Below are 60,566 nucleotides of genomic sequence, written 5' to 3'. Positions count from 1 at the left end.
TACATAACCCACTTATATCACACTCAAGCCTAACGCACGCACACACGTGCATGTCCTAAGCATACACGTTACAGATATATTCTCGCTAAACGGGCACGTGTGTGCATACCCCTAACTACTAAGGAAAAACCCTCGATGAGGCTTGTGAGTCGATCCTAGGGATCAAACCCACGACTGGTCGTCCCTGTCAGTCTGCCACTGGGAGCGAACCAACCGAGCTACTGCTCGGTCCTAAGGCTTATATTGTTGTATCTTCGTATCTTGTATTGTTTGAGTCAAATATTGATAAAAAATGATATGTCATGTGAATCGAAAAATCATATGATATTTTTTTACTTTAATGCGACTTGCTGATTGGATTGGTTCATTAAACTTATTAATTCAGTGTTATCTGAAGATAATGTTAAACTTATACATGTTGACATGTCTTGATGGTTCTGTAGGTCGGTGTTTCCATTTTGTGTTTTCGAATCCCGACCGATACCGGTATTTTCCCGATCGGATTGGTTCGTTTTCGACCCTCCGATTATGTCCGATCGTTTTTGGTTTTTCCCGTTCCCGCATATCCCGTTTTCTTTTTCGTCCGACAGAGAAAATATGAAAGTGAAAACGGTTAGAGAGTTTTTCCGACCGTTCCCGTCCGTTTTCATCCCTAGCCACGGCGGAGATGCAGTGTTGGCCTACTGGGGCTAGGCAGCTGAGGGGAACGTAGACGCAGGCTAGGGTGCGGTGTGGACACTGGGGCAGCTAGGCGCAGTGGCAGGCCGTGCGAGAGCTAGGTGCTCGGTTGCTCGTGCTTGTTGTGCGTAGGCTGTGCCCGTGCGGGCTAAAATTTGTCCAAAATTTGATCAGTCCAAATCACGAATTACCTTATAGCCTACATAAATGTAAGATAGGCCAGAGCAGAGCCCGAGCAGCTGTCTAGGTTTATCGGGCCTTGGGTCCACCCCTGATAAACATAATGAAAATATAACTTTAAGGATCGAGCTTCATAATAAACATCCACTTATGTTTAGTGAATATCGTGACATGCAGATGATTTACAGGTTACTCTAATTAACATGCATGCTAGGCTGAGTTACAGGATCTTATTCCACGTAATCGGTCTTTAATTATTTCTACCAACTAATTAAGCCCTTATTTGGAACGTAGGTTTTCTTCGTAAAAGTTCTGAAAGATTTTGCATATCGTAGCGGTCCTAGCCAAAATCATCTGAATTGGCAGATCACCTTTAACTTGAGGGCGCGGGACCACAACGATTTGTTAATCTGTAACCAAACCGAACAACGATTTGTGCAGGATCAGATGATGAATCAGTCTCTGATTAACTTCAATTCCAACACAAATGTCGTATCGTTGACCGTGACGCGCCCACGACACCTGCATGGCCGTCAAAGCCTCTCACCAATTTGGAAAGAAAAATTTTCACATGTTGATGCGCACACATGGCAGCGCTGATTAGCGGGCGCGCGTGCGCAGGCCTAGGCCTGCTCGCGAACGATAGCAAAACGACGCGCATGATGCTCACCTCGGACGTGTTCGTCGGCCCGGCCTGCACGTGGCCCAGGTGGAAGCGCGCGTGCCTGGCTAAGCTTGCTTCCGGAGAAGGCCGCGGGCGAGGCCCAAGTGCGCGCGGAGAGCTTTTTTATTTATTTTTTTACCTTTTCGATTAAAAATTTAAATAAATAGATTTCTTGTCGCAATAATTACAAAATAGGTGCCTGTAGCCCCCTCTCAGAGGGCGGTTAGGAAGACTTATCGCCCCCTGAGAAGATGGATGGCCTAACCGCCCCTTGAGAGGGCGGCAAGGCTGCCAACCGCTCTCTTAATGGGCGGGTAGGACAATTTTTTTTTAAAAGTTGCAAAATTTATTGGAAAATATTGCTCAATATTTGAAATAGGTATTTTGTAAAATTTGGAATTAAAATGGTTAAAGATTACTCAAAACGGTATATTGGGGAGCCGAGATTTTGGAGTAGTTTACGTATTATTCAAAGGATAAAAAATCAATATTTGTGAACAAATTGTATATGTGAAGCACTCGCAGCATATTACGCGGTAATGAGGTTGCAAACGGCGATAATCATAAGATTATACGTATGGTGGAAAATATTACATTGGAGTGTAATCACGATGACACGACGAGAAAAAAAAATGTGGCATGTACGGTTCGCACAAAGACCTACTTAATAGCGTGCTACTTCTAATCATAACATGCCTTAGGGACTTGAAACATATCGGGTTACATTAGATACTCTCTACTGAGTTCACCCAGTATATTTGCCCTTTCGCAGGGCATCGGACCCTGCCGCCTTAGTGCGACGGGCGCTCTCCTGCTTCCTTGCCCTCTCAGCCTCTCGATCCTGAGCCGCGGTATGGTCCTACGTTTCCTTCCTCATACTCTCTTCTTCCTGCCGCTTCAGGCATAGTTCCTCTTGCTGTTGCTCGTACTCCCGACGTGCATAAGCTTCCTTTCTCCACCTCATGGTCATGTCAACCCACCTCTTCTGGTCCTCATTTTGCTCAATGTCGAGCCATTGAATAAAATCATAGATTGGTGGAGGGGACTGGACAAATAGAACAAGATGAGAGGTTAGTAAAACAGGATATGAAATCAGGAAAGGTGTGGCTGATATTTGTTGCTATACCGGTGGATACTCATGCAGCCCAAGTTGAGGCTTGTCGTATTGGTAGTTGGCACACATGAAGAAGCACATCCCATAGGTGTATGAGATGTCCTGCGACTCGCGAAGCTTGCAATGGTCATCACAGAAGCACATCGGTGGTTCGATCCCTTGAGGGATGAAAATCCCCTAATGTTTCTTAGGTGGGTTTGGTGGAGCTAAGGAAGACAATGCAGTTGAGAGAACTGAGAAATGAGTGGTGTATCCATGTATGGAGGTTGGGTTATTTATGATGGGGGAAGGTAGGAGCTTTGGATTCCCTCTTGAAGAAAGGAGTGGGTGGAAGGGCTTAGAGGGTGGCAGGAGCATTGGATTCCATCTTGAAGAATGAGAAAGTTATGGCATTGATGATGGACAGAGATTTTATGTGTCAAGGGGCATGTGTTGTCATTAAATTTTTGGTAAAAGTTGTCCCGTGTTGTCACTTCTTGTCTAAAGCCTACGCAAGGACAAATGTGTTGTCATTTCATGGTTAAAGTTGAGTGGTGCGGTCAATTCGTTTTTGCAGATTATGCCAGGAAAGAGGTGATGTCGTTTAATGGTTAAAGTTCAGTTGTGTGGTCACTTCATGAGTAAAGTTAGACTCCTGACAGAGTTATCGAGCGGTCACTTCGTGTATAAGTAGCTTTGTAAGAAATATTTTTCTAGGTCTGTCGTGAACGATTCATACATGACCGAGGACGATAGAAAGTAGCGTGTGGTCACGTTGGACTAAGAAATGAAACTAGCATACAATCACATTGGAATAAGAAATGTAGTTATGACATGGTTAGTGGAACATAAAGATTACACGCATCCGAATACGTAAGAATAGATCGCGAATCGAATATGCATATGTAAGTTACAAAAACAAATGTACAATCCTACTGCTGTCTTCCCCACTACCGTCGGCCGTTCCCCCCATCATGGTCCCGCTGCCGCTGCCGCTGGTTGGCCCTCACATAGCCCCTAGAGTAGGTCAGGGGGTCAGGTGGACCGAGCTGCCTGGTAGGCCTAGTAGGGAACACCGGTGTCGAGGCCTTCTCCTGCGTGTGCTGTGTCCGAAGTGGAGCACTGGGTACCTGAGACTGCTGGAGGACATCGTAGTCTGGTGTGCCCCCGAAGAAGTCCCGCACGAGGTCGTACGGGAGGTCCGGCCCAGGCTCATCCTCCTGACTAGGGTATGAAGACGGAGAATGTAAAGTTGCCCAGTACCTGAGGGTGCCGGCATAGGGCTCGGTCTAGGTGGTTGCATCGAGGCGTGTGTAGGTGCACCTAATATTTGTTTAAAATCAATACACCAGTAAGGAACGAATATATTTAAATGCCGTGCGAATAAAAAATCCGTACCTATTGGGTGCGAGCCTGCAGGTCGTGGTAAAAAGGGCCGTGTGGGTGCCGACACCGATGAACGGCGGTGCACATCAGACCTCCTGGACGACTCGGCTTGGACCCCACTCGACCTGGGAGGCACTCCTGCGACGTCTATGGTGGACCGGCAGGAGGTAAGCTTGAAGGCCCGCGCGGTCTTATTGAAAACCCGCTTGACAAACCCCGCTACATCCGACGCACTGAGGTGCACCCCTTGCATGAGGCGGTTTATGGTAGCAGCTGCGTCCTTATGGATATCATAAATGATATCATCCTGTGGAAACAAACAAAAAATAACAATTTCAATTTATAGTCGTTGTTACGCGTGTATGTGGTACTGAAATGACATGTAAATTACACATACCGCCAATGCAGCGTCCTCGTCCCAATGGTCCGGGTACGCCTCCGTAGTCGACGCGACATGGGGCCAGACACACTCTGGGGTGTAGGTGACCTGTGTATGTGTACGTGGCACGTACTACCATATGTATTCCTCGAAGCTCCGCTCGTCGAAGGGATGCGCCTCCTCCGCGACATCCTGAAGGGCTTAGGCCCATGCTGAGACGTACGGGGCCAAGCGATCTGCCCAAATGTTGCCAGCTGGTTGGCCCTTGCGTGTATACCTGCAAGTGAACCACGTTAAATAGAATTGATAATAAGACGAATGTTACGAATTATTCACTTCAGTATATTTACCTGTGGACGTGCACTGGAACAGTGCGAATGTGGACGAGAGGGAAAGCCTGGTGGCGACCAAACTATCGCATGACGCGGTGCGGTGAGTACTCCTCGACATAGATGTCGAAGACAAGAGGTGTCTTCGTAAGCCAGTACTCCTCGTCGCGGGTACACAACGGAGACAGACCCAAAACCGCACGACCTTGGATGGCCAAGAAGCTGTATGGCGTCCATACCACGTCGTCCGGACGCAGCCGGTCGAACTGCGATCGAAAATGCTCATAAGCACTGCGAAGCTGCTCATGCGCCCAGTGTGGCTATGTGACAAACATAGTCAGAATTCATTAGAAATACATGTGACAAATATGATCTCCATCCATAACAATAACATGTGCCCATTAAAGTATTAAAAAAAGTACATACCCAGCGTTGGCACCAAAGTGAGGTCATGGTAGGCGCGTCCTCCTTGGGCTCATCGTACCATTCCTCAGGCTACCGGGAGCGGTCCACCACTGACCGGCCTATGGTGAACCGCTCGTAGGACCACAGCTGCAGAAGTAGTGGACACCCAGCAAAAGTGGCAAGTGGCTTCTTCTTCGTGCATGCGTCGCACAGCGCCCGATACATCGCAGCAAGGACAGCAGATGCCCAACTGAATTGCGTACCTCCTCGCCAACAGCATCCGCTATCAACTTGGCGTACGGCACAAGGTTCCTCGCAACCAGGTGGCCTTGGCCACTGGTGAACATAACCCAACCAAACAGCAAAAGCAGATAAGCCTCCAAATGCCTGGACACTGAGTACATGTTGGCCTACGGGTTTATATACACCAGCTGCAAGTATGACAAGTGATAATAAGGAACAAAACTAAATACTCAAAAAGTAAATGAGAAGTTGCATTGTACGGTACCTAGAACTGTAAGATCCACTTTTTCGTGGGCCCTCGTGGATCGGACAAGAACTCAGGCACGTAGGGGGTGCGTCGTCTGTCCGCTCAACCGGGCCAAAGCGCTGATGCATGACGTTCATCCAGTCAGCATCCATGTCGATGACCCTAACCGCAGCTCTTGCGCAAGGTAAGCCTAAGAGGTAGGCTATGTCCTGCAAGGTCGGGGTCATCTCACCGCAGAGGAGGTGGAAAGTATGTGTCTCCGGCCTCCATCGGTCAACTAGGGCTGCTATCAGTGAGCGATCAAAATAGAAACGACACGTCGCTACCTCAGGGTTCTCCGTCGATCGGGCCTCCACCAAACGACAAAGCGGTAGGAGTCCTGCTGCTGCCAACCTGCACCATTGCAAATATAAATAAACTGGGGGATGCAATACATAAATGAATCGACACATGTGTATGAAAGTATCGACTTACCTGTGCTTCCACCGATCGTCGACCGTATGTAGCTCTCCAGGGCCACGTGGTCGGAATACTCCTAACTCCGTCTGGTGTATGGCAGACAAGAAGCTACGGTGTCTCTTGTCCACTGCAGGGTCGAGAAGCTCGGGGGTTGCAGGGTGCGCCATATCTACATTTAAACGACATGTACATTAACATATTGCAACATGTAGACAAGAGCAGTATATATTGATTGGAAATTCACATTACAACTATATGCAACATGAATATATTGCGACATGTACTTAAAAATGAAAGGTTAAAATGCTAGACAGTGAAGTACAAATATAACAGCAAGGTACGCTAAATACAATCATAATAGAACGCGCTGTAATACTCACCTATACAATAGGTGCATTTTTAGGACAATACTTGTACGTGTGACCTGTTTCATTGCACTGGCTGCATCGCTTGTCTCTAGGACCCGCCTCGGATTCATCCATATCGTTGCGAATCCGGAGAGTTTGTCAATGGCCCGGTGCGTTCTTCATTTTTTTCAAATCAGGCACATAGATTCGTGAAGGGCCTGGATTACTTGTAAAAGTATCAACAATGCCGTAACCATACAGCTCATGATACCAGGTGTTCAGTACCTGATCCTTCATGAAATACTTTGAAACATATTGCCTGGGAAGCATTTGTGCTCCGCACACACAGCTATCACACGTGTATAAGGTTTGTGAAGTAATTGTTGCTTTTGGCAAGTACAAATGCATGTCCCACTCCTAAGCACACACTCTTGCACATGACGCTCACGTTTTCCACCCCTACGACCCTTATCCCAGCACAGGACACTAAACCTATGCTCCGTAGTCCCCTCTTGATTAGCGCGATGCATGTGTGCCTTCTTTGTGGCATTCTCCACATACTCACATAGCATCCATCCATAAAGCATACGATTATCTTCCATTACCTTTTTAGCAGCTGCGTACCGATCAATAAAGTATTTACATGTCCCATGCAAAACACCTTCTACAATTCCAACGAGTGGGAGGGACCTCATTCCTCGCATGACCCAGTTATAAACCTCAGCAAGATTTGTTGTCATTACTCCATACCTTGCCCTACCACTGTCTTACAGCGAAGCCCATTTTTCATTTGGCTCATTACGTATCCACTGTGAAAAGCTCCTATTAGCTGACCCTGACCTCCTTACTATCTGAGGAGTATCTGTTGGGAGAGGTCCAGGAGCTATCGGTTCATCACCAGTGGTTGCAACCTCTACTGTCAGTTTCAGAGTTAGTTTGTCCAATCTTGCCCATAGGGCATTGAACTTCCATTGCTGGTTTTGACTGCACAATTTTTTGAAAAGCTTCATCAACTCTTTATTTTTGAACTGTCTGTAGAAGTTCGCACCCATATGGCGCATGCACCACCTACTCTTCAAGTTGGGCCACTGTGCTGCAACACCATGTCGAACACTCCCATGTTGCATATCAAACAAAGCCTGCAATAACCCTGCATGTCTATCATGAAACGGACACACATCTGGCCGGTCAAGAACAATAGCATGCTTCACCCGCTCAAGGAACCAATACCAGCTGTCCCCGTTCTCACTCTCCACGAAGGCAAACCCCAGTGACAGGACTTGGTTATTACTGTCGACCCCAATTACAGACAATATATATCCTTTGTACTTCCCAGTCAGGATTGTCCCGTCCAGGCAAATGATGGGTCGACAATACCGAAATGCTTTGATGGTTGCAGCGAATACAAAAAAAGCACGCTGCAATACATGTTTCCCTGCTATATTCCGCATCAGTCGAGGGGTAATGCTTGATATCATAGTAACTGTCTAGGTTCCTTCCACATATTGTGGCTAATTGACGAGGTAGATTGTGATATGAATCTTCATATGTTCCGAACCTCATCTCAATAGCCTTCTGTTTTGCCCTCTATGCCTTTGCATAGTTTATTGTATACTGGAACATTTGCTCAATAACACGGATTATTGATCATGGCTCATACCTCAGGTTGTCCACAATCTCTCCATACATAACATTAGCACTAAAAGCAGATGACAGGTTCCGGTGGGCGAACTCTATTTCCTCAAGGTGACAATTATGTTCCCTGACTATTGAGCACTGCCAGTAGTCTACCCATTTCCCTCTGAATACGTGCAACCGCCAAGGACATTGAGGCACCAAACACTTCACATCATACTCCCTTTTACTGAATTTAACAACCTTGAACTGCCTATGAAGAGACAGCGATCAGAATTTAACTACATCAACAATAGCCTCCTTTATAGGGTACATAGCACCCTGAGACACCTCGTTCTTATGATACTGCTAAGATGTCCGATCAGCCTCACTAACCACCAGCTTTGAAAATTCATGATCCCTCCACTCTGCAGGCACTAGAGCATTACCCTTTTCGTCAGATGAATCCCAATCGGCAACGGCTTCCTCCAGCTCTTAATCCACCAACCCCATCTCTTCAATTATGCTAGTGATGTGCTCCCCCTCATTGGCTACACCCATCGGTTGTATCTCAGGAATATCCCCAACATCTGCCCTGGTCCCGACATTTACCAGGTCTGATTCATCTTCCACTGCCTCACTTGGTCCCGCTACTGCTTACCTCTATTTAATCTTTCTGGTACGCCTCAGCTAACAAAATCAGAGGCATGCCACATTCACAAGATATATCTATATACTGCCTCCAAGTTGATGTGGCTTAGATCGGGACAAGCTCCCCAAAGTATCCCTGACTAGCACGGCTAAGGACAGCTTTTAGCTTAAGATCATGTTGCTGCAGATCCAGTTGGAAAAACCGCATCAGCCACTTGCACAGACCCGCAATGGTCAATTAGTCTCGGCTAAGTATGTTTTGGTTAATGTCGATTAGCTATTGTTGGATGTTTTTGTATAACTCCGAACCCATTCGGCTTGGTTAGGGTCAATTAGTCTCGGCTAAGTATGTTTTGGCCCTAAATGGTTTCAAGTTAGTGCAAATTGTTTATGAATTAGATGTGCTTTCATGCTCATGTATATGTTCAATGTCAATAGATCTCAGATGAGGTTAAATCGGGCTCGGGTTAGGAACTAGAAGGAGGAGAATTGGGGAAATCAAGGAACCCTAAGGTAAACCCTAAGAAATTCCCCAAATCCCCTCCCAAATTTGAAACTCTAATGCTATTTTCCCAAAATTATAAACCCTAGATCAACATTCCCAAATCCCATGCGCTAAAACTTAATAGAGGTGGATCACTTACATGTTTATGGGGCATCTCATTGTTGTGGAGGCCGTTGGAGCTGACATGCACATTCTTCTCCGGCGGTATCTCCTCCTCCTCGGCTTCTCGATCGTGTGCGAATCTCTTAGTCCCGATGTTTCAGTGTCATCGCCGGGGTGCTCCTTTTCACTACGCATGTGCCATCCTCACAGGCGCCACGATGGATTTGCTCGAAAGAGCCGCGCACGACTGTCGGTGCAAGAGAGGAGGCAGAGGGGTTTTGTTCTGGTTGATCTCACAATGGATCAGGCTAGGGCGCGTAGGAGAGTGGAAACGGGCCGCATCCATGCTAATAGGCCAGTGTCGCGGGGCTGGACTACGCCTATGGTTGGGCCACTGCACACGTCAGAGAATTTGACCGAGCCGTCGTTTTGGGTCAGTCCCTATTAAAGAATTGGGCTTTAATATTTTCTAATGCATTTTATGTGATGATTAAGTCCATTTTCTTATTATGCACTATTTTATTAATGTTTAATTTCCCAATTAATGATGTATTATGTACTAAAATTTTATGATTAATTCGTTGATTAAATTGAAACCAATGGGAAAATTTGATTAGAAAATTTTAATATAATTTTATGAGGGTCGTGGTTGTATTCTGACCAACGTTGTTTGTAATCATGCATCATCTCATTGGAATTTTTTTATCAAGTTCTTTTTCCTTTTCTGGCTAACGGTGATGCAAATTAGAACTATAATATTTCATGATATTAATCATACCAATGTAGGTTTAATTGCCATGCAAATTGTTATTTTATGATATTTTTCTAATCAGACCCTATATTTTGTTCGGCTACGAATGCTTCAAATGATTGACGCTCCTACTCCTCCCACTGTGAAAGTGCATCTAGGCCCCTATGTGGGTTTTGGATAATTGATGACAAATGATTAAGGGACTACTGAGTTTATTAAAGTTAAGAACAGATTTTTAGTCCCATCAAAGAAGTTAAATGATGTTGGTGTCCCTCAAAAAGAAAAGAGAAGCGTCATGTCGTCACTCAATACATTTAAATTAATTTTATTTTCAAATTTGAGTATAGATATATCGTTCTATCAAGAGGGATGCGTATAGATAGACTTGAAGATGTCTCAGTGTTAAGAGTACCCATTTAGACCAAAGAAGAGAGACACAAATCACCCCATGAACACCAGAAAGTTCTAAGTCTTAGTTTATACCCGGAGTCTCTGGGCTGACCCGGACACTTCAGATTCTGGTGTGTCAGCCGGAGTCTCTGAGTTAAGCTCTGGTAGGGGGTGTTTGGTTAAGGCTTTTGTGTTTTACCCGGAGTCTCTGGGTTGACCCAGATACTCCAGGATCTGTCAGTCATCCAGACCCTCCGAGTTGGGTTCCGGACAGGGCTCTTGATTACGCATTAAAGTGCCAACTCAGAGTCTCCAGATTCAATCCAGATACTCCGGACTAGTACAAAAAATATTGTAATGGCTAATTTTTTTTGAGGAAGGGTATAAATACCCCCTCCCCCCTCATTTATGTGCTACTGTTGCTGCACTAACTCAAGACAAGCACATTCATAGCCATTCAATTATACTCCTAACTCTTCTAGTGCATCAAATCTTGCAAGATTTTGAGTGTTGGGTTGGGAAAGTGAGATTAAGTGCTAGTGAGCATAAATCCATCTTTTGAGCACTTGAGTTCGTCATCAAGTCGTCGATTTGTGTTCGTTACTCTTGGAGCTTGGAGCTCCTAGACGGCTAGGCATCATTCGGAGAGCACCCAAGCTTGTGGAGTACCCTGAGAAGTTTGTGAAGGTCATCCTCACTTCTGTAAGGGAAGAGGAAACCTTGAATAAGTTCAAGCTCAATCTTCATGGTCGCTTCGTGAGGATAAGGGTTGAAAGAGATCCGAATCTTTGTGAGCACCTCAACGGAGACGTAGGATCATTTGATATGAACTTCGGGAAACAAATTCTTGTCTCCTTTACCTTCTTGCATACTTTCTCATTCTAGTTGATCTTTGAGGCAAGTTGTTCGATCTATATGTTTGCGAGTTTGTAGCTGCATGTGGTTGGTGAAAATGTCCTTAAGCTTCCTTTGAAACATGTGGTAATCCTTAGATTCAATTAGACTTGCTTAGGTGTTCTTAGTTTTTGATTTCCTGTTCCATCCAGATTATCCGGGTTAAGCTCGGAACCTCCGAACCCTGAAGTCTTTGGATTGACCCAGAATATCCGGAATCTATAATCTGCTATGAAGTTTTAATTTTCACGAAACGTCTATTCACCCCCTCTAGGTGACATCACGCACATTCAATTGGTACCAGAGCCTAATCTCCTACAAGGCTTCACTGCTTAGAGAAATTGAAGATGTCGGCGTCCGAGGAGAAAAGTCTGAAAATCCCGAAGAGTCCAAAGGATGATATTTCGACTTCAGGTAACGGTAAAAGTAAGGGAGTTGCAATTGAATTCAATTATGATAAATTGAATACATCTAACTCTTATAAATCCATGCCATCTGGGTGTGCGCTATATTATGATGGCACACACTATGCCGATTGGAGGCACAAAATAAAATTGCATCTAATCTCTCTTTATCAGGGTATTTGGAAGATTGTTTGCACATGTTTTGAGCTATCGGATGAGGACAAAGAGCTTACTTCCGAACAAGAATCAAATCTTCACCGCAATGCACAAGCCATAAGTGTATTACTTGGTGCCTTGAGCCCTGAAAGATTCAACAAGGTGGATGGGCTTGAGGAAGCCAAAGTGATATGTGATACACTCCAAATCGCACATGAAGGCACCACAAGCGTGAGAGAGTCCAAGATAGAATTTCTTGAAGGCAAATTGGGAAGATTTGTTATGGAAGATGATGAAACCGCCCAAGCAATGTATAACCACATGATGATGCTAGTGAACAAGATTAGAGAGCTTGGAAGTGAAGAGCTAAATGATCATAAGGTGGTGCAAAGATTGCTAAGAGCTTTTGCACCAAAAAATCCCACCTTGGTCACTATCATCCGATGAAGAAGAGACTGCAAGAGGCTCACACCAAGTAATGTGCTCGGTGGAATTCTTGCTCATGAGCTCATGAGGAGGAAGCCAATAAAATCAAGAACCTAGTCAAGTAAAGCTCAATCTCCAAGAACAAAGAAGTAGCATTCAAGGCAAGCAAGAGCAAGCAAGTTCAAGAATTGAACTAAGTGAAGATAAGAGCTCCGATGATGAAGAGATTGCTTTCTTTGTAAGGAATTCAAGAAATACATGAAGAAGGGTGGCTATAGCAAGTACAAGAGATATATTCCCAAAAGAAGAACATCCAAGAGAGCTTGCTATGAGTGTGGCAAAGTTGACCACTTCATCGCCGAATTTCCTAACAAGAAAAAGAGTAAAGACAAGGAAGAAAATAAGAACAAGTCTTTTAAGAAGGACAAGCACAAGACACACAAGAATAAATATTCGGGTCAAGCTCACATTGGCGAGGAGTGGGACTCCAACTCCGACTCCGACTCCGATGATGAAGGGGTCACCACAATCGCCATCAGCTCATCTACACTGACAAAGTCACTTTTTGGTGACATGAGCGATGACGACGACACTTCCAAGTGTCTCGTGGCAAAAGGGCGCAAGGTAAAATCACAACTCAAGCTCCTAGATAGTGATAATGATAGTAATTGTGAATATTTGCTTAAAGGTTAAGTAAAAATGCCATGTATAAGATAAAGGAGCTAATGGAAATAATAGAGTCAAGAAGGAGATTCTCGAGAAGAAAGAGGACTTGATCATCCTTGAAAATAAGATAAACCTTAAACTCGAAGAGCTCATTGCTTAAGAGAAGGAGAAAGTTGAGAAATTGACCAAAGATCTTAATTGGCCAATGTCTCAATTGCTAGTCTAGAGGGTAGCAATTCTACACTTCAAGAGAAACTCAAATGTTTGAATGAAACTCATAAAACTCTTGAAGTGAAAATTGATGCTCTTAGGAGTAGCTCTTCTCCCTCTAATGATGCAACCTTACTCTCTAATACTTCCACTAGTCAAGGTTGCTCTCGTTGTTACAATGTTGATATAAATGCTTGTGCTACTAATATTCAATCTTTGCAAGCATTACAAAAGTAGAATGAGAGGCTAAATGCCTTGGTTAAGTATGAGTGTATCAAGGCATACAAATCCAAGAATACACTATACAAGACCATTAAGGCCAAGGACAACAAGCAAAAAAGAGGCATTGGGTTTGATATGCATACAAGCAAGCCAAGTGAGTATGTGGTGAGAAATGGCAAGGAGTACCTCAAGTTCATCAAGGGAGGCAAGAAAAATGATCTCACCACACAAGTCAAGCAATCCAAGGGCCATGCACATTAATCTACTTTTTATGCATCTTATGTTTTGAAAAGGAACCACCATGATAAAATGATTGCTCTATATGTTGGTGCCTGCACAAAGGATTGAATTGTCAAAAGGAATATGTGGGTGCCAAAAGTGCTTGTGACTAACATGAAAGGATCCAAACAAATTTGGGTACCTAAAACAAAATCTTAACTTATTTTGTAGGCATACTCCTTCAGTGGATCGAGTTGGGTGCGTGATAGTAGATGCATAAATCATATGACCGGAGAGAAGGAAATGTTCTTATCATTTAAAGAAAATAGAGGATCTCATGAAAATATGATTTTTCATGTTGATGGGAAAGTAGAGGTAATTGGTTTAGGTAAAATTGCTATCTCTAATGATTATTCTATTTTAAATGTGTTGTTAGTCAAATCTCTTAGTTACAATTTGTTGTCCGTATTACAATTTTGTGAAATAGGCTACATTGTCTTTTTTCAGTTGGGTACTCTTTTTGCATGATAAGAGTGAAACACAAGCTATATTTAAGAAATTTGTGAGAATAGCTCAAAATGAATTCGATGTGAAGATAAAAAGGGTAAGAAGAAACAATGGAAGAGAATTCAAGAATACACAAGTTGAAGAATTTCTTGATGAAGAAGGGATCAAGTATGAATTCTCGGCACCCTACTCTCCTCAATAAAATGGGGTTATTGAGAGGAAGAATATGACTCTCATAGAGTCGGCAAGGATCTTGCTTGATGAGTACAAGATCTCAGATCAATTTTTGGTGGAGGTCATCAACACTGCATTTCATGCCATCAACTGGTTATATCTTCACAAGATCTTGAAGAAAACCGCCTACAAGCTTCTAACTGTTAACAAGCCTAATATGTCTTACTTTAGAGTTTTTGATAGTGAATGTTTTATTCTAAACAAGAAGGCTAAAAGTTCTAAGCTTGATCCTAAGGTAGATGAATGTTTCTTGTTTGGTTATGAATCAAATATCTACGCTTGTCGTGTTTTCAACAAAACCACCGGTTGTGTTGAAATCATGTGTGACATGACATTTGATGAATCTTACGGCTCCCAAGTGAAGCAAGTTGATTCTAATATTTTAAGTGATGAAGAAATTCCAAGTAAGGCAATCAAGAAGATAAAAATTGGTGAAATCAAGCCTCAAGAGCCCCAAGAGCAATAAGTGGCTAATAATGATCAAGATCATCCATCTTCATCAACTCAAGTGGAGCCACAAACATCAACTCAAGATTAAGACCAAAGTCAAGATCAAGATCAAGCTCATGATGACTCCAACAAATTCCTTGATGATGATGAGGTGGATGAAATTCAACCACAATCCCAAGTGTCATATACAAGAGTTCATCAAAGTATCCAAAGAGATAATCCGATTGACAACATCCTTGGTGATACACAAAAGGGGATAACCACTCGTTCTAGAATTACAAATTATTTTGAATATTACTCTTTTGTTTCCTATTTGGAACCTTTGAAGATACAAGATGCACTTGGAGATCCAGATTGGGTGATGGATATACAAGAAGAGCTCAATAATTTTAAGAGAATGAAGTTTGGTCATTGGTGAAAAGATCCAATCAAAATGTGATTGGCACCAAATGAGTCTTCCACAACAAACAAGATGAGAACAGGATTGTGACTAGAAACAAGGCAAGGTTGGTTGCTCAAGACTTATGCTCTCGTAGCTAGGCTTGAGTCAATTCGTATATTACTTGCCTATGCTACTCACCATGATTTCAAGTTATATCAAATGGACGTGAAGAGTGCATTTCTCAATGGACCTATCTCCGAATCAGTATATGCGGAGCAACCATCCAGATTTGAAGATCTCAAGTATCCTTATCATGTATACAAACTCCATAAGGCGCTCTATGAGCTTAAACAAGCACATAGAGTATGGTATGAATGCTTTAGGAATTTTCTTGTCAAAAAGGGCTTTGAAATAGGCAAAGCCGATACTACTCTTTTCACTAAGAAAGTTGATAATAATTTATTTATTTGTCAAATATATGACGATGACATTATATTTGGTTCTACTAATCAACTCTTTTGTGAAGAATTTAGTAGGACCATGACTAAAAGGCTCGAGATGTCAACGATGGCGGAGTTGAAGTTCTTCCTAGGATTTTAAATCAAACAACTCAAGGAAGACATATTCATATGTCAAACCAAGTACATCAAAGATATACTTAAGAAGTTTGACATGAAAAATGTCAATCCCATCAAGACTCCTATACAAGCCAATGGACATCTTGACCTCAATGAAGATGGCAAGACCATAGATCAGAAGGTATATTGCTACATGATTGGTTCTTTACTTTACCTTTGTGCATCTAGGTCCGATATTATGCTTAGTGTGTGCATATGTGCAAGATTTCAAGCCACTTCAAAAGAGTGCCATTTAGTGGTCGTTAAGATAATTCTTAGATATTTGGTTCATACCTCTTACCTTGTCTTATGGTAAGATGACCTTATAGGCTATTCGGATTTTGATTATGTCAGTTGTGAAGTGGATAGGAAGAGTACCTCTAGGACTTGCCAATTTTTGGGTATGTCCTTGGTGTCTTGGTCCTCAAAGAAAGAAATTCTGTAGCTCTATCTACCACTAAAGCCGAGTATATTGTTGCGGGCCCTTATTGTGCTCAACTACTTTGGATGAGGCAAACCTTGAGAGACTATAGCTACAACATGACCAAAATCCCACTTTTATGTGGCAATGAGAGTACCATAAAAATAGCCAACAATTTTGTGCAACACTCAAGAACCAAACATATAGACATCCGACACTATTTTTGAGAGACCACTCAACCAAATGGGATATCGATATTCGCCATGTGAGAACTGAAAGACAACTAGCCGATATCCTCACCAAGCCACTAGACGAGCAAAGGTTTTGTGAGTTGAGAAGTGAGCTAAATATCCTAAATTCTCACAACGTGGCTTGATATGTTGCATACAATTGCTTGTTCTAGTCTAATAGCTTTGGTAGCTAGAAGTTTGCGAAAATATCTTTTTAGTGCTATTTTCCAAAATTTTGATTCTTTAATCTTTCGATCATATTTTGCTACTTGTGACCATTGTTATGTATTGTTGTTTGTTGGTTGATCACAAGTGGCAAAAATATCTCAAAAATCCACGTCGAATTTCAACTCAAGATAAAATTATGGAAGTTCTCAGGCCCTGGGTGTCTCTATCGAGTTGACGGAACCCAGAGTCTCCGGGTTCACCCGGATACTCCGAATTCTATCACTCAACCCAGAGGTTCTAAGTTCCCCTCTAGGTGACGCCTCTCAGTTACGTTTCAAATCCCAACCCGAAGTCTCCAGATCCACCCGAATACTCCAAGTTATCAAGTCTTATACCCAACCCAATGAGTTACCCCTTCATTCTATCTCTTTCACCTCCTCTCTCATCCTCCCACCATGGTGACCTCCCCTCCGGCGATCTAAGGTTTCCACCGTGGGATTTCCAAGTTCTTCACCAAGTGAACTCTTCTCTTGGTCAGATTGTCTGGCCCTCCCTCTGAATCGACTCCATGTGCTTCGCTTGATCTCAAGGTAAACCTAAAAACTGTTTCATCCCGATCTCTCTATGTCTATCTCTAGAGTTGATTTATTTTGGTGAAGATGCTCCTTTTCCTTCCTAGAATCATGTATTCCAAGGGTTTGCAAATTCATTTATTAAATCCATCAAACCCTAAGTTTTGCCCTGGGATCGGGCAATCCGGATAGTCCAGGTTGAACACGGATACTCCGGGTTGTCCAGATCATGTTCATCTAGTTTTGTTCCTCAATTTCTTTTTTTGAGCAATCCTTTTCATATCTCAAGCATGTCATCCATATCTATCTTAGGGAAATTCAAGATGGTTCATGGAAAAGATGTTGGTCAAACTTATCAAAGGAGGACAAAGGCTAAGTTTGATCCACAAGCCCAAACCGACTCTCCATCACAGCAGCCTGCTTCAGAGGACGAAGGCAATGGAAGTGGCAGTGGACATGGTAGTGGACATGGTCGTACCCGTAAGGTGGTTCATAAGGTGAAGGCTTCACGTGACAGTGTCATTCACATTGATGAGGCGGCTCAAATCGTCAATGTGCCTCGTGGTGATACTTTGCCATCTAGAGGAGGAAGGGGAGTAGAAACAAGGAGAGGTAAGGGAAAGGCAGTTGCCTCTGGTTCTAGGACTCAAGGGCAAGAGGAAATAGAGGAAGAGCAAGATGAAGAAAGAACTTCTGTGAAACCTTTCAAGCTTCACAAGCCATATAATGGTGTAAGATTCGGTGAGCTAGGTGAAAGAGTGACTAATTATATGAAAAGGTCCGGCAAGGTGAAAAAGGAAAGATACGAAGATCCATATGTTTATGAGAAAAATGTGGCAGACCATCAGGTCTGGAATGATTTCCAAGCAGATTTCTATGAAACCGTGAACCTTAAGAAGAAGAAGTCAGTCGCCCCAATGCATTGGATTGATTGGGACTACATGGCTAACAAAAATGATCCTACCTTCAATGAGGTCATTGAAACTTTTGAGGATAAAAGAATCAAGAATATCATGGCATTGAAATGTGATTGGAGTGATGAGGTCAGCACAATTTTATGCCACTTTCTACTATGACCATAAAGAAAACCAATCAATGTTTTGGATGATCGAATGAAAGAAATACAATATCAAATATCGGTCTTTTGCTCGTTTGTTTGGATTTGATGCTCGGGAGACAAGCAAAAACAAGATTCATAATGAGCAACAACTCTTCTCTGAAAAAATGGACTTCATGTATGAGAATCGATGTGAAGTGACTTTTGGCACAACAAAAGGCATGAGGCTATTCTACAAGTATCTAGACTCGTTGTTCTATCTCACTTTAGCTCTAAAAAGTGGTGATTCCACTAATGTTCAAGGAAACACAAGGAATTTGATCGCTAGGATGTCCAATGAGGGTGATCCCTTTAGTGTGGTGGACTTTCTTTGGAAAGAAAAATACACTAAATCTCACACACCTAGTAGGAGCTGTAAATATGCGCCATATATCATGTTTATGATCGAGAAGGTCACAAAGAAGAATTTCTTCAAGAAAGTGAAGCATGAGACTTATAGGGTAAGGTTGGTGGGTTCAAAATCATCTTCATCTATGCCACCTTCTCCTCCAAGGTTAGCTCCTAGTGCAACACAAAGGGCAGCACTAATGCTTGCATCTTCCTCACGTGACTCTCCATCCTTTATCAAGAGTACCCTCAAAGCTATATTCAATGTTTGCACTCACAATGCCGTGAAGATAAAGGAGCACAAAGACAAGACCAATTTGAGATTGAGGAAGATTGAGGAGAGGCAAAAAGCTATTCATACAAATTTGAGGATTGAACCTCCTTGCTCTCCGATTGCCTCCGAAGAAGAAGTAAGTGAGCCCGAAGCTTTTGAGAATCTATGAGCTTGGTATGATGAGGCTCAAACTGCTGCAGAGGGTGCGGGAACATCTCATGCGTCAAGAGGTTGATGAGGAAGAAACCGAGGAAGAGGATTTGGGTGGTGCCGAGGAAAGCTCTCAAGATGATGATGATGGTAGTGGCAGTGGAGATGGAGTGGAAGGGAGTTCTTTTGGCTTTGGCTTTGAGTATTTCGTGCGTCAAGAGGTTGATGAGGAAGAAACCGATGAAGTCAAGTGCTCAAGATGGGATACGCCCACTTGCACTCAATCTTACAATCTCTCAAACCAACTCACTTCTCTTCTCAAATCACACACTAAAATGGAGTGGAAAGGAGTTCTTTTGGCTTTGGCTTTGAGTATTTCGTGGGGAGCACTAGCAACAACCAAAGGAGGGGGTGAGGGGGTATAAATACTCAACCCCCCAAAACTAGCCATTACAACACATTTTTGTACTGACCCGGAGTCTCCAGGTAAACTAAAAAAGCCCAAACTAAGACCCCAACTCGGAACCTCCCCCGGAGCATCCGAAACCTGGAGTATCTGGGTCAACCCGAAGTATCCGGGTAAACCAAAAAGGCCCTAACATACCACTCAGCTCGAAACTTTACCTGGAGACTCTGGACAACTCGGAGTATCCAGGTCAACCCGGAGTATCCGTTTCAACACAGCTGGCCCTTTAAAAATAGCGATAACTTTTGATCCTGAAGTTCGATTTCAACGATTTTGGACTCTATTAAAAGCTTATTCAGAGGCTACACATCCCAACTGAATTCATGATCCCAACAACATTTGATAAAATTAGAAACACTCTGAAACCCAATTCGGACACTTCCACACTTTTCGCACCGGATTTCTAAAAAGAACTCTCACTTGGGTTTGGTTAGAAACTCTTGAGCACTGAGACACGAAAAATTAGCTACGTTGCATCCCTCTAAATAGTGCAGTGTACCTATACTCAAATTCAAATGTAAAACTCGTTTGAACCAATTTGAGCCTTTGAATACCTTCAAGTACCGCTTCTTTCTTTCAAACCTTGAGGGTTGCCAACTTTCATATAATCTTCAATCCATCTCTTCTTGATTCTTCATATGGCTTATGTGAATCATTCATACCTTCCCATGCCCTCACACGATTCATTGGCGCAAAGCCTTCACTCGCTCTTCACCACCGCCTTGGTCCTTCGGCGCGAAGCCATTTGCTTGTCCTTCACCACGGATGGTCCATCATAGCCAAGTCTTGCTTGCCATTCACCGTCTTGCCATAGAAAACCATTTTGTATCTAAAATATTCAAGGAATTTGCTTTATCATATATGGAGTTCAGTCTTATTCTTCACTTCTTGGCATATAGAATATCTCAATTCAACTTATGCCTTCTTATGGAACCTAACCCCAACTCACTCTTGAGTACAAAGCACATGTGTTAGTCCATAAAAACTCAATTAAAAATATCATACCTTTATTTACTTGATCTCCACAAGTAACTTAGCATTTACACTTATCGCCAATCTTCTTGCGCTTCTCCTTCTCCTCATGAGCATCACTATGCATCCCCGAGCATCACCTAGAGCTCATTCATCTTGATGCACTTTCAATCTCCCCATTCACCTCAAGCTCATGCATATCTCTCCTACATGTATCACCTATAGAACAACTTACTAACAATTCTCAATAACGTTGTTAGTCCATAGGTATTATCATTAATTACCAAAATCACACATAAGGGCTAGATGCACTTTCATTTGTTCAAGACCACATACAAGTTTTAAGCATCGCTTGTAAAGCATAACACTAATCACTTGTAGGAATCTATACTCTTCGCATGATGAAGCTGACAATCATTTGCTGATAATCCTTCTCTTCTATCTATATTGTTATGTTGAAACACTAATTGCACGGTCCACAAGACGAGGTATAACACTTGCCTTTGCAAAAAAAATCACAGCATTGAAAAGACGAAGCGTCGATCGACCTCAAAACTAAGGCATCACCTTCACAAAAATTATAAGACGAAGTGACAGTTGACCTAAATAAGAGGCAACACGCCTTCGCGGTAATGAAAAGATGAAGCACCGATCAACCTCAAAACCGAGGCATCACCTTCGCAAAAATTGTAAGATGAAGTGACGGTTGACCTCAATAAGAGGCAGCGCGCCTTCGCGGCAATGAAAACTTGTAAGATGGAGTGCAGGTTCTTACCCTTCGCTCGAGGGAATATTTATTCCTCATACACAGATTTTAACCTTAGCATGAGAAAGATCTTATCGCTCTACAGGATTTTTTAATCTTTGTAGGATGGGGCCTATCCCTCAAATACCGAATGTTTTATCCTTCACTGCTACATTTATCATTATGCTAAAGCATGTACTCTTCGAATGTACTTTTCCTATATCGAATTAACACATGCACAGAAGATAGAATCTAAGAGTGCTTGCCCTCGCACTGAAGGCATTGCACCTTCGGGTTACAAAAGGCAGGGGCTAAGAGTGCCTACCCCCGGACCGAAGACAAACCATGTCTTCGGATTGCATTTAAGTATTTATTCTTCATGTGTACACACCGAACATGCATCAATTATAATGTGTTTTTCATTTCCAAAAAAAGATGTGAAGCAACTATTGTCCTGCAGGACAGGAAGTCAAAGTGCCACTGGTCCTTAGGTAAAGACAGCGCGCCAATCGACTTAAAAGGCTGTCAAAGGCCCATCAAGGAGGATCGAGGTGCTGCTCAGTTTTAGGTAAAAGCAATGCTCCACTCGGACCTCAGACAGTAAGTCTTGAAGACACGTCCCTTTGCACTCTGTGGAGCCGAAAGTCCCCTTCATGCACGGTGCATTGCCGAACACCTTCGTCGACAATGGCTACTCCTTCGACTATGTTGCCACCTTCGACATTGACTCAGGATGGAGTCGTCGTCACCTTCAGCATCCACTCAACAGAGTCATCCCCGCCTTCGGCTTCGGCCAGGATGGAGTCGTCGTCACCTTCAGCATCCACTCAACAGAGTCATCCCCGCCTTCGGCTTCGGCCATGATGGCTTCACCTTTGTCGACTTCAGCTTCGTCGGAGAGGCTTAGGCGACGGTGGCTTCACCTTCGGTGACTTGTACATCGACATGAGGGGCTTCATCCGTGACTACTTCGACTCCGTCAACTACGACTATGTCGACCAGAGGGGCTTCAGCCACTTGGACTACGCCTCTGTCGACTCTAACTATGTCGACGTGAGGGGCTTCAGCCCCAACTACTTTGACTATGTCGACTATGACTATGTCGGCCAGAGGGGCTTCAGCCACATAGTCTATGCCTTCGTCGACTATGACTACGTCGACCAGAGGGGTCTCAGCCACATCAACTACGCCTTCATCGACTCTAACTACGTCAATTTGAGGGGCTTTAGCCGCGACTACTTTGACTCAATCAACTTCGACTACATCGACTAGAGGGGCTTCGGCCTCGACAAGTACGACTACGTCATGATGACTTTGCCCACGCCGACTTTGACTACATCGACCATGTGGCGTCTTTCACCACTCACAAACACCAGTCAAGAGGAGCTACGAGGGGAACCTGGGTTAAAATCTCGTCCTAGGTCCCAAGAGTTTGGCCAGTGCATGAGAGCAGAGACATGTGAACATCATTAACTATGGTGAACCATGACAACAGCCTTCGACCTCCGAGCCACGGTAGTAGACTTCGGCCTCCACTTTTTTGGCTACGTTGAAGCCGCGCATGCCGAGGCCTCGGCAATAGCCTTCATCAAGCACTGAAATCTTCAACCTTCGTTGAAGACCCCTTCGCCGAACATGACAAAGATGTACCTTCAACTTCGGCTCCGGAGAAAGATCTACCTCCGCTAAAGGCCCCTTTCACCGAGCGAGACGAAGCGTAGATATAAGAATGTATCTAGTTCTAGCAGTCCTATAAAGAAAAACCAGTGTCATGTGCGTGCTCTTTTCTCCATGCCCTTTTTTTCTCACTGGGTTTTTGGGATGGAGTTTGTAGCGAGACATACATGACGACCATGAGTCTGAGCCTTTTTCTAGCTGTAGCTATTTGCCTCGCTATCCCATCGGAGCTTACAGCTGAGAGACTACTGTTGGGGGGAAGGCTCGGGCCTACAAAGAAACTGATGTAACAAAGCAGCCATATAAAGGCCCAAGGGGCTCCTTGTAGTATTTGTACCTCACCAAAGATTGGAGAGGAAGTTTCGCCTCTCCCCCTCACCTATATAAAGGACCCTAGAGGTCAAGAGGGATACAGATTCTTCCCATCTCCACTCCTCTCTCTTTACTGGAATGAACCCAATTGGTACTGTAGCGGGAAATTATTACAACACTAGATAAGAGGATCATAAAACAAACAATCTCCCATTAAGTATAATGAATATCCATTTTGAGATGAAATAGTGCGCTATAGGTACTGTGGTTTTAGTGGCATTTTATTGGCCATTGTAACACATTGCCTTGGTGTGCTGTTTTGTTGAGTATGAGCTGATGATGTCAGCCTTACAATAAAGGGAGATAATGTTGGAATTGATCTCGTCTTTCCAAATGATATTCTAACAGAAACCGAGATTTGGGGGGGGTATGGCCCTCACCCATGCACCCTAATCGGGGGCACAACCAACTCTTTGGTTGTGATCCAATTTCACATAACGCCATATATAAAGGGAGGCGTCGGGGCCTCGCAGGTTTGGTTGATCTCACGAGGCCGACACCATCCCAATATTCCTAATCCTACGCCGATCCTAAGGGTGTTGCAGTGGAGCGAAGGCTACCGCTGCTGCCATCCATGCCACAGCGCCAACGTCGTTTTCGCTGCCACCACTACACCGATGCCGTCTACAGCCCCGATGTCGGCAACAATCTTCACCAACCCGTTTCATCGCTGCACTGCCCCAAGTCACCATCAAGCATTAATGGTCTCTACTCAATCGGGTACGTTCACACTTCCGCTTCATATAAAGGTGTCAATTGCTAGAGCTAGAGTTTATGGTGATTAGATTGAAGATTAGAACACACATCTAAATATATACCTTGACCATTTGGGGTCGTGTTAAAACTAGTTACCGAACCCTCGATATTTAATTATTGATTTCTTTTGGCTACAATAATGTCGGAATATTGTGTGTGAAAAGTTACAGATAACTGGTGCACTTGAAGTAAAACTGTAGATTAATTTGTGCGTCTAACATCAACAGTCAACACACTTACATAGCAGGAGACGAACCCACATTTTTTGAGTTATTACTCAATTATCCTAAAGGTGGTACTTTTAGTATGTTATTATGCATCTAGCTGGAACTTTACTGGACAACATTACTCAATAATAATTCCAAAGATTGAGATACACTTTTATGGCAAGGGGTTAACCAAACATTGGACTCAAATATTCTATTAATTAAGGGTCAATTTATTCTAACATATGTTTGACCAACATTAATGACTAGAAGCATTTACAGCATTCATATTGGTAGGATGTGCTTAGGTGGTGACTAAAATGAGGTGTAAATTCTTGCTTAAATGATACCATGATAATTATTGGGTCACATAATTACATTTTTTAAATCAATAAATACTCGACTAGTACTGGCAACCAATGGAGTACTATGTATATTTTAATTGACAGGAAATATTATCTACACATAACTCTATTCTACAGACTTACTAATGGTTATTGACAATTGGGCCCCATTTTGCCCACGCAAAAGAACTACCCACCGCTCAGTGAAGTGCCGTAAGAATTTCATAAGAAATATGTTCATTCTTGAGAATCTTAGGAGATATCTTTCCATCTACAACTCATTTTGTTCTATAAAAGGGACAGGATGTGCGTCTTCTTTCTCGTCAAACCACATTTGTTCTCGCAAAGCATACATTCGTTTCCTCACATATTGACAGTAGCATATTTCGATTCTCCATTGGAGGATGCCGAGGAGGGTGAGGAGGTCAGGAGTGAGGTTCATTGAGGATGACAGAGATCGTAGCCTTACATTCTTCAAAAGGCGTGCTGGGATTTTCAAAATCTCTGCTGACCTCTCCACCCTCACTGGTGCGAGAATCGCTGTCGTGTTGGAGTCCGAAAGGGGAAGGTTTTCCTGATTCGGCACCCCGGAGGTTAGCCCCATTGCTGACACTTCCCTTTCAGAGAATGCACCAGTGGAGTCGCATGCCAATGAGGAGCAGGAGGCCACAATCGCCAATCTGCAGAATGAACTGTTCCAGTTAGAGAAAGGCAAAGCGTTGGAGGACAAGAGGAAGAAGAAGGCCATCGCACGGACCAAGGAGGTCCAGGAAAGCTCGAGGATGGATGGCCAAGTATGTTTATGGTAAGGAAGATGATCTTGATTCCAATGAGCTTTATGAGCTATGTCGTGAGCTCTCACGTCTCCAGCAAGATATTAGACATAGACTGTCTTCTCTGCACCATGACAACCCACTAGAGGTTGGTGGACCGAGAGACCCATCATTGCGGCAGCCCTGTCGGCCACATTCCTCGGCTTCACAGATCCTGCCCCCACCAAGGCGTTTGCCATGGACTCGCTTCCATCCATCCTTGCAGCTTGGACAGCCCACTTGGTCTCGTCTGGTGCTGGCAAGATCAGATTCATCACTTCCAAATCTAGTTACGCTTCCATCACCGTCCCGTTCTCCTATATTACCTTCACCACCACCCGAACCACCATCACTGCAATTCCCTCCATTGAATGAACCATTGCTCCCTGTATCATCTTGGCTGCCATTTTCACTGCCTCTAGCCCCATGTTCCGTTCGATGCACGGAATTACAACTCTCTGTGGAGCCACTCAAAACTATGCAAATGGTCAGTGGCGGATCCAGCCCATATTAGAGTGGGGTGTTAGGTCTTTTACTCTTAAGCTTTTTAGGCTAGGTCCGTACTATGTGAGAGGAATTTTTTAGATTTTTTCTGAATTTTCTCCTTTATTCCTTCTGAACTTCGTGGGCTGAGCCCGTACTACAGCCCCCCAGCACGGGCCCTGGATCCGCCCCTGCAAATGGTGGCACAACCTTAGTTCCTTCTAACAACAGCTTACGTGGACTGAGTGTTGACTTGGGAAACACCTGTGATAATGGAGGTCAAGGTGCAAGCGACCACAACGTGTTTGGTTATTTTGGCCCACTACAAGGTGATGCTCTGGTCGAGCTGATGCCTACGTCTTCTTCTGCTGGAGAAAGTTCAAGTGCTGATGCAGGAAACAATCTTGGTGGCATGAACTTCCCTTGGAACTAGCTGGTGCAAGAGTTGTAATGGTTTTTTTTTTCAATAAGTTGAATTAGCTAGCTAGGCTAGCTTGTCCTTAGGCGAATAAAGGTGGTTCAAACCATCGAGTCCAGTCTCTTAGGGTGCATGTATGGGTATATCTAGGGCCGGACTCTTGAATCTTGTTTCATGAGTTTGATCCTTACGTCCCTGCAATGCTTTTGAATCTTCCATACTATTGAATAAATGAACTCTTTTTGTTCAAAATGAAATGGATTGCGTACATGACGGGGATGAAAGAATAGGAACATGGATTTGCATAAGCAGGTGAATTTCTGGGCATTTTTCTTTTGCTAATGGCACAAGTAGAACCGGACTCGGTAATTTTAACTAGTTGCAAAACGATTAAATATACATATCAGTGCACTTTTTAATGGACGGTATACGCGCGGAACGGTTTGGTCGTCAGCCGGTGGGGGGGACCCGGCAGGAGGCGCGGTTCAACGCGCGCGACGAGAACTCAACAGAATGGCGCGTGCTTCTCCGGGCTACGACAGACGCGGGGTGTCGCGATTTCGCAGCAGCGCTTCGCCGCCCGGAACGGGGTCGCATCCTGGCCGACGCATCAGTTGCGGGGAAATGTGATCGCGTCCACGCCGCGCGCGACGATCACATTTTCTTCTCCTCTTTTTGATCGTGTTGCTGTTGCGTACTGCGAGGATTGCCAGTTTCTTTGCAAGGCAATGGGCAGGCCACACTACACTTGTTTGTTTTACAGTATGGAGCAGTAGCATCTCACAACTGGAGTGAAAGAAAGATTGAATTACAGGACCTCGTTCCATGTAAGGGTTCTCTTGCAGTTGCAGGCTTCAAATAGAACTTGTTTTGGAATTGAACCCTTTAGGAGCTACTTCACTACGATATCACTGCCTTCAAAGAACCGTCTACAAAGTTTGTAAAATATCCCAATTGGAGAGTGCAGATCAGGAACAAATGGGTGTTCATACTGACCATTGGAGGATCTGGAGATTACTGTCAAAAGAAAAGGTTTAGCACGCTGGCCTTTCTGAATCCTTGCTCCAGCCTAAGTCCAAACGCAACTACAGTAAGTTTCCACACAACATAATCCCAGGGAAATTGAAATTATCTAGTGGCTTGATATAACTATCTGGTGCCCTGTGATACAGTGAGCAAATACACATCTCTTGTCTCAATGGGCAAGACCCCCATCATAAAAAGGTTCAGAGATAATACATTTCATACAAATTACTATCCCTGTATCAAATCGTTATATATGAAGAACCATCCGGACTGTTTGAACTGTCTATGTGGATAGTGGACCGAACAAAGTTTGGCTTCAAAATAAATGCATTGGTCATGCTTGAGCCGAGGACCTCTGAACTCGGCTTATGGGCAGGGAGGAAGTGAAGGCGATTGTCAAAACTTCCGACCTTCAGCAAACCAATCTGCCAATGGGGAATACCTGCAGTACTGAAGTACAGCAGTATACTGATTATGACGTCAAGGGCATCATGGCTGGTCAAATGCCCATAGTGTGTTCTAGCACAAGTCCTGCTTGATATTGAAGCATCAGGATTATGATGACCGGAGCCCAGGAACATTGTTAAGACCCATCTTTCGAAGAATGTTTCTAGGTATGGCTGGAGGAACTGCAAGGCCCATGCTTTGGCTGAACTCTTCTGCAAGGCGAACAAGTCTGGACTTGTCTCGACCAATGGTCTTGTTTGAGTTGTAGTACCCTAGCCATGCTTGATAGGCACATTCTTTGCTCTTCATCTCTACTTTTCTGACAGCATTTTTGACCTAGCAAAAATAAGAAGACATCGAGTATGTATATTAAAAGGCTAAAAAATTGAATTGAGATTTCTTGAGCAGCCAAGAAAAGACTACTACTTACTTCTGTCTCAACACTTGAATCCACAGAAGGTACCACAGACTCCGATATTGACAAATCCTTAACGGTACCAAGAAAATACTTCTCCCACGGAGCCAACAGTAAGAATCCTTGCCCTTCCTTGCCCTTCCGTCCAGTCCTGCCAAGTCTATGTATATACTGTTCTCTATCGGCAGGAATTCCAACCTGAATGAAAAACTAAATTTCAGTGGCCATTTCTCAGGAAAGGAGAAACATACTCGTGACCTCATAGACTCATATGTGCCCGTGATACAGATGTGGTGACTGGTGATAGCTCTGGTTTACAGACATTCAGGAATCAATTCTAAGGATTAGCAACATCAGTTTACAACATGAAGATTTGGTGCAACAAATAATGCTATAGCACACCTGTATTACAAGGGTGACATCAGGATAGTCCACACCACGGGCAGATACATCAGAACTGACCAGTATCAAACCCTTTGACTTCCTGAATTCGTCTGAGACTTTGGTTCTTGCAGACTGTGACTTTCTGGAATGGATCTCTCTTATATTCATTTTCAACTGGGAAAGAACTTCAGCCACAAGTTTGGTGACCATTGCAGTAGTACAGAATATAATAACCTGCAAAATAGTATGAGAAATGACACTGGAAAATTCTTAAGATATAAGCTGGCAACTTGGAGAGGTCACTTACTTTGTAGTCTGCATCTTCTGCGACATGCTTCTTCAATACATCATATAAGATAGAAAAGTGCTGGTCTAGGGGTGCAACCATGTACATCTGGCTCACCTGATGCAGCAAAAGAAATGTAGGTTACTTAAGAGCTACAAAGCTTTAGAATTTACAATTACAGATAAAAATGACAGATCTAAACCTGTGAATGTGTCTCCTCATCACCCTCTTTAACAGTGTTGATGAACCTATAATCCTTCTTCATTGCCACATGAGAAATTTGGCGGACCTAACAATAGACCTTCAATTCATCAGATTATTCGAGGTACAAAAGGGCATAATGAGAAAGGAAAAAAAAAAAGAGAAACACCTCGTCTGGAACAGTAGCAGAAAACAACAGTGTCTGTCGTTCTCTAGGAATTGAAGCAATTATTTTCTCAATATCTCTTCTGAATCCCATATCCAATAGGCGGTCAGCTTCATCAAGAACAAGAACCTTCACACCTTTAAGCCGGGTAGAAAATCCAGGTGTGTTCTCAAGATGATCCTTGAGCCTTCCAGGTGTAGCAACAAGAATCTGTTAGATCAGTACTAATTGTTAGTGCATATATCACACCTAGATACGAACACTTCAGCATACTGTAGTCGATGGCTACAACCTGACACGGGTTAGCTTGCATGCTTCGTTGCTCTTGAGTTAATCGTGTGCCACCGATTACAACCTGCACGCCCAGTGAGCGATGATATTTGAGAAGCTTCCTGGCCTCGACGGCCACTTGATTTGCAAGCTCCCTAGTAGGGCACATCACTAGCAAATTTATAGGTGGCCGTAACTGATTCCGCTGGCGAGGTAATGTGGAGAGAACCTCAATGGCTGGAAGCTGAAACAAAGGTGAAAGCACCGTCAGAATCGTGTAATGACTAAATGGCGTCACTGCAATAATTCAGTTGATGCTAATGACATAAAATGGACTAAGTGATTGAAGAACAGGAAGTAATACCAAAAAGGCAACGGTTTTTCCAGTTCCTGTCTTTGCTTTTGCCAGAACATCCTTGCCTACATGGCAACAAAAATTGAAATATCACCTTCCGAACTTCCCAAGATATTGATATCACAGTGTGAAGCAATAATATTTGCATTTTTCACTGACCTTGAAGGATTATCGGCAGAGTTGCCTCCTGAACCTCAGTCATCCTTTCATATCCAGCATCTTTGACGCCTTTCAATGATAAAGGAGAAATAGCGCATTGATCAAACCTGCAACATGTGTGACATCAATAAACCAAATACGAAAACAAAAGCTGCAAATGCAATGATAAATCATAATAATCATATGAACACTAACAGGGTAGCAACCAGTAGCTCCCAATTTCAGATTTTATCCACAACTCAATGAGCTGAGGAACTCCACTAAAAGGGCAATAACAACTGAGTTGTAGTTTAGAGGTTTATACTAACACAGACCCTATTACAACTTAGTGAGAATTAATTTAGTACCAGGAATGAGCTATGGCACCTTCAATTCTCAAATTATTTTTAGCTCTACTAGTACAAAACATAGCAACAATAAACCAGGGTTGTTCTTCTGTACTGAAGATTGCAGTGGGCATTTCTCCATCGTGGCGCAGAACATTACCTTGTCTCACTGAGGTACGAGCCATCCACACCTCCCGCCTCCTCGTTGCCACTCTTCACCGCACCCAACGCCAGAGCCTCCCCTTCCACATCCTCCTCGTCGACACCGTCCCTCCTCGTGACCACCCTGGAGAACGCTAGGCCCTCCTCCGTGTCCCTCGGCCGCCGCTTCTGGACGGACCCGTCGCCGCCCGGCCTGAGCCGGCCGACGACGTCGGCGACGTCGACCTTGGCGGCAGCAAGCGGAGACGCACCGCCGCGGCGCCGCGCGGGGACGCGGAGGCGGAGGCGGCAGGGGACGGCCCTGGCGAGGACCGGGGCGCCGGCGTGGGCGCCGAGGAGGAGGTCGCCGCCGGCCATCTGCAGCGAGTGGGGTTTTTGGGTGGAGAGGGGTAGGCCTTTGCTGGGTTTTGCCACGGCTTGGCGCGCGGCGACGAGAAGATAAGATATTTGGAGGGGCCTTTTAAAGCGGCGCGGACCGCCGGCTCAGGTCGGGTTCACGACACATACCGTATTTCATTTACGAAAATCATTTGGAAGTAAAATCTATTTGCGTTGAGATTCGTATAAGAGATATAAATAAAAAATTATCAGATAGGTGATAGATGAAAAAAATTATTAAGTAAGTGAGAGAATCAATAAATAGATATCACGTGAGAGATACACAAATAAGATAACTCATATGTCCACATCTACGTACAGAGTTGACTTTTCCATTTCTCATCCACTCCTATAGTTATTTCTTTTTCTCGCAAAATAAATAACAAATAGCTAAAAATTCATACAATTCTACTGGTTCAAGCCATGATTATTCCACCAGCTAGTGTTGTCCGGAAAATCATTTACATGCCTCATTCCACCTAGCACAATTTTCGTGCCAAAAGAGTGGCAAGCTAACATTTGTGCCGTGATGTATAAATCGATTCATACAATATATTCGTGTGGTCCGACAAAATTTGTCTAGCAAATGAGTCTAAGACGGATAATGTATAAGGCTAAGATCATCTCTAATAGAGACGATATTTTTATCTTTTCAAGTGCTACAGCAGAATAGGGTTCGATCGCAACTAAGTATTTTCGAGTGCTACAGTAAAGCGGGATGGATGAGAGGCACGGTAAATTTGCAGCGAGAAAACGGCTCCTGTATCACTGTTCACAGTGTATGCGTGTGGATCTGGAAGAGAAAGAAAGTAATGTAAGTTAGTAAATATGGTGTCGGTTAGAGATAGAAAAAATAAAGGATATTGTAATAGTGATAGAGGATGTTGTAATAGTGTTATAGAGGATAAATTTTTAGAGTTTCTGTTGGAAATGATCTAACAAAAAATACTGAAAAACATGAGCCAATTTCTAGAGAGGGCAATATGTTGTGAAGGGGATACAGGATACAACTAGCACGCAAAGCAGACTGCAGATGGAGTAAAAGAACATGAATCATTTGACATCCACTCTCATATACGAGCTGACCAAAGGGCGGGAATTTGCGATCCAAAGAGCTCCTGCGCTTTCGCAATCGGCAGTCGCCAGTCGTGCAGGCAGCCCATTGAGCATACAGTAAGATCGAAAAGGGAGTAACAGGGAACCGAGCAACCGTGATCACGCAGATATCAACCAGGGTGCTCATGGTCCAGTGCCCACGCAGCAACGCCTGAACATCCAAACAACATGCATATCCATTCCAAAAGAAAGGTGATCGATAGGGGGAACCAAGACCAACGAAAACAGCAACACAAAGCACCGATACTATGCTTGCATTCACAGAAAAAAAATGAGCACTTAAACCATGAACCAACAAATATTAAACAACCAATGAAGAGACTATGCTTCGAGCAGCTGATATGATGCCAGCAACTCCAGAATAAGTAAAAAAAAGAAACAAGAAAAAAGAATGATGAAAACAAGAAAAAAGAATGATGAAATCAACTTTGATTGGTTGATGGGGGAGAATCATCGCCCATCTTATCATGGCGAAATTCTACAACAATGCATGTTATATTGTCGGTGCTGACACGGTTGAAGGCAATCTCTGTCAGCTTCAGGGCCATCCTCTCCCTTCACAAATGCAACAGCATGCTGGAACAACCACATGGACTAGATCAGCAGAAACTAGGAAAGGAACAGAAGTTGAAGCTGAGTTCAGCTAATGCTTAGTTTTATGTGCAAGTGAAACAAGATGTTGACAAAAACGTCACTGCGTGTCTGTATGGAACATTTCATGTGTAGAGAAAGTATGGCCATCCACATAACACATGATTTTTTTCTCTTTCTGAAATCCAAACACACGAAGAGTGTAAATCGTGCATGCAAATAATTTCGGGAGTATTTAATGGCTGAAAAAGAAATAACCAGGTGAGGCACTGCTGTCAATTTGTCCCTAAATCTTTTCCATGCGAGCTTACTAACCAGGTTTCGAGAAAAATTTCTAGGTAGCAAAATTCCAATATGAATGCTATTTATTGCTGATAACTTGAAGGCTACTATTTTAAAACATCTATCCAGCAGGCAGCAAGTGATCCTTCATTTAGTCAGGCTACTTTTTTTACAGTAATTTTGCAAACGACTATGCTTTCAACCTAAAATCAACAAGTGAATATGTTTCAAACTAGAGCACCTACACATTAGAACTCAACACTAAAAAAGTAAAAACAAAAATGGATTTTTTTCATGCTTATTTGGCGCTCAAACCAAAGTAGTTTGCACAGTAGCACCTAAATAATTGTTAGCACTAAATTTGACATATAGTTCAGCTAATGCACCATGCAGAAGTCACTATTTGATTGTCATCGTCCATGTGCCATTGTTGCATAGACAACTACTTATATATTTTTCCCAAGAAAGCATGATGGTGATATTACTCATAAAAAGAAAGAAAAGAATATAAATTTGGTATATGGCATGCTAACCTCATTCGGCACCACATCCCACAACTCATCACTAGCCAAAATCAGAAACTCCAGTTCACCATCTATTTCTTGATCCTGACAATATAGTTTCCAAGTAAACTTCTTTGATTCGTGATCAAGTGCATACATGACATCAAATACCACATTCCAGGGGTAGTATTGTATTTTCCCCCGCCATGACATAGTGAAACACAAAGTTTATGAGCATTGAAGGGGCACTGAATCTCAGGGTCTGCAACAGCGAACTGCTTGAACCAACGATTGCCAAACGCTCGAGACATTGCAATACAGAACAATACATACATACATACATACATACATACATATATATATATACATATATATATATATATATATATATATATATATATATATAACGTTTCATCAATGTCGGTTCAATAATAATTGACATTAAAGATGAATTAGTGCCAGTTTTTAAACTCCCGCGCGCGAACAACAGCTAAGAAGATAAGAACCGACACTGATAGTCGCTAAATATCCCAAGGGACCAGCATCGGGTCTCCCTCTGGTCACCTTCTCATCAAATTCTTGCTAACCCGTAGATTCCTTTTGGGGTAGACCTTCATTCTCTTATCGAAGATCCTTGTGTCGCATCCCTTCGTCCTCAAGGCTTCGTTGTACCCTTCATCTTCCGGGCTTCACCACATCCCCTCGTCCTTCAGTCCTCGCGTCTGAGCTTCGCCTCCTGGTCTTTGCTACCTCTTCCGTCATTCGGTATTCCCTTCTTCATGTATTTCCTTTGAGATCATCACTTGCATCCTCGGTCCAGTTCTTCGATGTACACCCTTCGACCTAATGCCTGCAGAACATAGGGAAATCATATGTCTCAATGTTAGCCTTGGTACTTTATCTTTGGGGTTGGCTGATATGGTCGAAGTCAATGAGCAGGGGCCAACATGGTACCACTCCCCACAACCCCCCTAACCCTAGTTTGATTCTTCACCAACTAACGCGTCGTGCATGTAGCTTCCATGATGGCATGGTTTGATGGACTATTTCCATTAGAAGGCTAGCAGACATGTTTATTTCCCAAAATCATCAGACACAAGGCTGGCTATGGCTTTGGTGACACTAGAGTAAAACAAGCCCATCTTCTAGCCTTCCCAAAAAAGCTCATAAGACCACGCCGCGGCGTAAATCATGTGAGCTAGGCAAAGGGCCAAGCTCGGACTAGGGCAATATTTGACAGCACTTAAGACTTGAAGGTGATTGACTGGTTAAGTTGGAGTTGTGGGTGGCTTTTGACAAACCCCCTAACTTGTGTGTGTGGTTTTTTATATTTTCCAAAATACCCTGATCCATCTGAACTCTAAAATTGCATTTAACTGTGCCATGATACCGGTCAGTGGTAAAAGATCCAATCATATTTTTTCCGCCATGTTGGACACCCCTCTTATATGAAATCCATTGCAAGTTCTTTTTACAAAAGAAGTCATGCCGGGAATAATGATAATGGGTAGCCTATGAAACACATGCTCATAATCAATGGTTAGCATCAAGCTATGCAAAAGTCACATCAGATGGTTGCCAACCAAAACTGCCGTTGATGCAGTTGACCCATCCTGAATATTGCTTTCAGCGTTCAAGAAATCTGCTCAGTTTTTTTATAGGTCTCACCTGTGATTCACTACTAAATGCACTGAATGTATCTTGAAGTAAGGATCTATGAGCAAGCATCATACTTATTGCAGATTTTGTATCAGTAATGAAAGCAGGATGTTTTAGGAGGTTTTCAAAAAAATGCTCCTTCAATACTCAGCAGCACGGATACCTCCATGACCATACTCAGCAACACGGGTACCTCCATGACCTGTGATGATGAATAATGTTAGGCTCACTAAATAGAGCAGATAAGGTTTTTGAAAAGTGAATGCCTGACCATCAAATACTCCAAAGAAGTTTATTTGCTTATCATCAAGTCGAGATGATTTTATGTCGTAGAAGTCTTCCATGCTTGCTCTTCTCCCTCTAATGGTTGAATATTCACAATTTAGACTTCCCTCACTGCAAGCACAGATGTTCAAAGGAGAACAATTACGAAAGGTTTAGATGAAGAAGTAGGTTTTCTGCTGTCATGCATTCTCAGGTAAAACATCTTATATGGTGTGTGAATGGATGAGAAGAGCATCGAAGTGATGTAGTGATTTATGGGCGCTTGTAGGTGTCAATCACCCTGCACCCTTGCAAGCACCCCTATGTAGATGCAATCATGCAATTGTTATATATGACAATGAAATTCTATGTAAATTAACAAGAAAATATATGTGTTGTATGTCTGCTTAATAAATGGTTTTGATAAAATAGATTGCCTGTCGTTGTTTGACACATAAAGGCTTGCTACGAAGATAAATAAATACTGATAATTGATGTTTCACCAGCGAATTAACAGGAAGCCCTTATCTATCTAATTAATATGGTGTTCATATGCTGCAAGCTACTTGAACTTGATAAATCATAAACACCGTATACTTCGACCTCTGTTTCTCTATCACATGAGATAACTCCTTTCAGTAAGTTTCAATAGTACCTAAACGTCTCATAGAAACAGTTATCAATTGTCAATCAACACACCCACAGATGGAAACCCAATTACCAACCAAAACCAACATTAGCACCAACCGTGCACGAGCTAGAGCAAAGAGCAACACGAAGGAGCCATTACCTCTTCCAACCGCCGCATACTTGCACCGCCTCGCTCTCGCTCTCGCTCTCGCTCTCCTTGGGGGCCACCCCAAGGGCCGCCACCACGGTCACCTCCCTCACCCTAGCACTCACCACCATCTTGGCCGCTGTGAGGAACCGGCGTTGCTTCAGCGGGTGCGGCATGTCAAACCCCTTATGTTTCCGTGGCCGCTGCGGTCGTGCCGCCCTCGCCGCCGCCACAGCCGTAGACGCAGGGGTCGTGCCCTCTTCATCCTTCATGCCGCCATCGTACGCCATCTAAAACGCCTCCGCCCTAAACCCTAGCAGCGGCAGATGGAAGCGAACCTCTCATATCAAAAATTTCAAAACGAAAACCTACCGGGGCGGGCAATGCGGGGACGCCCATGCCTGCAGGATCCGATCGGGGAAGGCGGCGCGAGGCAATCGCGTCGGGCGGCAGTGATCTAGAAGGTTCTAGATTCAAGCGGGGGAAGACAACGCGCGATGGCTGTTGCGCGCGCGTGGGTGAGCTGGACCTAGGGTGGCGCTGGGGAGTTGGGAGCGGGGTCGTGGGGCAAAATTAATGTTCCGTGCGTAAGCGCTCGCGGCCAACTCACGCAGGACTCCGACAGCCCCCTCCCTGCCCTTTTTGCGCGAGCTGTCTGGTCCATCCACCCTACATGCAGCGATGGCCCACATTGCCTCTCTTCCTGTTCTTTCGTGCAATTCCGCTGGAGGAGTAAAAGTTGCAGGGCCCAAGGTTCACGTTCAACCGAACCTTGGTACCCGAGCTGTGACGGTAACCGAAAAACCGTGGTAACCGCGATAACCGCTAAAATTTTCAAAAAAAATCAGAAAAAATTCGTTTAATAAAATTTAAAATTTGGAGAAAAATTCGTGAAATTGACCTCTCGGTAACCGGTCGAATTGAACCGGTTATCGAGCGATTTTCTCGATTTATCGAGCGGTTTTCTCGAATTTTCAGTGAAGTTCAACAAAAAACCCAAAAATTATCCCAATCTTGTAAAATCAATAACTAATTCATATGAGCTTCAAATCAAGTGAAACAAATTTTGTTGGTTTCCTTGTAACATGAGGATAAAAGTATTTATACTCATAAAAAAAGTTCAAAATATTATGTGAGAAAATGTATTTGTTAAACCAAGAAAAATGCATAGTTTACTCTTTACTAATCCAAAAATCATGAAACTAATTTTGTTAGTCTTCTTACATGATCCTATATCTTTAAAAAATACATGAACTCACGAATTAGTCATTGTAACATGCAGGATTGTGTAAATGTGTTGCGACTAGATTAATTCATAACTGACCCATCACATCTCAAAAATTTGTGAAACCAGTTTTATTAGTTTATTTATACTATTATTTACATAGGAAAAATAATAGTAGACATTAAAAATTTAATTACAGTTCTATTTCTTAACATATTCACTTTATGCTTGTGAACTTTGTAAAAATCATAGAGAAATTAATAAAACTATAAATAAAGTAAAATCAATTTTAAAGATCCTCTTAAGATATGTTCTACACAAAAAAAACATGTGTTTTCATGTTAAGATTTTTCTTAACATGAGTTAATAACTGAGCCGCAAGCTTCAACTTTTTTCATTTTTTCAAACTTCCTCCCTATAGAATATGATGCAAATGACATTATTTTTGAAATTGTTTTTCACATAAAGTCTTAGAATTTTGGCTAGTTTTCTTTAGGATTTTTTGGAATTTATTTGAATATTTTTTATTTTTTTCAATTTTTTGAATTCAAATTCAGTTACCGTTCGGTTTCTGAAACCGAGCCAGACCGAGATGGTCGGTTATCGCGCATTTTGGTCGGTTACTGACGAATTTTTGAGCTTTTGATTTGGGAGGATAAGATTTTATTACTTCCGATTAGCCTCACGTGAAAGCCAACTTATCTATTATTTTCTTAATAATATTATTTTTGGATATATTTGGTGAAATTTACACCTACGAATTTTTAGAAAAAGTTTTGAGAAAAAGAATCATCAAAATTTTTTGAGCAAAACTTTTGAGATAAGAATGTAAAAAAAATTTGAATAACTTTTTTGAAAAAAGTCATTAAAAGTTGTGTAAAATTTACTTTCTCAGTCACTTTATTTATTTTTTGATTTATTTTGTTGAAAATTTTATCCACAAAGTTTAGTGAATTTTAGGTAACAATTCCCCTAAACTATTTTCTTAAAAGTTTCAAAATTTCCTTGATGAAAAGTTACCTGTTTATTTTTAGTAACAAAGTTTCCAAAATAAAAGAATTCACTCACCTAATATTCCTTGACATGCACATGTTGTAAATTACTGTAGAAGAGTAAATTGTTACTGTTTTTGAAATTTTTGTGTTCAAATTTTTGAACAGAACTTTGTGTTGATACCTTGGGCTGAAAACTTTGTTCGAAAAGTTTGTGCTGGCATTTTGTTGACAAAAGTTTGTGATGAAAATTTTGTTTGAGAAAAGTTTGTGCTGAAAATTTTGTTAAAAAAGTTTGTGCTGAATTTTTGTGTGGAAAAGTTTGTAATGAAAATTTGTTGAAAAAATTGTACTAAAAATTTTGTTGAAAAGTTTAGTGCAAATTTTGATCCAAAAGTGCCGGTGGCATGCACCCATGACCATAGTGCAGCAGCAACAAAAAATAAGCCTACACTAAAAAAAAGAAAGAAACGAGGACCACACGATTAAAAAAAAGGGAACAGTAGTGCTGTCGGAATGGTGCGAGCGCGTGTGCGTACCAGCATGGTCCCGGGGCAAAATTACTATTCCATGCGTGAGCACTCGCAACCAACTCGCGCGCGTCTGGCGAGGCGAAGGGGAGAGAGAAGCTTTTCTTCTCGGTTTCTCTCTAGTTGAACGAGTCGATGACTTGTGGGACCAAGTAACTAAGACCCACATGTCAGTGACTTGGGGGAGTCAGGGTTCGGCCGAGTGTTCGAGCAGGCGGGGCGGGTGTAACAGCTCGTGTAATCGGTGTCTAATCGCTGTCAGGTGGGGCCAGATGATTCCCAGCGCTGATTTGCGTGGCGGGCTTGTGACCTTGGGCCGAGGCCCAATCGAGGTTTCGATAGGTTGGCTTGTCCCGATAAGCAAGCATTTTATTTATATATATTTATTTTTCAATATTTATAAAATTACATGATCATTTTAAAATATTGTACATTTAGGCTACTGTCGCCTGTTAAAAGGGTGACAGCAAGGTGTCACTCATCCAACGGGCGACACTTTATGGGGCTCACAGCGCATCGGGTCAGAAATTAAATACCATGAACGATATGGTGTCCACATCAACAAGTCGTCCAACCAATGTGCGACACCTTTGTTATCACCCGTTGGAAGGGCGACAAGACTCTGCTAAGTCCACTAAAAAAAGTATCGTTCGTTCAATAAGTGACACATTTTTACACACATATGTATGCATACTGAAAAAGCTAGCATGCATGCTTTTGGACTTTTGTTGTTGCATGCTTTTGGACTTTTATGAAGTGACTTTGCTTTTGGGCTGAAAAATCTCACCCATCATCGCGTGTGTCAAAAGGTGTGGCTCATTGAACGGGTGATAACTTTTCTAGTGGGCCCAGCAAACCTATGTTGCCCTTCCAACGAACAACATCAAATGTGACGCTCATTGGTTGGGCGACACATAGGCGTGGATGCCACGTCGGTCAGGTATTTAATTTCTGACTGTTATGCCATGGGCCCAAAAGTTGTCGCCCGTTGGATGGGCGATACTAGATGTGCAGTATTTTGAAATGGCTGTGTATTTTTGTAAATATTGAAAAATAAAAATATATAAATAAAAAATTCCCTAGTAATCATCAGGAATAACAGGTTTAATGGCCCTAACTGTTGAAGAGAAAACACTAAAAAAAGAAATATAAGTCTGTCGGAGGGTGAACTCCTGTCGCAGGGATCCCGAGAGACCCCTTTTTAGAGATTCGGCCGGGGGGATGATCCTAGAAAAGTTTGCACGGGAAATGAGCGGAAAAGGAAATAAATGCGATGGCTTGCGGGGACACCGGGTTTTTGGACAGGTTCGGGCCGCGCGGAGGCGTAACACCCTACTCCTGTGTGAGTGTTATCTCTGGTTCTCGAAGGAGAACTCTTTTACAAAAGAGTCGAAGGCTCCTATGTTCTAGCTAGCTGGTCTCTTGATCGTCTTGCGATCGGGGCTGTTCTTTCCTTGTTCTCTTTTTCTGTCTTCGTCTATCCGTCCTCTCTAGCGTCCTCCTTCCTTTCCTTTTATAGATGCGCCGACCTCGACATATCCTGAATGGGAAAGAGGGGATGCCAATGCCCAGGTGCCACGGAGAAAGGCCTAATCATCTCATTTTGGCGAAGTGACAGGGGCGGTGGAGGAAGGCGGCGCGCATTCGACCACTAGCCGCTGTGGAAGTATCGGGGTGCCATAAAAGAAAGGCCCACCGGACAGCCTCAGAGGTGCCCGGTGCGCCCACTCTGTCTTGTTCTCCTGCCAGGGCAGGGTGGCAGGCCGAGTGCTTCGATTCTGGTAACGTTATCCCGAGGTGCGCAAGTGGAAACGGGACGGGACCCGTGCATTTAATGAACCCACGCCCCCCAGCCTGGGCATGGCCGGGTCTGACACTGGGGCGTGGGCAGCCGAGAATGTCAGGATGTCAGAATGCCAGGCCACGCGCGCCTATTAAATGCGGCATCGGGCCCTTGACTGGATGACACTCTGGCGACGGGGCCCTTTGAGTCTTTGAACGATCTTGCGCGAACCTTCTGGGGACCGAGTCCCCGGGGGCTGCCACGTGCAGCCCCGAGCACTATCTCCCGAGCATCTTGGGGGGACCTTCGGGGCACCGGGTCCTCGGGGGCTGCCACGTGCAGCCCCGAGCACTCTCTCCCGAGGACTTCAGTGAGACCTTCGGGGCACCGAGTCCTCGCGGGCTGCCACGTGCAGCCCCGAGCACCCTCTCCCGAGCACTTTAGAGGGACCTTCGGGGCACCGAGTCCTCGGGGGCTGCCACGCGCAGCCCCGAGCACCCTCTCCCGAGTACTTGAGTGAGACCTTCGGGGCACCGAGTCCTCGCGGGCTGCCACGTGCAGCCCCGAGCACCCTCTCCCGAGTACTTGAGTGAGACCTTCGGGGCACCGAGTCCTCGCGGGCTGCCACGTGCAGCCCCGAGCATCTTCTCCCGAGTACTTGAGTGAGACCTTCGGGGCACCGAGTCCTCGCGGGCTGCCACGTGCAGCCCCGAGCATCTTCTCCCGAGCACTTTAGAGGGACCTTCGGGGCACCGAGTCCTCGGGGGCTGCCACGCGCAGCCCCGAGCACCCTCTCCCGAGCACTTTAGAGGGACCTTCGGGGCACCGAGTCCTCGGGGGCTGCCACGCGCAGCCCCGAGCACCCTCTCCCGAGTCTCTGCTTTTACCTTGCAGGGTGGTGATATGTGGTGGGCGGCCGGTTTGGCCTCGGGACTTAGGGACCCCTGGTTCTAAATACACCGACAGTAGCCCCCGGGCCCGTTTGGCAGCCGATGGGACAGAGACTGCGAATGGGCCCTTCGTCGTGACCGAGGTCAAGGCGGGCCGAATGCCACGCGGCAAGCTTTCCGGAGGTGGCCCCTGCGGTTTCTAGACATCAAGCAGACCCCAACGGGCAAATGAGTGGACGCGTGTCCATACAACTTCCGAGGGGTGTGATAATCATATGGGCGGCCCGTGCGGTTGCCGCGCAGATCGAGGAAAATACGCCTGGCAAAACGCTGACATCGCGCGATCGGCGGGAGATTCGCCTGTCAGTTGCGTCGATCGAGGCGACACTTCGCCGAGCGAACCGTCGGGGCGGCAGTTTTTGAATTTTGAGATATAAAAGGGGGGAAGGATCGGTCCGTTCCCTTTTTTCACGCTCCCTCGCACTCGCGCTTCTGCTTCTTTCGTGCTTCTACTTTTCTCTCTCCTTCCACCGAAAACCACCCTCTTCTCCGACGAGATGTCGAAGGTTGGAGGGGGACGCCGGGATCGGGCTCCGATCAGCGTTTTGCCGGAGTCTCGCCTGAGGAATGAGGAGGCGGCGGACAAAATTAGGAAGCTGCTGGTGCCGGAGGGTCAGGAAGGCGCTGTGGTGGTGAAGCCGGCAACTCTGACGCCGGCGACGACCGTTCCCGGACGAACGGTCCTCTTCACCTCCTTCGTGGCGGCGGGGCTGGTGCCGCCGTTCTCCGCATTCTTCATGCAAGTGCTGGAGACTTACGGCATCCAGATGGCGCACCTGAGCCCCAACTCCGTCGTGGCGCTGGCGGTCTTCGCCCATCTCTGCGAAATGTTCGTGGGGGTGGTGCCGTCGGCGACGCTGCTTCGCCATTTCTTCGTCCTTCGACCGGTGGGGAAGAAGAGGGGGCACTCCACGGCGGATGTTGCGGGGTGCTGCAACCTTCGGCTTCGGGAAGGCCTGGGGGACCAATATATCCCCCAGGTGGTGCGCAGCAAGTGGGAGGAGTGGCGACGGGACTGGTTCTTCGTCGACACCGACCCCCACGAGCGGCTCGAACTGCCAGAGAAGGCGGCGGAACCTCGGCGATCGACGTGGGAGGCGCCGCCGCCAGAAGATGCGAGGCTAAAGCCGGTGCTGGAGCGCATCCTGGAGCTGCGCGAGTCCGGGCTAACCTCCGTTATGGTGGTCGCGGACTTCCTGCGACGTCGACTGGCGCCCTTGCGGGAGCGGGCCCGGCCAAGCTGGTTCTACACCGGGCCGGAGGACATCACCAGGACCCAGATCGGCGCGAGCTGGGATCTGGGGCAGGCGGAGCTGCGAGGGATGATCCGAGTGATCACCGGGTCGGAGGACATGAGCCGGGCGGAGCTTCCGTGGCCGGAGATGGCGCTCTGCGCCAATCCCGACCGGGTGGCTATCCTGAAGCGGCTGCCGGAGTTCGACGCCCAGGGGCCCGTGGACCGGCCAAGAAGCCGGAGTCCCGAGGCCTCCGAACTCCCCGGGCTGGAAGATCTCCTGGGCGAGGAGGGCGTTGGCAGCGCGGCGCAGGCCGGCGACGGGGCTGCCGCAACCAGCAGCCGCCGCGCCGGAGAAGAGGCTGCCCCCGAAGCTGCCGCGGAGTCGACGCCGGGAGACCGGGGAAAAAGACCCCGGAATTTGATCCTGCTGCCGGAGTCTCCGCCGTCGCCGACGGCAGCGGCGGCGTTCCCGGTGCTGGAGCCGCGCCTGGTGCGGATGGGGCCCGCGCCGACGCCTGCGACCACGCCGGCGACCTGCACGGCGGAGTCCGAGACTCGGGCGGCGGCACCCGAGGCCCGCTCTGTGGCCCAGCCGAGCCCCCAGCGGAAGAGGCGGCGGGAGGGGTCCGGACCGACGTCACCGGACCCGGACGTCCGGCTCCCAGCGGCCAAGTGGCGATATCGGTGAGTTATTTCTCTTGCTTTCCCATGGGTATTTTCGGCCCGAACTAAGTTTTGGCTCTTTTACTTGTCTCCCGTAGGCCGGCCGCAGCCGTTGCGGCATCGGAGAAGGAGCAGGCGCCAAGGGCGGAGCCGAACCTGCCCGCTGCGCCAGCGCAGGCAAGTGTAGGAACGGCGGAGGCGCCGATTGACGTGGAGGCGTCAATCGACGGGGCGGCTGTGGGGAGAGAGGTAGTGGCGGCGACTACGGAAACGGCGCCGGCGGAGCCTACCCCGGGCGCGGAGAGCCCGGGGCGGAGAACAGTGGAGGCGGATACCTCGTCGGGACCGGTGGCCAAGGCGGCTGATGCAGGAGCGCAGCCGCCGTCCGAGGCCTTGGTTCCGGAGGAGCCTACCCCGGCCAGTCAGAGCCCGGGGCGGATGGCGGCGCAGGGCCCGGCGGAGAGCTTGGTCCCCCTGGAGGGATCCGGCGGAGAAGCCCGGGAGCCCTCGGCGCCCGCGGTGCCTGGCCGGCCTACCGATCCCTTCTCGGCCGCCATTGAAGGCGTCCGAGCTGCCGTCGGGCAGTTGGGCGCGGCGGTGGATGCCAAGGAGGGGGAGCTCGAAGCCGAGCGCGCCCGCCTGGCACTGGAGAGGGCGCAGCTGGCCAGCGCCCGAGAGGAGGCCCGTGCGGCAACCGTGCGGGAGCAAAAACTCCTTGATGACATCCGCGCGGGAGCCGCGCGGGAACTTGAAGACGCCGCCCGCCTGGCCGAGGCGTCGAGGCGGCAGGCTGCCGATGCCCTTGCCAGGATGGGGCAGGCGCAGGTGAGGGAGGCGGCGGTCACGTCCCGGGAGCGGCTTGCAGAGGAGCGGCAGGCCGAGCTGGCCCGCCGAGAGGGCGCGGTCGAGAAGACGCGCGCCGACCTCCAGCGCTGGGAAGACGACCTCCAGAGGATCAGAGGAGAAATCAAGCGCTGGGAAGAAGACGTCTCCATCCGGGAAGTGGACAACGCGCTGTCTGCGTCTGACCTCGGAGCCCGGGAGGACTCGGTGGTCCAGCAGGAGGAGGCGCTGGCCCGGCGGGAGAGTGAGCTGAGTCGCCGGGAAGGCGAGCTGAGTCGCCGGGAAGGCGAGGCAGCTGCCGCGGCGGCCGCCGCGGCTACCAGGGCGGAAGAGAACGCGAAACACGAGGCGGAACTGACCGCCCGTGAACAGGCCCTGTCCGAGGTGGTGGCCAAGGCGAAGCAGGATGCTGCCCCTGCCGCAGCCGGCGGTTCTTCTGGTCCGGCCGGGGACCAGGGACTTGAGGCACAGCTGCGGGTCGCCAAGGAGAAGCTCGAGGCGGCCTTCGTCTCGCGGGTTAACCTGGTGCAGATGCTGGAGGATATACTCCGGCGGATGCGACGGGCCATGGAGAAAGGCGGCCTTGGGCGGCTTGTCGGCGACACGAAGGGCGACGGCCCCGCACGGCAAGTGCTGGAGCTGCAGCAAGTCTGCGAGCGCCTCGAGACCCTGCCCTGGGCAGTCCAGGAGCTCGCTGCCCGGGAGGGACGTGGCCTGGCTCATGCCGTGGCTGAGCATGTCCTGGCCTGCTACCGAAGCAGGGACCCGAACTTCCCGCTGGAGCCGGCGCGGGAGGGAGTGGTCGAGGCTGAGGAGGAGGCCGCCCGGGCAGCGGTTAGTAGTACCGCCTCTGCGGTGGCGGCCGGCTTCAGGCGGGAGGTGCCACCACCGCCAGCCCCCGGGGACGACTCAGAAGACTCAGCCGACGCCTCTGCCGCAGACTAGGCCGGCGGCGCCCTTATCTTTTTTGTTGCAGATGTAGGAGTGAACCTTTAGAAAAAGCTTTGTCCAGGTCTTGTGAATATAATGGCAGCTTTTCCTTGGGCTCGCAACTTCAATTTCTTTGTATGCTTAATGTTTCCTCCGGCGCTCTGCCTGGAAGTCCCGAGGAGTACTCAGTCGGGCCGCTCCCGACCTTCCCATCCCCGAGAAACGAAATAGTTGTGGTTGCTGGTGTTGGCGCAGCCAGCCTTCGAGCTCTCGCGAGTCCGCACTGCCTAGCTTAAGAAACAAAGACATAGACTCCTTGCTCGGGAGATAGAACAGCCCTGTCCGGAACACGCCGTGCCCAGTGAACACCTTTTCGCCTTGCGACCACTCAGCCGGTAGATGGGAGACGCGTGCGAGCGAGAATGTGACCAAGAGTCCTCGCGGTCCGGTGGTGCCCGGGCTCAAGAAAGGGCCGGACCGAGTACTGACAGCCTGCCCCCAAGGCCTGAGCTCCGGACTACTCGAGCAGCTCGAGTGATAGGATTACCCAGGGCACCTGAGGTCTCGGTAGTGCTCGGGGTCCTTAAGAGCGGACCGACCACCACGACCACCACGAAGGGCTTCGGTCGAACGTTATCGCACGCACGGTACTCCTTTCTACGAACCGCTCTGTCGTTCTAGAAAAAGGCCGACACGCGGCAGGGTTTGTTCACGGACCAGGAGACCACCTCACCGAGCAGATTAAAGTGCGAGAGCCCCCGAGAATGACTCGGGAACATAAAGTTACTGAAAGCAGATTTGTTTGAATATAACCACTCACCGGGCAGCCGTCGGCCTTCCGGCCAGCCGACCTAGAAGGGGTTGATTCCGAGCCCGGGGGCCCGGGAACTTGATCCTTTCAACGGAGCGCCCGACCGCCCATGGGCATACGAGGCTCCTAGGGTCGGGTGATCCCGACCACCCAAGCCTAGGCGGTAGGACCACCCGAAGAACCCTGGGGGCCGACCAGAGACCGGGGCATTGAAGCCCTCGCGGCCGAGCTGCTTGTGATTGCTGTCCTGTGACTTGATAGAGAAAATGTAGAATTTCTTTGTCTGGTGCGCTTTGTTAGTGCGGTACTTGCCTTAGACTGCTCTTGTTTTTTCGACCCGAGACCTCTCGAATACCCGAACCGGAAGACAAGGGCGGACAGAGGCATAACCTAGAGGTCCTATGGTTCGGTGGCACCCGGGTATGACAGGCCAGACCGAGCACCGACAGCTCGCTCCGGGGGCCTGAGCTCCGGCCTACTCGAGCAGCTCGAGTGATGGGATTACTCAGAGCGCCCCGAAACTCGGTTAGTGCCCGGGAGCCCGTCACGACACCGAACACCACAGCCTACCACGTCGGACGTAAGTCAGCGGCGACTGCTCGCATGTATACCGATTGGGATTCTTTTATCAATGGGAAAAAACGAGAGAGCGAACTTTTTCTCGCACAACCGAGCACCTCACCAGACAGGTTAAACATAGGGAATCCAGAGAAATAATTTGCCATAGTGATTGCTTTATTAAAATACTGAATGTACGATATTTACAAGGTTGGGCGACAGCGATTTACCATACGGGGCGAAGCCTCCAGATTGCTCGGGCGAGGAGAAGCCCCCGGCCTTATCAACCTGAACCGCGAGCTTGACCATCTACGGGTAGAAGCGTCGGAGATGCTCGATGTTCCACGGATTCGGGAGTGGCTGCCCCTCCTCCGTTGCCAACCTGAAAGAACCTGCCCGGGGGACCGCGATCACGGTGAACGGACCTTCCCACACAGGGGACAACTTATTCATTCCTTCGCGCGACTGGATGCGCCGGAGAACTAGGTCCCCCACCTCGAAAGACCGGGCCCGGACGTGACGCAGATGATAACGGCGCAAACTCTGCTGGTACCGAGCCGCCCGGACAGCAGAACGCCGCCGGCGCTCTTCCAGGTAGTCTACGTCGTCGCGCCTTTGATGCTCCTGCTCACCCTCAGAGTACGCGTGCACTCGAGGGGAGCCTAGAGTAAGCTCGGAGGGGAGGACCGCCTCGGCGCCGTAGACGAGGAAGAAAGGAGTTTCCCCGGTGGCGCGGCTTGGCGTAGTCCGGTTGGCCCATAGCACGGCCGGCAGCTCATCTACCCATCCCTTCCCGTGCTTAGCGAGCACGTCATAGGTCCGGGTCTTGAGGCCCTTTAGTATCTCCGCGTTGGCACGCTCGACCTGCCCGTTACTCCGAGGATGAGCGACGGAAGCGAAGCAAAGTTTGATGCCAAGATCCTCGCAATAGTCCCCGAACAAGGCACTAGTGAACTGGGTGCCGTTGTCGGTGATGATCCGATTGGGGACGCCAAATCGACCAGTGATGCCGCGGATAAACTGGAGCGCCGTGCCTTTGGTCACCTTGACGACCGGGACTGCCTCCGGCCATTTGGTGAATTTGTCGATAGCGACATATAGGTACGCATAGCCCCCGATTGCTCGGGGGAATGGACCCAAAATGTCCAAACCCCAGACCGCGAAAGGCCATGACAGGGGAATGGTATGGAGAGCCTGAGCTGGCTGGTGAACCTGCTTTGCATGGAACTGGCATGCCCTGCAGCGCCGAACCAGCTCGGAAGCATCCTGGAGAGCTGTGGGCCAGTAGAAACCTTGCCGGAAGGCTTTCCCGACCAGCGTGCGGAACGATGAATGGCCACCGCACTCGCCCTCGTGGATCTCAGCGAGAAGATCGCCGCCTTCTGCCCGAGAGATGCATTTCAGGAGAACACCTCCTGCGCTACGTCGGTAGAGATCCCCGTCTACAATGGCATAGCGTTTGGACTGCCGAGCAACCCTTTCGGCAGTCGCCTCATCCTCGGGTAGGAACCTTTCTTTCAAGTACCCTCGGATGTCAGACATCCACGAGGCATCTTGAGAACATTCGGCGAGCACAGCGCACTCGCCGGACGGCGGCGGCCTGACGGGGCTTCCCACTGAGGGCACCGCCGGGGTCCCCTGAATTGAGTTCGAGGTTTCCCCTTCACCCTGTTCGGCAGGCAGGATGGAAGGCCGTGTGAGTCTTTCTTCAAAGACTCCGGCAGGGACGCGCGCACGTGATGAGGCCAGGCGAGATAGCTCGTCGGCCGAAGCGTTGTCGCGGCGAGGGATATGCCGCAATTCAAGGCCATCGAAGCGTTTCTCGAGCTTCCTGACCGCGACCACGTACGCCGTCATTTGAGGATCCGTGCACTGGTACTCCTTGGAGACCTGGTTGACGACCAGCTGGGAGTCCCCCTTGACCAGGAGGCGACGAATCCCGAGCCCCACCGCAGCCCGGAGGCCGGCGATGAGACCTTCATACTCCGCCATGTTGTTGGATGCGCGGAAATGCAACTGTACGACGTACCGGAGCTCTTCACCCGTTGGGGAGGTGAGAACCACTCCGGCCCCTGCGCCTTTCAGCGAGAGGGAGCCGTCGAAGTGCATGACCCAGTACCCGGGCATGTCGCGCCCGGGATAGGCAGAAAACTCTTCTGGGTCGACGCAGGGGATGGGGGTCCACTCTGCCAAGAAGTCGGAGAGCGCCTGGCTTTTAATTGCCTGGCGACTAACGAAGTGTAGATCGAACTCCGCCAGCTCTACTGCCCATTTGACAACGCGCCCGGTGCCCTCCCGATTTCGGAGAATGGGTCCCAGGGGATAAGTGGTAACCACTGAGACTTTGTGCGCCTGGAAGTAGTGGCGCAGCTTCCGGGAGGCGACGAGCACGGCATAGAGCAGCTTCTGAGCCTGAGGATACCTTGTCTTGGCTTCCCGGAGGACCTCGCTGACGAAGTACACCGGTCGCTGTGCCCGGCGGGCCCGGACGGTGGCCCCGCCCGGGGGGCTGCTACAGCCCCCAGGGGCGACGGCATGGTCGGGGTTGGCCGGGCATTCGAGCTCGATTCCTTGGCTAGGAAGAGCAGCGTGCTCGGGCTCGACCCCTAGCTCCGGGGGAGCCACGAGGACAGGTGAGTGGTCGGGGGCCTCTGGGAGCTGGGACCCAGCATCCGGCCCTGAACACTCGTCTCGCTCCACCACCAATACTACGCTCACAACCTGAGGAGTGGCCGAAACGTAAAGTAGCAGGGGCTCACCTTGAGAAGGAGCCACCAAAACGGGCGGCGAGGTAAGGTATTTCTTTAAGTCGCGGAAGGCCTGCTCGGCCTCCGGCGTCCAGTCGAAATGACCGGATCTCTTCAGAAGCTTGAAGAGGGGGAGCCCCCGTTCCCCGAGCTTGGAGATGAAGCGCCCGAGGGCGGCCATGCAACCGGCGAGGCGCTGGACCTCCTTGAGTCGAGCCGGGGGTCGCATCTGCTCGATGGCCCGGATCTTCTCCGGATTGACCTCGATTCCTCGGCCAGAGACCAAGAAACCAAGGAGCTTGCCCGCCGGGACCCCGAAGACACATTTCTCCGGGTTGAGCTTGAGGCGGGTAGAGCGGAGACTGTCGAAAGTCTCGGCAAGGTCCTCGAGCAGGGTGGCGCGGTCTCGGGTTTTGACCACGAGATCGTCGATGTAGGCCTCGACGTTGCGGCCGACCTGCGAGTTAAGTGTGATTCGAATGGCGCGCTGGAAGGATGATCCAGCGTTGCGCAGGCCGAAGGGCATTGACATGTAGCAATAAGTCCCCACCGGGGTAGTAAAAGCAGTTTTTTCCTCGTCCCCTATGGCCATGCGAATCTGGTGATACCCAGAATTCGCGTCTAGGAAGCACAAAAGATCACATCCCGCAGTTGAATCTATGATTTGATCAATGCGAGGTAAAGGGAAAGGATCTTTTGGACAAGCCTTGTTAAGGTCGGTGTAGTCCACGCACATGCGGAGCTTGCCGTTGGCCTTCGGGACGACGACTGGATTTGCTAACCAGTCGGGGTGGAGGACTTCTCGGATAAATCCGGCGTCGAGGAGCTTGCGGACTTGCTCGCGGATGAACTCCTGGCGCTCTGGCGCCTGCCGCCGGACCTTCTGCTTCACCGGGCGAGCGTCCGGACGCACGGCCAAGTGATGCTCGATCACCTCCCTAGGGATCCCGGGCATATCGGACGGTTGCCAGGCAAACACGTCCGCGTTAGCCCGGAGGAAGGCGACGAGCGCGCTTTCCTATTTGCTGCCCAGGTCGCTGCCGATACGGACAACCTGGGCAGCGTCTTCGCCCACCTTGACCTCCTTCGTTGGAACGGAAGTGTCGGCGGCGAGTCGGGGTCTGGATGTAGAGGGTCCCGGGCCCCCTGAAGAGCCATCAGCCTCGGCTTGCGCTGAGACTAAGGCCATATAGGTTTGTTCGGCGCAGGAGACAGCGCCACCGGAGTCAGCGGTTACGGAGATAGAGCCTGCGGGGCCGGGCATCTTAACCGTAAGGTATGCATAATGCACGGCCATCATGAACTTGGCAAGCGCCGGACGCCCGAGGATGGCGTTGTAGGGGAGAGGGAGCTCTGCGACATCGAAGAGGACGCTCTCCGTACGAAAGTTGTCCCGGCTTCCGAACGTGACAGGCAACTCAACCTGCCCGAGGGGCAGGGAGTGCCCGGGCGTTACTCCACAGAAGGGGAGCGACGGCTTCAGGCGTCGGGAAGGCACTTGCAGCTTCTCAAAGGCCTCTTTGGAGAGGAGGTTGAGACCGGCGCCGCCGTCGACCAGCACTCTGCCGATTTTAACATTGCAGACAGTGGGAGACACGACCAGAGGCAGTCGCCCCACAGCTGCAGTACTGACGGGGTGGTCGGCCATGCTGAACGTGATCGGAGCATCCGACCACCTCAGGGGTCTTGCGGCCTCCTCGCTCGGGGTTGCCGAGCACACTTCGCGCCGCATGACTTTGATGCCACGGCGCGAGCAGGGTGTGTAGGCGCCTCCGTTGATGAAGGCAACCGTATGCTCGGGCTCCTGGAAGCCGAGCTCGGTATTGTCGGGGATGACCTCGGTATTGCCTCCCCCGCGGGATTCGTCGCGCTCCCTCTGGCGCTGCTCTACGAGTCCCTTGACCGTACGGCACTCCGTGAGATCGTGCCATCTGGTCTGGTGTATGGGACACCATTTACCTGGCTCAGGCCCCGCGGGAGCGGGGACCCTCGCTGGAATAGGGGGCCGACCAGGGGCCGGGGCTCTTGCTGGAGCTGATGCCCTAACCGGCGCTGGGGCCCTCGCGGGCGCCGAGGCCCTAGGAGGAGCCCGAGCAGGAGTCCTGACGGGGCGCCGATCGGCTTCGGGCCGACGCTCTTGTCGGCGATCGGGCTCTTGCTGCCTTCCACGAGCGGGGGCTTGAGCTGGCTCAACAGGAGCAGCCTCGCGCTTCCTCCTCTTTTTCTTTTCCCGCCTATCAGAGCGGGAAGAACTTGGTCGATCGGAAGTGGGGCGAGGAGCATGCCATGCCCTGGCCTCCGCCGCTTTGGCGCACTTATCGGCCAGTGCGAAAAGTTCCGCAGGGGTCTCGATCTCGTGCGTGCCTAGCTTCTCGAGCATCCGCTCATCGCGTACGCCCTGCCGAAAGGCAACAATAACAGCATGGGGGGCCACTCGCGGAATAGTGTTGCGAACCTGGCTGAAACGCTGTATGAATCGACGCAGCGTCTCCCCTTCCTGCTGTTGGACGGCGTGGAGGTCGCACTCCAGCCCGGGACGCGCGAACGTACCCTGAAAGTTGGCCACAAATTGGTGGCACAAGTCGTCCCAGGAGCTGATAGATCCTGGGGGTAAGTTCATAAGCCAGGAGCGGGCGGAACCCCTCAAGGCAACATGAAAGTAATTTACCATCACCTTTTCGCTGCCTCCGGCCGCTTGGACGGCCGTCGTGTAGATCTGGAGGAACTCGACGGGGTCGATGGACCCGTCGTACTTCTCTGGCAGCTCGGGGCGGAACTTGGAAGGCCACCTCACCCGGCGGAGCTCGGCAGTGAAGGCGCGGCAACCGGTGCCGTACCTCGCAGCACGAGCGGGGGTTCTTGGTGGAGAGGAACGGCGAGCCGGGGATCCCCGGTGGTCGTGGGCCGGGAGAGAGGAAGCCTGGTCCTCTGCCCCAACCCCCTGCCGGGTCTCCCGCTGACGCTCGAGAGTGACCCGGGCATCTTCGTGGCCCCTGCGCTCGTCGAGGCGCAAGCGGAGGTCCCGGGCCTCCGACACGTCCTGGGGGATGACGCTCCGCCTGGAGACCCCACGGCCCGTGCGGGTGTTGCCCGCTGAGGAGCCGACTCTGGCGGCACCGCGCTGAAAAGTGGCGCGAGGACTCTCGACCTGCACCTGGCGGCGAGCGGTGCCGACCAACGCGGCGATGTCTTGCATCCATCGGCCTTCCGGAGTGTTTGGCGTGGCCTGAATGGGAGGGTGCCTGAGGAGGGCTTGCGCTGCAAGCAAGGCGCTCCCTGGGCTGGCCTCACTAAAAGCGAGCCTGCGCCGGGGCGGCGCCCGACGTGATCCAGAGGCGGACCTAGCGGCCGGGGCCCTGACCATCTGCTGGGGGTCGGAGAGCACACCGGCAGCGGCGGCGCTGATGGGCCCAGCGCCCTGATCCCCTTGGGCGGGAAAAACCTCTTGGCCGTGGGGCGGCGTCCCGTTACTGGAAGTGGAGCCGGAACGCTGAAGACGATGCCCACCGGCCATCTTTTCCTGTGGAGAAAAAAGGGAAACAAACAATCTAGGGATATTCCCCCCTACCTGGCGCGCCAGCTGTCGGAGGGTGAACTCCTGTCGCAGGGATCCCGAGAGACCCCTTTTTAGAGATTCGGCCGGGGGGATGATCCTAGAAAAGTTTGCACGGGAAATGAGCGGAAAAGGAAATAAATGCGATGGCTTGCGGGGACACCGGGTTTTTGGACAGGTTCGGGCCGCGCGGAGGCGTAACACCCTACTCCTGTGTGAGTGTTATCTCTGGTTCTCGAAGGAGAACTCTTTTACAAAAGAGTCGAAGGCTCCTATGTTCTAGCTAGCTGGTCTCTTGATCGTCTTGCGATCGGGGCTGTTCTTTCCTTGTTCTCTTTTTCTGTCTTCGTCTATCCGTCCTCTCTAGCGTCCTCCTTCCTTTCCTTTTATAGATGCGCCGACCTCGACATATCCTGAATGGGAAAGAGGGGATGCCAATGCCCAGGTGCCACGGAGAAAGGCCTAATCATCTCATTTTGGCGAAGTGACAGGGGCGGTGGAGGAAGGCGGCGCGCATTCGACCACTAGCCGCTGTGGAAGTATCGGGGTGCCATAAAAGAAAGGCCCACCGGACAGCCTCAGAGGTGCCCGGTGCGCCCACTCTGTCTTGTTCTCCTGCCAGGGCAGGGTGGCAGGCCGAGTGCTTCGATTCTGGTAACGTTATCCCGAGGTGCGCAAGTGGAAACGGGACGGGACCCGTGCATTTAATGAACCCACGCCCCCCAGCCTGGGCATGGCCGGGTCTGACACTGGGGCGTGGGCAGCCGAGAATGTCAGGATGTCAGAATGCCAGGCCACGCGCGCCTATTAAATGCGGCATCGGGCCCTTGACTGGATGACACTCTGGCGACGGGGCCCTTTGAGTCTTTGAACGATCTTGCGCGAACCTTCTGGGGACCGAGTCCCCGGGGGCTGCCACGTGCAGCCCCGAGCACTATCTCCCGAGCATCTTGGGGGGACCTTCGGGGCACCGGGTCCTCGGGGGCTGCCACGTGCAGCCCCGAGCACTCTCTCCCGAGGACTTCAGTGAGACCTTCGGGGCACCGAGTCCTCGCGGGCTGCCACGTGCAGCCCCGAGCACCCTCTCCCGAGCACTTTAGAGGGACCTTCGGGGCACCGAGTCCTCGGGGGCTGCCACGCGCAGCCCCGAGCACCCTCTCCCGAGTACTTGAGTGAGACCTTCGGGGCACCGAGTCCTCGCGGGCTGCCACGTGCAGCCCCGAGCACCCTCTCCCGAGTACTTGAGTGAGACCTTCGGGGCACCGAGTCCTCGCGGGCTGCCACGTGCAGCCCCGAGCATCTTCTCCCGAGTACTTGAGTGAGACCTTCGGGGCACCGAGTCCTCGCGGGCTGCCACGTGCAGCCCCGAGCATCTTCTCCCGAGCACTTTAGAGGGACCTTCGGGGCACCGAGTCCTCGGGGGCTGCCACGCGCAGCCCCGAGCACCCTCTCCCGAGCACTTTAGAGGGACCTTCGGGGCACCGAGTCCTCGGGGGCTGCCACGCGCAGCCCCGAGCACCCTCTCCCGAGTCTCTGCTTTTACCTTGCAGGGTGGTGATATGTGGTGGGCGGCCGGTTTGGCCTCGGGACTTAGGGACCCCTGGTTCTAAATACACCGACAAAGTCTCTCACACGATGGGTCACGCTCCGTGTAGAGCGCGACACTCTCCTCGCGTCACGAGCTGCAGCTATTGCTGATTTTGTCGTCACATGGGCCAAGCATCACAAAATCACATGCGGGATGCCATTTTGGATCCATAAGTGAGGATGAGTTCTATAAGCATGAATGCATGAACCAATATTTATTGTATTAGTCCGTTGTAGTAATTTTAAATTTTCATTGCTTTCCCATTCGGTGTCCATTTTCAATTCCGTTTAAACTATTGTGTTCCTTACGATAAGACTCACAATGAATATATTTTAGAGTCATTTTATGTTTACTAGCAAGTTATATCTAATGGGACTAGCAACTTATATGTAAACTTACTAATGGAGTCTCCACATAAGTTGTTGCCAAATATATTAACCGAATTTTTGCTACCATATATGAAGTTGCTACAGTCCTACATAAGTTGATACAAATACCCCTAAAGTTGTTATCTCATCAAAGTTGCTACACCATCTCAATATAAATTGCTACCACATATATGATTGAAATTGCTATCAAACATTTGCTAAAGTTAATACATGGCATCCGCATAAGATACAACTTTAAGTTGGAACTTTTATGTTGCTACATAAGTTATTATACAATTACATCAATTTGCACTAAACACTTATTGAAGCTGCTACCAAATCCAATTCATAGCAAAGTGTGCAAAATAATTTATAGACTTCCAAATAATAGTAAATTTTGGTTTGCTACATAATATCTACATAATTTGCTACCCAACATTCACTGAAGATGCTATCCAATATTTTGTTGAAGTTGCTACTTAATTTTTCATTGAAGTTGCAACATAACTTATACACTAAAATTGATACCATCTTTCGCAAAGCTTTTAAATTAACTCTTCACTGAAGTTGTTATATAATGTTCACTATAGTTGCTACCCTATTTTTTTATCAGTTGCTACCAACATTATACATAAATTGCTAGCAAATATATAAGTCTCCAAAATATTTTATAAAGCTCATTAAATAGAACATAATTGTGCAAACAAAACTCTAAATGGGCTCTCAATGAAAAAATTATGGTCACTAAAAGGAACCAAAACAACAACTAGTATGTTGACATCATCACGAAAGCGATATGTCTATCGTCATCTGATTTTTTTTTTTTTTTGTCCGTTAAATGCAAATCAAGTGGCTAACATGAGTTGCATGCATGCAATTGATGGCTCAAAGGAAAAGAAGCGAGGAGGGAGTCACGCCAGCAAAAGGAAGGGAGGTGGGGGTCACATTCTCGCACTATGTATGACCGGTCGCGCATTATCTCTGTCAAAAAGAAAAACTGCATATGCGAAACTAAAATAAACCCATACACCAGTCTACTTCTCCACTAAAAGCAAAGTGTTAGTTATGAAAGAAGAAAAAGAAAATTATTTCCTTTAAACGAGCTCAAGTTCATCAAGAATAATAGAAGATGGTATACCAGAGTTCAACTTAGGGATGGCAATTTTCTCCATCGGGTCGGGTCCCCGCGGGTTTCAAATCTGACGGGGGCAGGTTCGGGTGGAAAAACAACCTTGCGGGGCCATCAGGTCAGGGCCCTGACCGGAATCGAGTTTGGGGCAGGGGCTGTGTTTGCCCCAGCGGGCCCCAAAACGCATCAACGGCCCAGGCGCGGTCCAACCCATGCGCATGCAGCCACACGGTGACGGTCCAAGCGGTCCAGCTCACGCGCCGACGGCCCGATCGCCCGACACCATTGCACACACGCCGCCGGCCACTTGGCCGTTCTCGTTGCGCACATGCCGCACACCGTGGCCGCGTCCTGGTCGGCCACCATCATCGCACCCCACCCGACCGCCCGCCATCTCTATGCCCGTGCTACTCTACCCGATCATTGCTGCGCCTCGCCTGGCCGCCCGCCATCCCTGCGCCTGTGCTGCTCCACCCAGTCATCCCCGCGCCCTTCACCGCTACACCGCTTGTGCTGCACTACCACACCACCGCCTGTCATTATGCTTGTGCTGCTCCGCCCGGCCGCCACCGCCTAGCCCGTGCTACTCTGCCCGACCGACACTTCCTAGCCCGCACCGCCCGTGCTGCTCCTCTCGCTCCGGCGCTCGGGTCCCTGTTGGGTCTCGGTTTCCCGCCGGGGCCGAGGTCGGGGGCCGTTTTGCACCCGGTATCCATTTCTGGGCTGGATTGGGTTTAAGGAATTGAGTTTCGGGTCGGGTCTATTCTAGCAAAACCCGACCGGGGCAGACTCGTTGCCACCCTTAGTCAAGCTCTACAAGCAGAAAATTATTAACAAGTTTAGTCGGGATGTGCACTATCGATTAACTCATCATAATAAAGCCATGTTCTAGATGCCCCAGCACAACAGACATACCAATGTAATATGTCCACAGCCTGCTCGTATTTTTCTGTGTAAAAGGGCAGATGCCCTAGTCCCATTTTGTTGTGATAAGACTAAGATGTTAAAGAGGTTGCCTTCTCTACCAACAGAATTGCAATTCTTTCATGAACCGTCTAAACATCATATCTTTCGCCTTAAAGAGTTGACTGAAGATGACTCCTTGCAACAAATAAGCAGCTATTCAGGATAATTACTAAACACTAGGTACCACTTAGAGATAACAATGGTAGTGACATGGGCACTAATTTGGTAATTTTACCATTAGAGTGGTAATGACGTGGACAGTTGATAAATTTTGAGATTCACCAAGAGTGCCTAGTGATATATCTAATCATGAAGCTGGATAGTTATTAAAAGATCTAGTGAGAGAAGGAGGAAGAATGAGGAGGAAGGGATTCATGTGTGGATGACTTAGGTATGGAATCCCCACCTTTTTCGTCTATTTTAAGATGATATTAGGTGTTTAGCTCGTCGTTAGAGGTGGGTCATCTAGGGGAAACCATCGTTTTGCACGTAATTGGTGTTCTACTCGTAGTCTGATTGGATAGCGCTACTGTTTTGGTGGTTTAGGAGACAAAGAAGAATTTTCCTACATAACCTTTGAATAATAAAGTTGTACATGACTCAAAGATCTAGTTTCTAGATGTTTTTCTAGAATTTTTGGATGAGTAGATTGGGCGCAATGGAGGTTGAAATTCTGTTGTGTAGCAAATTTGAATTCAGGATTCAGTTTCTGTTTGTGGGCAGATTAAAAGGCTTTAATTATTATGAATTTTCTTATAATAACTAAAGTTGTAGATAATATTGTAATATAGCTTATGGTAAAATTTATAATTTTTGGAGTAGTGTACTATCAATGGTGGTCTATAGGATTTTGCTGGTTAGAACTCAGAGGCATATTCTATTTTTCATTGTGATTTACGCCCTTCTAATGACAGAAAAAATTAAGGTGGCTGCACGAAAGTTTTAGATTTTGTTTTGTATATTTAAAAAATGCTATATTTTGCTATGGTTTGTTTTGTAGATAAAAAAAGGTACGAAAAAGACAGGCAGCGCTGCTGCCATGAGTTGAGCGCCAAATCGACAGTTAAGGAGGGAGTTGTTGGGTTTCAGTCGTAGCAGCGCTTTACCTTTCAGGTATGAATGTTGTATTGAGGTTTTGTACTGAGTGGTGACTTATGAACAGGTGGTTCCGCTCCGGAACGTATTTAGTGCTGGCCTTCGTCGTCCGTAAAGGCAAGTGAACGTAGCATTTATTTCTACAACTTTAACTTGCTATTTTACTGCCTACACCCTTAAAATGAAGTACACATGATTTTGCTTACTAATGAAAGGAATGGATTTAAATGTTTCTTTAAGCATGTTAAGATAGTTTATTGTGAATTAAAGATGTTAGTATGGTGAGAGTGTGTTGCCTTATGCTTTAGCATGGTTAATTACTTGAGTATGATTCTTATACGTTTGTAGACTCTATGATATCATTGCAGTTCATATGAAGGGCATTTTCATAATTCACATATGAGGCATGTCAAGCATTTGCTTTTCCTATAGTTATGGCATATGCACATGAAGATTACTTTTGTTGTGGTTTACTTTGGTTGTATTCGTGGAAGATGATGTAACTCCAATGGATTATTTGGATGGTGGAGCTTCATGCAGTGGCATTGTTGTTTAATTGTGGGCTTTGGTTCTACTTAGCACATCCTGCTTTATGCTTTTCGATGACTAGAATACATGAGGATAAAATTTACGTTTGTCTAGTGGCTTATGGGTTTAGTATGGAATGTGGTCATACTATAAATTTGTGAGTTGTTGTAGTAGAGTTTAAAAATCATATTATATAAAAATCTCTACTATATAAAATATGAATTAGTTCCCGCATCACCTCTTCTCATATTCTCCTTCCATATAATAAAAACTTCTAAAGTTCGAATAATTTACCCACTTTTAACATCCACCCTCGCCCTCCAGCCTCCCGCCTCGTTATCGGCTGCGTATATAGGATCAGTTTTACTAATAAAAATAAATAAAAAAATTAGGAGGAAAATATGTATTCATTCGACAGCAGTCTCATGGCGCATCCACATCTTCATACCTTGAGTTTGTGCTTAATGTTACCGTATCCAATGTTTATGTTTTCGTTGCAACATACAGGCACTTAGCTAGTAATAATAAACTTGTTGTTCTAAACATGTTTAATGTATTAGAAGTTGCTTATATTAATGGTAGCCTTGACGTATGTGTTTAATTGAAGTTTATGACTCAGGGATATTTTTATATGTCTCATATCTTTGAGAGTAATGGAGTTATGTTCATATGTGAATTATGCATTGTCATGTGAATCATATTTTAAGCATGATATTTGCATAGAAGATAATGTCATCATCTTATGGTTGCAACCGTACATCTACACCATCGTACATTGTTGTAGTACGATGCACCCTCTTACCCAACGAGGTAAGAGGAGAGGAGGAGCATGTCATTACATCCATATGTATAATACATTGACTTTATTACTATATAAAGCTTACTGAAGTTGGTGTGACTCTCATGAGTCAATATGTTTATTGGAGATGATGTTGTTTCTATATGCTGCTTTGCATAGTATTAATATGCTCCTTTTGCAACGCAACAATATTTTACATTTGAATTGTTCCAGATGGATCACATACAATTATTTAAGTATCCTTACTTCTTGCAGATGATATGTTGTTGTATATGGTTAATCCCTTTGAGCTATCCTTTATTATTTTCATGTTGAGTCTGTATGTTGTTCATAATGCCTTAGATGTAGAAACTCTTATGAGTCATGTGCATTTTATCCTTTGAAGCTTACAATTTATTTATGAGGAACATATTATGTCATATGAGATGAGTAGTTCTTTATGTATATTATGATGAAGTTTGAGTATTATGATCACTTTATGTTTACATATGGAGGAGTAGCTTTTTAATTACTTTAGGATGAAATTGCTAAGTTTATGTTAATACTCTCCATACTTATTAAATTATTAAACTAATATTTCACAAACGATGGTTTAAAATAGCTTGTTAAAGTAGTTCACTTGCTGAGATTTTCCAATTTTACCCTTGTATTTTTTTTCTCAAAAGTCCTTTAGGAAGCGAGCATGCGGGATGAGAGTAGTAGCACCTTATTCACCTTCACCATATGACTTGTCGTCACATACATGTTGTAATGCTTTTAATAGTAAAAAATCCCAATGTCATTCACTAGTGAAATTGCATTGTTATCATGTTGGATGAATGGTATAGTTGTGATTGATGTGGTCATTGGAATTCGTATCTTTATCCTCTTAGGATCATTAATAATGATAGTGTGATGTTTTACCTCTATAATTTATATTTATATCTATATGTAGTTACTTCCGCGTTGCCTCTATTTCTAGGGAGGTGCTACTGAAATTTTCTCGTTTGGTGTGCTTGTAGGGTTGTTTAGTGGCATTTCAGGCTTGTGTGGTGTCCCAAGGTGTTACAAGTCCGATCGATTTTCAGCTCTTCATTAATTGAAACATATTTGCTATATCTCAGCCATGAGATCTTGCAAATTTCTCAGTCGCCAAAATTTTAACATTATTTAGAGGATCTAGGGTTAGGGGATTTGGGGATTT

At 47.4% G+C, this 60,566-nt stretch overlaps 1 protein-coding gene and 2 pseudogenes across 1 annotated transcript; 1 reads left to right on the top strand and 2 right to left on the bottom strand.

The window, feature by feature from the left end:
- Window positions 1-24,945: 24,945 nt before the first annotated feature.
- On the top strand, window positions 24,946-26,335 carry LOC133904936 (agamous-like MADS-box protein AGL28; annotated as a pseudogene).
- A 1,103-nt stretch (window positions 26,336-27,438) lies between these two features.
- LOC133907567 (DEAD-box ATP-dependent RNA helicase 25-like) lies at window positions 27,439-30,976 on the bottom strand. Its single transcript, XM_062349635.1, has 10 exons — window positions 30,516-30,976; window positions 30,030-30,136; window positions 29,880-29,935; window positions 29,538-29,759; window positions 29,249-29,455; window positions 29,081-29,167; window positions 28,900-28,995; window positions 28,611-28,826; window positions 28,224-28,406; window positions 27,439-28,129 (listed from the first exon to the last, which is right to left on the bottom strand). The coding sequence occupies exons 1-10, from the start codon at window positions 30,872-30,874 to the stop codon at window positions 27,902-27,904; spliced, it is 1,761 nt and encodes a 586-aa protein (XP_062205619.1). The 5' UTR covers window positions 30,875-30,976; the 3' UTR covers window positions 27,439-27,901.
- Window positions 30,977-32,433: 1,457 nt separating this feature from the next.
- Window positions 32,434-36,378, bottom strand: LOC133904926 (probable protein phosphatase 2C 7; annotated as a pseudogene).
- Window positions 36,379-60,566: the final 24,188 nt, after the last annotated feature.

Source organism: Phragmites australis, chromosome 2, assembly GCF_958298935.1.
Source record: "Phragmites australis chromosome 2, lpPhrAust1.1, whole genome shotgun sequence".
Taxonomy (NCBI): Eukaryota; Viridiplantae; Streptophyta; class Magnoliopsida; order Poales; family Poaceae; genus Phragmites; species Phragmites australis.
This window is presented reverse-complemented; position numbering and strand designations above follow the sequence as displayed.

Coding starts and splice junctions, on each gene's coding strand:
- LOC133907567 (XM_062349635.1), bottom strand. CDS start 30,874: ATGGCCGGCGGCGACCTCCTCCTCGGCGCCCACGCCGGCGCCCCGGTC. Junction 29,936..30,029: donor TCTGCCGATAATCCTTCAAG/GTCAGTGAAAAA, acceptor GTTGCCATGTAG/GCAAGGATGTTCTGGCAAAA. Junction 28,996..29,080: donor ATGAGGAGACACATTCACAG/GTTTAGATCTGT, acceptor TTGCTGCATCAG/GTGAGCCAGATGTACATGGT.